Genomic DNA, 72,089 nt, shown 5'->3' on the forward strand with positions numbered 1-72,089 from the left:
TAAACTTGTGAATTAGCAATTTGAAATGAGCCTCTAATGCTCTAACTATAGGCGAAGATCAGAAGCTTCGATCTTGACTTCACATCTTCCGATCCCATGCATGCTCCAACGTGTCTAAAGCCTCTTGACACCTCAGTGAGTGTTTGAGTTTGGACCTTCTAAACCTTCTGATCTGACGTTCCGATCATGCATGGTTCATATCTTCCGAACTGCATCCTTATCTTCCTAACTTAAACAGTGCCTTCAAACTAGTTCGGATCTTCCGATCGTTGTTTGGATTTTTCGAGCTATCTTGTTTCCGAACTAAACCAAGTCACTCTTCATTGCTTCCAATATGGAGTTCGGACCTTCCGAACTCCTTGGTGGTTTCGAAGTCACGTTTTCACATTTGTGGTCCGATTAAACACTTGACTGATTATGATTATGATCCTTAATCATGATTTACCATAATAATCTCGTGAAACATGGTGCGTGTTACTACATTATCCCCACCTTAAGAGATTTCGTACTCGAAATCAAGTCTAAGGTAAAACTGGTAGCAACACAACGAAAAGTTCTTTATTACATCTGAACATTTTACAAGATACAAGTACAAAATCCAAAAGAAAATAAAATACTCAAAACAAATCGAGATGCTCTGAACGCATACAACTCTCTAACCTCCAAGTCACTTCCTCGGTGCATATACGCTTCTATTGCACCATGACTAGTGGTATGCTTTTTTAGTAGCACTTTCTCTTTGCTGTCGATGATCCTGTGTGGCCTCTCCACTTATGACAGATCCTGCTCTAACTGAACCTCAGTGGGTGAAAAAAATATGACTAATCAGCTATATATTATCACAACATAGATACATGGAACACATCATGAATGCTGAAAATATAGGGCGGCAAAGCCAAATGGTAAGATGCATCCCCAACTTTCTCAAGAATCTCAAAGGTTCCGATGAACCTCAGTGATTACTTACCATTCATCCCAAACCTCATCACTTTTCGGAAAGGTTATACTTTCAAAAAAACATGCTCTCCAGGATAAAACTCTAGAGGTTTGCGTTGTGTGATGCCATAACTAGCCTGCCGATCTGACTCTCTACCTGATCAATTCCACTTTATCGGCAATATTCTAGACTAACTCTGGTCCTTCAACCCAACGCTCACCAACCTCATCCCAAAATTGAGTTGTACGACAATGACGTCCGTACAAAACCTCAAAATGTTCCATGCCGATACTTCGATGGTAGCTGTTATTATACGCAAAATCCACTAAGGGTAAATGGTTTTGTCATGCTGGACCAAAATTGATCACATATATATGATCATGTAGTCAAGAGTGTAAATCGTCCCTTCTAACTGACTGTCGGTCTTTGGATGATAAGCAGTACTCAAAATCAAAGATTTACCCAAAGCACGCTAGAAGAAACCCCAAAACCTGGAGGTAAACCTCGTATCTCTATCACTGACAATGCTCAAAGGAATCCCATGGAGTCTAACATTCTCCTGAATGTACAACCACACCATATGATCGAAATTTAAGTCTCAATTATACGAAAGGAAGTGTGCAGACTTAGACAACCGGTCTACTACAACCCAGATCACATCACTGTTCTTGGAAGACAGCGGTAAGTAGGTGACAAAGTCCATCGTCACTTCCTCCCATTTTCACTTATGAATCTCTAAACTCTAAAGCAACCCTCCGAGTTTTCTGTACTCTTCCTTGACCTGCTGAAAAACAAGTCACCGCGATACAAGCTGGTAGACACTGCGTTTCAAACACTTCCAATAGAACCTCATACGCATATCCTTATACATCTTCATGTTGTTAGGGTGCACAGAAAATCTGTGAAGCCCCTCACCTCACCATCACATGTGAATTTCAAAAATTCACATAGAAAGATGTAAGAACACTTAATCTACTGTTTCAATTCTGAAAGGGAGACAAAAGACCATTTATGAGGCCATGTCAATTAAGATATCAATAAGATGTCATTATTCAGACATTGAACAAAAATCATAACAGACAATTTAAAATATTATTAAGTCCTTAATATTGAAATAATGTCCATTTAAAGGGGGCTATAATGCTGACCATTCAACTCCCCATTTCAACCTATAAATAGTGCATAAACTGAAGTAACACCTGAAGTGTAACGCCAAGAACTTCTAAAATTCTAAAATCATGCCTAAAATTATTTTCAGTATTTATATTTTAAATTTCTTGAAGTTAATTGTTTAAGTTTCAATTAAAGTTAGCCTTGCTTGACTTATTTGAATTAAATGCCTTGAACTGTTTAGTTAGTAATTTTTATCCAGGCAGGCGACGACGGTGGGCTTCGGTGGTTTATTTTCAAGATTTTTAATTTTAAGATTTTAAGTTAGAGGTAAAAGAGGGGTTTTGGCCAAAAATGCAAATTTTGAATTTTTAGGGGTCAAAAAGCAATTTTATCATTTTCTTGGGTTATTTCCTAAATTTTCCATAAAATAGGATTTTATTAAATCCGGGTTAGTGGAATTTCATTTAAAATGTTGAGAGTTGAAATTTTAAATTTAGAAGTTTGAAAATAGCAAAAAGTTTGAGGTAAAAAGTTTTAATAGTACAAGTAGTACTTTTGCTAGTACAAGTGGAATTTTAAAACACTACACACAATACACTACACTTTTAATTTACACTATCATTAAAACATTTCAATTAAAATCAAGACACAAACCCTAACTCCCAAACCCTAGCCCTAGCCCTAGCCGCCCACTTCTCCCCTCTCCCTTGAAGAAGCCGTCAGACCCCGCCTGCCGCCGTCCCAGCCACCGGAGAAGCTCCCCTAGGTGCTTAGCTTGGTTTTTGGTTGAAGTTCCACTCTCATCTCCTCTTCTTGTTCGAAATTTATTGGTAGATTGGTGAAGGCAAGTGTAACTATTTTTTTGGGCTAACATTCAAGCAATATCTACCCCCACCCTTAAGACTTCTTGCAATAATTTCGAAAATGCATGATGTTGTGATGTTAGGGTTTCGAATTTGGGCATTTAAGGTGCTGATTTTTCTAAATGTGTTATGGGGTTGAGTTTATGTGATTTAATGTTGAGTATATGTGCAATGACATGGATTTATATGGATGTTCTTGCCAAAATTCGAATTTTCAGAACGTATAAGGACCTAAATTTCGAAATTTTGCATGTGTAGGGGCTGAAATTTAATTGATGTTGAAGTATTTAATGGTCTTGCATTGGTCTTGATTGATTGTTCAACATTTTGGAGTTTTGATGGTTAATTCTTGATGTTCTTGATATGTGTTGTGAAAGTGTGGATTGAGTGTAGCCCAAGTGTTTGGGAAAAGTCCTAAGAGAGGTTATTTGAGGTGTTTGGGTGTTTGGTGTGGAGATAAGTTGAGGAAAGTGGGCTAAGTGTTTGAATTGTTGGAATTGGAGGTGTGTGAGGTGCAGGGCAGTACTGTTCACGGGGCAGGTCAGGGCTGGTATGAGGTCTGGGCACTGTTTGGTCTGAACCATAGTAAAGTTCGTGTCGTTGTGGTCGCGTCGATATAAAATAGGCTCGATTCGGATAAGAATTGAGTGAGTTATGGATTTTTCAAAATTGGGTGTAAGTGCAGATTTTTCCTTTGAATAGGGGCTGTCCGATTTTTGTGTTTTGAAAATTTGCTCTTTTGATCTTTTGATGATACCACATATTCCTTGGGATGATTTGGAGTGTTTGTTGAGTGTCGGTTCAAGCGGGACAGGTTTTGGATAAGGCATGACAAAGTTAAGGGCTTTTCGGTTTACTTGCTCGAGTTAAGTCAAGTTTGAGGATTTTGTTGGGTAAGTTGTCTTCTTTGGACTTAGGGGCAGCCACTCATCCACCTTAAACTCACATTTTCGAGTCGAGTCTCATGTCTTAAAGATTGCTTATTCGTGTGCATTTGACGTGTTCTTGAGTTTAATAAAGAAAAAGGAAGTTTACTTGTTTGCATGCCATTTAATGTATGAGTTGAGTCTTTTTAAATGAAAAGGGAAAAGAAAGAAAATATTTTTGAATGAAGTGATCTGTTTGTGACAAGAGGGGTGTTGCTAGGCCGGGGGATGCCTCGGTCTACTCACCAAGAGGTTATAGAGGTTAGGCAAGGAGCAAGAGACATCTTGTTTACCCTTGCCACAGAGGGGCAATGTGGGATCGGGAGGCATCTCGGTCTCCTTGCCATAGAGGGGTTAAGTTCGTTGGGAGAAATCTCGTCGTCTTGCCGGCATAGTGCACTGCAGCCATGATCATGATCAAAACAGAGGGTCACAAATCAGGGATCGGATTTCTAAGATGAAAAAGTAAAGAAAAGTTTAAAAGTTAAAGTTTCACAATTTTAGTTGACTCGTTTCGCATTGATGTCAGTCTTTCAGTTATGCATGAGTCTAAGTTGAATGTTATGAAAGTTAAAGTTTATCATAGTGTGAGTTCATTAATGCATGATTTCTATATCTTTCTAGTTTCATGCATATTACAGTTTAATTTGAGTTTTTGCATCACGTATTTTAAACCCTTGTTATTATCCTAGTTATGCTTGTTGAGTCTTTAGACTCACTATTCTTGAATGTTTGCAGGTGAGGATTTTGTGGAGGAGACGGAGGGGCGTGATCTACTGGGATGAGGCCATCGGTAGTGCGAGGCCCAGTGACCGCTGCTTCCTTTTAGTTTATGTTTTTCCGCACAGTTATCGAATTTGTAATAATGAAGTATTATTTGAGATCTTGTAGTATTTATAGCCAGGATGTGCATTCCCTGTGCTACAGCTTATGTTTTGAAGTACGTTTTCCGCTTTTGCAAGTTTATGATTATCGTTGGAATTAATTTTAAATGCTTTAGTTTACTTTATGCTGTAACCGGGAGGTGGTTACTAGGATTGCATGTTTATGTTTAATGCACTTAAGTTTTGAAGTCAATTTTCTTTCCTTATTTAAATTGTTGTTTGAGTCTTGATGGCTTATTTGTTTTACAAATAGGTCATGGCAAAATTTTTAAAAATCCGTAATTTTCCTTTATTTTAATTATAGTCTAGTAGCGAGTAGTTAGGGTCGTTTCAGTTGGTATCAGAGCACGGTCTTGGTTTGGGCTGAGCCTACTGCCGGTTGCTGAAACTCAGGGGATCTCGCCTCAAAGTCTGTAAGATTTAAGTTTAATGTCTCTATCTGTTTAAGTTTTGATGTATTAGTTTCTTGAGTTATTGAGAAGTTTAAATTTGAAGTAAAAATATTTTCTAAGGCATGAAATTTGAATGTTGGATTTTCTCAATGCGTTTAGATGGCTCGTCGTCGTGATCCGCGTGCAGTTACGCCTCCACCGTCGCCGCCTTCACCGCCGCCGCAGGTGGATGTAGGAGGGCAGGTGCTAGCGGGATTGGCCCGCATCCTCGAGCGTCATGTGGATGCTCCTAGAGCTGGGATGGGGACTGTTTATGAGCAGTTCCGGAAGATGAACCCGAAGGACTTCGCTGGCACCACTGATCCATTGATAGCGGAGGGTTGGATTCGCTCACTAGAGGTGATCTTTCGCTACATGCAGCTGGGAGATCCAGATAGAGTGAGGTGTGCTGTGTTTCTCCTCCAGGATGATGCCGCCCTCTGGTGGGAGGGAATGGAGAAGATTGTGGACCCAGCTACTCTACCTTGGGCTGAGTTCAAGAAGTTGTTCTTTGAGAAGTACTTTACTGCTGATGTGAGAGCCCGTTTGAAGACGGAGTTTATGAGCTTGAGGCAGGGTGATCTGTCGGTAGCCCAGTTTGTGGTGAAGTTTGAGAGAGGCTGCCATTTCGTGCCGTTGATTGGAGATGATGAGAAAGAGAAGCTGGAGCACTTTCTTGTAGGGCTTCGACCTACCATCCGTAGGGATGTGCTGATGGCTGAGCCATCTGATTATGCTTCAGCACTGAGGCGTGCCTTGAGGTCCGAGCAGACGCTGAGAGATATTAGCGCGGAGGCGCATGGCAAGAGGCCCTTCCCTCATCAGGGCCACTCTCAGCAGCAGCAGCACGGCAAGAAGCCGTATCATGGACCCCCGAGACAGCAGGGACAGCAGGCACCGCAGGGGCGTCAGGCCCAGAGACAGGTTCCTCCCAAGGCTGGGGAGAAGCCTATTTGTCAGTTTTGCCATCGTCCGCATTTTGGGAAGTGTTTGAAGGATGCTGGAGTTTGCTTCAAGTGCAAGAAGCCAGGACATATGTCTACCCATTGTCCAGAGCTGAGGAGGCCCGTGCAGGGCAGAGTGTTCGTGATGGAGGCCGAGCAGGCCGACCCAGACACTACTCTTCTCACAGGTAATATCTTAACTTTTGGGTTAGAGCAGTTAAAGATTTGTAGATGCATGTGACTCTAAGTCTTTGCTTGTTTGAGGTTTTCTCTAAGTATCTTGCTGTTTGTCTTAGGTCCTTTGACTGTTTTGATTGAATAGTATCTTGTTTGGGAATTGTTCAATTAGAATGAGCCTAAGTAGAACTCGTGGTTTTAACTTCAACCTTTTGTCGTTGTAACTACTGCTATGCAGGTAGGATTGTTGTGGCAGGCGTAGCCACGAGGGCCTTATTAGACTCAGGGGCTACCCATTCCTTTATATCGGAGTCTTTTGCCCTTGAGAGGGGCATTCAGAGCGAGGAATTGGAGGTTGGATTCTTAGTTACTATCCCCTCAGGAGAAGAGCTATCCACCAGGAGCTTGGTGAGAGACCTTGTATTGCTTTTGCAGGGTCAGTCAGTGGTAGCAGACCTCATAGTGCTACCTTTGCCAGAGTTTGACCTGATTCTTGGGATGGATTGGATGACGAAGAATGCGGTGATGATAGATTTCCAGCAGAGATCAGTGTTAGTCAGGCCTGAGGGCGAGGAACCGTTTTGGTTTGAGGCTGCCAAGAGCTTGAGGAAGACTCGAGTCATTTCTACCTTGCAAGCTCAGAGGCTTGTTCTTAGTGGGTGCGAGTCTTTTCTAGCCAGTTTGTCCTTGACAGAGCTGCCAGAGCGCCCAGTCGTTGCAGACGTATCTGCCGTCAGGGAGTTTGAGGATGTGTTCCCTAGCGATGTTGTGGGAATTCCGCCCGATAGAGAAGTTGAGTTCTCTATAGATTTGATCACTGGTACTGTGCCTATCTCTAAGGCACCGTATGAAAGAGTGGGTGCCCGGTGAGCCAACTTGTGGCTAAGGGCTTTGATGACTCTTTGTATAAACAATCTTTTGTTTAATATAATTTACACTTTTATTAATGGCAATGACTTTATCTTTCTTCATATTGTAATATTGTGATATACTATTGTTGTTTTGATAAAGACCTTGAATATACTATAGTGTATGTAAGATGTGGTAGAACATGGGAATGTCTATCATGAAACACATCTTATAGTCACTGTATATTCTAAACTGTTCCTAGTCGATTGAGCCGTCCGATAATAAGGATAAGGATCGCTCGAGCTTGAGACTAGCATTTGCGATGCAGAGTACCACGTTTCATTGGTAAGGAACATAGAGATGTTCGAAGCATGCAAATGGATATTCATATGATGAATGATCGAACTACCCTATCCGGACTTTCCAAGTGGTTATCACTTATCGAGTGGATATAGTCCGCGGTTTTGGTTGTACACCATTAGTCCTTACTACTTGAGACATCATTGAGACTCTATATGCTAGTACCGTGCTTTGACTCGTTTACCGACTCTATTGGGGTCATCAGGTGTCGGGATTGGGTACAGTTACAACACATATAGGAGTCGATGCTTTGTTGTCAAGGATTCACCACATACTTGCGAGTGTGGATATCCTATGCGATCTGAGGAGATATTAGTGTGACGAATCTCTGGCCAGAGTACATGATGTGATTTAAGAAATGGTTTCTTAGTAGCACATGCGATGTCACTATTTGATCTTCAAGATGCATTGCATAGTTATCGAATCTCGAGCGACTCTCGATATACCAATGGTTGTTGATTCTATCGGGATATATGGATGAAGGGACCGTACTGTACGCTAACCAAAATCTACTGGTTCTTGTAGGCACTATCAGTGATATCTAGGGAATCATGGGGCGATGTTGCTAGGCGCTCATACCATGATTCGATGGGCAAGTCGGAAATTGTTGTTCCGAGTCACAAGGAGTTGTGAGCCCACGGCTAGCTGTATCCCTGAACCATTGAGGGTCACACAGTGTAATGGATTTTTAATCCCCGTTGAGATAGTTAAATTTAAAGAGTTAAATTTAATGAACGAAGAAGTTGGACTTCTTATTTAAGAGTAGAGGAGTAAGATTTCCTAAAATGACATAGGGATGGCCATTTTTGGAAATCACTGAATTCGGATTCAGAAAAATTTATCTTGACTTTAAAAGGTGCAGAAATGGTTTCTGTGCACATTGGTGAAATCGGTTTATCAATCGGAGTCACGATGAATTTTATATTAATTTCTGAACATGCGGGCTTTGCTTGTCGGGCTTGAACTTATGACTAATGGGCCCTAAGCTGTTAGTGGCCTACATTATAAATAAGTTATCGCAGTACAGAAATTAGAACATAACAAGGTCACAATTTCGAAAACCTAAGTAATTTTCTAACAAGTGTGGCCGCCCCCCTCCCTGTCTACTCGAGAAAAATCCAGCCTGTGATTTTGAATTACAGTCTGGTTTAACGGATCAAATTCGTTAATCTCTTCGTAGAAAACTTCTGATAGATTTTCTAGTGCAATCTATCAGAGGGATTAAATCTCTGTTCGTGGACCTGATTGAAGAACAGTTCGTCCATCAGTTCCAGGGATATACAACAAGAGCAGAGAAATCTGTTGGTGTCCAAAATCTCGATTCGAGATTAAAGGTAAAAATTTTATAATTGTTATTTAATTTTTACACACACAATTTAATCGTAAAGATTTGATACCCAATATGGAATCGTTCCATATAATAAATATTTTTAAACTTCCGCTGCACCGGGTATCAATCTTGTTTGATCTGAAAGCCGCGTTATCTAACAGTGGTATCAGAGCCAGGTTGCTCAGATCAAGCGATTAAATTAATCGATTGTACAAAAAATTTTTAGGCCTCGGTTTTTGAAACAAAATAAATATTTTAAAATAAAAATATTTTTTTTCGGGCAAAAACCCGGGCAGCGATTGGATCGCTGCCCGGGAGGGGAAGCGCACGGCGCTGCCCTAGGGGCAGCCGGGCTGCCCGGCCCGGGAACGTCCCGGGCGGCCCGCGGGAAAAATTATTTTTTAATTTTTAAATTAAATTTTAATATGTTAAAATTCTATTTTTGGTCCGATCGAAAATTATTTTGATTGGTCCACGAGGCGTCGGATCGAATTGTTCGAGTCCAAAAATTTTAAAATTGATTTTTGGATAAATTTGAATTTTTGGAAAATTTTAATATTTTATCCTTTAATTGAATTTTGAAATTAATTAATTTTTGGTACAATTGATGATAAGATATGATCTTATGGATATATTGAGTAAAATATGATTTTATGTATAAAATTGGATTTTATAGATAAAATATGATTTTATTTGATAAAAAGATAAAATATGATTTTATATGTAAAATAAGATTTTATGTATGAGATATGATTTTATCTTTTTAAATTTAAAATGCCATTGCATGTTATCCAATAAATTAATTTTGAATTAAATGTTATTGGATAAGGATGATCGATTGCCATGACCAATTTTGTAGGTGTATGTTAGGAATTTATATTTGTTTTATTGTTGTTGGTTTTATTAATGGGCCTGGTTTATGGCCCAATATGAATGTCATATGTAATAAAAGTAGGCTTGGTTTATGGCCCGTTCCCACCCCTTAAAAATGTATCCCCTACTTGTCATTGTTATTTATTGTAAATACATTAGATTTATTGGGAGATCAAGATTTGAAGATGGAGGTGGGCCCAGCAGACAATAAAGACAGAAGAAATGTAAATTGGAAGCAAATGTAATAGGATTGCATTGCATACTGCATATTACCTAGGATTGGACTAAGACTCGTGATTGGCAACCACGGGTCGATTAGAAATGGAATCGATCATCCTATATAATATGTGATATTATAGTTGTATGCATGTTTTAGACATAATTGTGTGAATCCGGCAAGCATACAAAATTTTTAAAAAAATGATGAGACAAATTTTTATAATTAAAAATCTCTCATTTTAAATATGATTTAAAATTGATATCAAGATAAATAAAGGAAATTTAAATTTGTTTAAATGTTCCTACCTTCCATCAACGATCAATGTATGAGATGCTACCCGCGGATACGGTCCGGCTCATATTATTGGGGGGGCCCGTTCGTCGGAAAGCTGTACATTGGATCGACACATGTTGTAAGTTGGGTGGAACTCCCATAGGATCGGCTCATATTATTGGGGGATCCACATGGCGACCGTCCATCACAACTTAATATTGATGGGTCATCTTGACATGTTACAATAATCGGCGTCATATTATTGGGCCCTTATTGGACATGAGGTAAAAACGTGGAGGTTGCTTTGGAAGCAATTGGGCTCTACCTTTTGAAAATTATGGTTGGCTGATATTATTCGGGACTATAAGTTTGTCAATTGGACTCCATGTTCTCACTAAGGAAAACAGTTTCCCGTTTTCACTAGAGGGTAGTGAAATCGTTAAAATAGTGGGAGTGAGATTCATAAAATAAATTTCGCCTATTTTATGTCTTAGTAAATTGCTTAAACAATCACTGATATTTGTCTGTTTCTTTTCAGTATTTCATACAATGAATTCGCGTAATCCACTTCTCTCGATCCTCGAACAAAATAAGTTGACTGGCGCAAACTATACGGAATGGTTCCGTAAGTTGAAGATTGTCTTGACTTTGGAGAAGATGCTCTACGTGTTAGAGAAATCTCCTCCGAAGGAAGCACCAGCTGACGTAAGTCCGGAGGAGTTAGCCAAGCTTGATACATGGTGGGACCATGATATCAAGACCAAATGCTATATGCAAGCCTCGATGTCTGATGAACTCCAGAGGCGATTTGAGGACACCGTGAATGCTGCTGACATTCACGTTCAACTCAAGAAACTTTTTGGGGCTCAATCGAGGGCTGAAAGGTTCGCTACTGTAAAGGAGCTAATGACGTGTCGCATGCGTGAAGGGACTTCGGTCCGTGATCATGGGGTACGAGTGATTTGGCTCATACAGAAGTTGGTAACCCTTGATTTGGTGTTGGAGCATGAACTCAACGTGGACTTACTACTTCTGTCTCTTCCTTCTTCGTTTGACGGATTTGTGGTAAATTTTAATATGAACAAGATAGAGGCCTCCCTTGAAGAGATGGTCAATATGCTTGTGACATATGAATCCACATTAAAGAAGGATAAACCGGCTTTCTTGGTGGGCTCCTCTTCTTCTGCAAAGAAGGGGCCAAGTACGAAGGGTAAGAAACGTTCTGCCCCACCCAAGAAAATCGAACCCGAGAAGAAGTACAAGACAAAGGCTTCAAACATGGAAAAATCCAAGGATGTTTGCCATTACTACAAGAAGCCCGGTCATTGGAAGCGTAACTGCAAGGAATATCTAGAGCAGTTGCGAACTGCGAAGGGTATGTTCTATATTGAAATAAATGTTTCACTTAATACTACTTCTTGGGTATTGGATACCGGATGTGGATCTCACATTTGCAATGATTTGCAGGTGATGACAAGAAGTCGCAGGCTTAGGATGGGTGAGACCCAGCTGAGGCTCGGAAATCGTTCCAGAGTTGAAGCAAAAGCCGTGGGAGATGTTTATTTAATTTTGCAGAACGGTTTTAAGTTACTTTTAAGAGATGTTTTATTTGTTCCGGATTTAATTAAAAACATTATTTCTGTTTCTATGCTTGATAGAGATGGTTATTCTTGCAATTTTGTGAATGGGATTTGCAATATTTACAAGAATGAATGTTTAATTGGAAATGGACAACTTGAAAACGATCTATACAACTTAAAACTAAAAGACGTTCCAATAAATTATGTTGATAAACCGGCAACAACAAACAAAAGGAAAATCGATAGCCAAAACCCGGCAAACCTTTGGCACGCTAGGCTAGGTCATATTTCCTCAAGGAGGATGAACAAGCTAGTGGGAGAGGGCATGTTTGATATGTCTGATATTAACTCTCTACCTACTTGTGAATCCTGCCTAAAAGGAAAAATGACTAAATCTCCTTTTAAGGGAAACCTGAGCGTAGTCAAAATCTGTTGGATTTGATCCATACAGATGTTTGTGGTCCATTTAGAGTTGGGACTCAATATGGCCACACCTACTTCATTACATTTACTGATGATTATTCAAGGTATGGGTATTTATATTTAATGAAATATAAGTCTGAAGCATTTGAAAAGTTCAAAGAATTCAAGGCTGAAGTAGAAAACAAGCTAGGTAAAAGTATTAAAGCACTTCGATCGGATCGAGGTGGAGAATACTTGAGTACCGAGTTTTTGGACTATCTGAAAGAGAATGGGATTCTCTCTCAGTGGACTCCTCCTATGACACCACAGCTGAATGGTGTATCGGAGCGTCGTAATCGAACTTTGTTGGACATGGTTCGATCCATGATGAGCTTCACTGAGCTTCCACCTTCGTTTTGGGGCTATGCGCTTGAAACGGCGGTATTGTTGTTGAACAACGTCCACACTAAAGCAGTGGACAAAACACCATACGAGTTATGGAATGGCAAAGCTCCTAAGTATTCATACTTGAGGATTTGGGGATGTCCTGCTTACGTGAAGCGGACAGTGGGAGATAAGTTGGATAGTAGATCCAGCTTATGTTATTTTGTAGGGTATCCGAAGAATTCAATCGGATATTATTTCTATTATCCTGCTGAAACAAAGGTGTTTGTTTCAAGGAATGCCACCTTCTTGGATAAGGAGTTCTTATTGGATAAGAAAGGCGAGATGATGGAACTCGAAGAAATTCGAGAAGAACCCGAAATACAAAATAACGATCCTACACCTCAGGAACCATTGCTGGACACGCCTGCACCTAGAAGATCCGAGAGGACTTCTAGACCTCCTATTCGATATGGTCTTCTTCTTGAAGGGGATCAAGATGAACCCGATGTTGGATGTGATCCAAGAAACTTCAAGGAAGCAATTTCTGATGCGGATTCAAATTTATGGCTTGAAGCTATGCAGTCGGAAATAGATTCGATGCATACAAACCAAGTTTGGTCTTTAGTAGATCCTCCCGATGGAATTGTTCCAATAGGGTGTAAATGGATCTACAAGAGAAAGCTTCGGCCTGATGGTAAGGTATTGACCTACAAGGCGCGATTGGTGGCAAAAGGTTATACTCAAAGACAAGGAGTTGACTATGATGAAACCTTTTCACCAGTTGCAATGTTCAAGTCCATAAGAAACCTTATTGCCATAGCTGCATGGTATGACTATGAGATATGGCAAATGGATGTGAAGACTTCTTTTCTTAATGGAGACATTAAGGAAGAAATCTATATGAAGCAGCCTGAGGGGTTCACATCCATGGGAAGCGAGCATAAGGTATGCAAGCTTCAGAGATCAATTTATGGTCTAAAACAAGCATCAAGAAGTTGGAACCAAAAATTTGATGAAACAATAAAAGATTTTGGTTTCATCAAGAATCCGGAGGAACCATGCGTGTACAAGAAAGTAGTTAAGGATGCTGTGACATTCTTAGTACTTTATGTTGATGACATCCTACTCATTGGAAATGATGTAGGGATGTTGCAGTCAACAAAGATATGGTTATCAGGTAGATTCTCGATGAAGGATTTGGGTGAGGCATCCTATATTCTTGGGATACAGATCTATAGAGATAGATCTAAGAGAATGATAGGACTCACTCAATCAACCTACATCGACACCATATTGAAACGGTTTTCAATGGATGGGTCCAAGAGAGGACATCTACCCATGTGTCATGGAGTTTCTCTATCCAAGTCTATGTGTCCCAAGACTGATGAAGAGATAGAGAAAATGACACATGTACCATATGCATCAGCCATAGGTAGTATCATGTATGGGATGATATCTACCAGACCAGATGTAGCATTTGCTCTGAGTGTCACGAGCAGATATCAAGCTAATCCTGGTCAAATGCATTGGAAAGCCGTGAAGGACATTCTTAAGTACTTACGAAGGACTAAGAATATGTTCATGGTATATGGAGGAAGAGAACTAAAATTGGAAGGCTATACCGACTCTAGCTTCCAAAGTGACGTGGATGACTCGAAGTCAACCTCTGGATTTGTGTTCATGCTCAATGGCGGTGCTGTCTCTTGGAAGAGTTCCAAGCAGGACACCACAGCGGATTCCACCACTGAGGCTGAATACATTGCAGCATCAGCTGCTGCTAAAGAGGCCGTTTGGATGAGGAATTTCGTCCAAGAGTTGGGCGTCATTCCTGAAGTTTTTGGTCCAGTCCCGGTGTACTGTGACAACACGGGTGCCGTTGCTCAGGCAAAGGAACCAAGGTCTCATCAAAGATCCAAACACGTACTGAGGAAATACCACATCATCCGGGAGATTGTGGAAAGAGGAGACATCACTGTCGAAAGAGTGGCCTCTGCAGACAATATCGCTGATCCACTTACTAAGCCCTTGCCAGGACCATTATTTGACAAACATCGCGAAGCAATGGGTCTACGTAGTATGACTAGTTGGCTATAGGGCAAGTGGGAGATTGAAAGAGTGGGTGCCCGGTGAGCCAACTTGTGGCTAAGGGCTTTGATGACTCTTTGTATAAACAATCTTTTGTTTAATATAATTTACACTTTTATTAATGGCAATGACTTTATCTTTCTACATATTGTAATATTGTGATATACTATTGTTGTTTTGATAAAGACCTTGAATATACTATAGTGTATGTAAGATGTGGTAGAACATGGGGATGTCTATCATGAAACACATCTTATAGTCACTGTATATTCTAAACTGTTCCTAGTCGATTGAGCCGTCCGATAATAAGGATAAGGATCGCTCGAGCTTTAGACTAGCATTTGCGATGCAGAGTACCACGTTTCATTGGTAAGGAACATAGAGATGTTCGAAGCATGCAAATGGATATTCATATGATGAATGATCGAACTACCCTATCCGTACTTTCCAAGTGGTTATCACTTATCGAGTGGATATAGTCCGCGGTTTTGGTTGTACACCATTAGTCCTTACTACTTGAGACATCATTGAGACTCTATATGCTAGTACTGTGCTTTGACTCGTTTACCGACTCTATTGGGGTCATCAGGTGTCGGGATTGGGTACAGTTACAACACATATAGGAGTCGATGCTTTGTTGTCAAGGATTCACCACATACTTGCGAGTGTGGATATCCTATGCGATCTGAGGAGATATTAGTGTGACGAATCTCTGGCCAGAGTACATGATGTGATTTAAGAAATGGTTTCTTAGTAGCACATGCGATGTCACTATTTGATCTTCAAGATGCATTGCATAGTTATCGAATCTCGAGCGACTCTCGATATACCAATGGTTGTTGATTCGATCGGGATATATGGATGAAGGGACCGTACTGTACGCTAACCAAAATCTACTGGTTCTTGTAGGCACTATCAGTGATACCTAGGGAATCATGGGGCAATGTTGCTAGGCGCTCATACCATGATTCGATGGGCAAGTCGGAAATTGTTGTTCCGAGTCACAAGGAGTTGTGAGCCCACGGCTAGCTGTATCCCTGAACCATTGAGGGTCACACAGTGTAATGGATTTTTAATCCCCGTTGAGATAGTTAAATTTAAAGAGTTAAATTTAATGAACGAAGAAGTTGGACTTCTTATTTAAGAGTAGAGGAGTAAGATTTCCTAAAATGACATAGGGATGGCCATTTTTGGAAATCACTGAATTCGGATTCAGAAAAATTTATCTTGACTTTAAAAGGTGCAGAAATGGTTTCTGTGCACATTGGTGAAATCGGTTTATCAATCGGAGTCACGATGAATTTTATATTAATTTCTGAACATGCGGGCTTTGCTTGTCGGGCTTGAACTTATGACTAATGGGCCCTAAGCTGTTAGTGGCCTACATTATAAATAAGTTATCGCAGTACAAAAATTAGAACATAACAAGGTCACAATTTCGAAAACCTAAGTAATTTTCTAACAAGTGTGGCCGCCACCCTCCCTGTCTACTCGAGAAAAATCCAGCCTGTGATTTTGAATTACAGTCTGGTTTAACGGATCAAATTCGTTAATCTCTTCGTAGAAAACTTCTGATAGATTTTCTAGTGCAATCTATCAGAAGGATTAAATCTCTGTTCGTGGACCTGATTGAAGAACAGTTCGTCCATCAGTTCCAGGGATATACAACAAGAGCAGAGAAATCTGTTGGTGTCCAAAATCTCGATTCGAGATTAAAGGTAAAAATTTTATAATTGTTATTTAATTTTTACACACACAATTTAATCGTAAAGATTTGATACCCAATATGGAATCGTTCCATATAATAAATATTTTTAAACTTCCGCTGCACCGGGTATCAATCTTGTTTGATCTGAAAGCCGCGTTATCTAACAGCGTACAGATTGGCTCCTACTGAAATGAAGGAGTTAAAAGAGCAGATTCAAGAGTTGCTTGATAAGGGATTCATTCGCCCTAGTTTCTCCCCATGGGGCGCGCCAGTTCTCTTTGTTAAGAAGAAGGACGGTAGTTTAAGATTGTGCATAGACTATCGAGGTTTGAACGGGGTGACTGTGAAGAACAAGTACCCGTTACCTAGGATCGAGGACCTCTTCGATCAATTGCAAGGTGCATCCGTCTTTTCGAAGATTGATCTTCGTTCAGGTTATCACCAGTTGAAGGTGAAGGAGTCAGATGTGGCGAAGACAGCTTTTAGGACTCGTTACGGTCATTACGAGTTCCTTGTGATGCCGTTTGGGATGACGAACGCGCCCGCAGTTTTCATGGATCTTATGAACCGCGTGTTTCAGCCTTACTTGGACCGCTTTGTCATTGTTTTCATCGATGACATCCTCATTTATTCGAAGGATAGAGTGGAGCATGAGCAGCATTTGAGGACCGTGCTCGAGGTGCTTCGAGAGCACAAGTTGTTGGCCAAGTTTGATAAGTGTGAATTCTGGATGGAGAAAGTTGCTTTCTTGGGTCATATTATTTCTAAGAGCGGTGTGGAAGTAGACCCTTCAAAGGTTCAAGCAGTGAAGGAGTGGTCTATACCGAGGAGAGCGTCTGAGATTCGCAGTTTTCTTGGATTAGCCGGTTATTACCGAAAATTAATCAAGGGTTTTTCCTCCATTGCTGTGCCTATGACAGCGTTGACTAAGAAGGACGCCAAGTTTGTTTGGAGTGCCGAGTGTCAAAGGAGCTTTGATACTTTGAAGGAAGCTCTTACGACAGCGCCAGTGTTGACCATGCCGTCCGGGCAAGGTGATTTTGTGGTTTACACTGATGCTTCCAAGTTAGGATTGGGAGCAGTTTTGATGCAGCGAGGCAGAGTTATAGCCTATGCTTCTAGGCAATTGAAGGAGCACGAGAAGAACTACCCTACTCATGATCTAGAGTTGGCAGCGGTAGTGTTTGCTCTTAAGATTTGGAGACACTATCTCTATGGAGAGAAGAGTCAGATCTTCACAGACCATAAAAGCCTCAAGTACTTCTTCAACCAGAAGGAGTTGAATATGAGGCAGCGTAGGTGGTTAGAGTTGGTGAAAGACTATGACTGCGATATTAGCTACCACCCGGGTAAAGCTAACGTGGTTGCAGATGCTTTGAGCAGGAAGACCGCAGTGCTTACCTCCTTGTCAGTAGCTAGACCGTTGCAGGTTGAGATTCAGAAGTACGGTCTTGAGTTTTATGCGAGTGGTAGAGCTCCCCGTTTGTCTTCCCTAAGTGTGCAGACTACACTTTTTGACCGTATCCGTGCAGCGCAGTCAGTTGATGAGCAGATCAGGAAGTGGAGACAGAGGGACGAAGAGAAAGGCAGCGGTTTGTATGCTGTGGTAGATGGGATTGTGAGGTACAGAGGTAGATTTTGGGTTCCCGCAGGTGATTCTCTGCGAGTTACTATCATGGCAGAGGCACATACGTCACCGTACTCAATCCACCCTGGTAGTACGAAGATGTATCGGGATCTTCAGCAGCTTTATTGGTGGCCAGGCATGAAAAGTGACATTGCCCGATTCGTGTCAGAATGCCTGACATGCCAGCAGGTTAAGGCGGAGCATCAGAGACCCGCCGGTTTGCTTAAGCCTCTCCCTATTCCGGAGTGGAAGTGGGAGAATATCTCCATGGATTTTGTCGTGGGATTGCCGAAGACATTGAGAGGTTCGAATGCCATTTGGGTGATTGTAGACCGTCTCACTAAGTTGGCTAACTTTCTTCCAGTGAAGATGTCTTTCTCGATGACTCAGCTTGTGGAGTTGTATATCCGGGAGATAGTCAGACTACATGGTATTCCAGTCTCCATAGTGTCTGATAGAGATCCGCGGTTTACTTCGTCTTTTTGGAAGAGTCTTCATTCCGCTTTGGGTACTAAGTTGCTTTTTAGTACCGCCTTTCACCCGCAGATCGATGGCCAATCGGAGAGGGTGATTCAGATTTTGGAGGATCTTTTGAGAGCGTGTGCTATTGATTTTCAAGGAAGTTGGGAGTCGAGGCTACCACTAGTGGAGTTTGCGTACAATAACAGTTTTCAGTCCACTATTGGCATGGCTCCCTATGAGGCGCTTTATGGGAGGAAGTGTAGATCTCCAGTGTTGTGGGATGAGATAGGTGAGAGATCAGACTTTGGTCCGGAGATTGTTCAGTTGACCACCGAAGTAGTAGCTAAGGTCCGTGATAGGATGAGGGCTGCCCAGAGTAGGCAGAAGAGCTATGCTGATCACCGGAGGAGAGACTTGGAGTTCTCGGTGGGTGATCATGTTTTTATCCATATTGCACCCATGAAGGGTGTGATGAGGTTTGGAAAGAAAGGGAAGTTGGCACCGAGGTTCATAGGGCCCTTCGAGATTTTGGATAGGGTAGGGGTACTGGCTTATAGAGTGGCCTTGCCGCCTAACCTTGATAAGATCCATAATGTCTTCCATGTGTCGATGTTGAGGAAGTACATCTCAAACCCATCCCATGTGCTTAGTTCGGAACCGCTTCAGCTATCTCCTCACTTGACCTATGAGGAGAAGCCCATCCGGATTTTGGATAGACAGGAGAGAAGACTCCGTAACAAGTCGATTCCAATGATCAAGGTGAGATGGCAGAACCATTCGGTTGAAGAGGCCACTTGGGAAGCAGAAGCAGATATCAGAGTTCGATATCCGAAGCTTTTTGGTAAGTTCTAATTTCTAGGACGAAATTCCTCATTAGGAGGGAGGAATTGTAACGCCAAGAACTTCTAAAATTCTAAAATCATGCCTAAAATTATTTTCAGTATTTATATTTTAAATTTCTTGAAGTTAATTGTTTAAGTTTCAGTTAAAGTTAGCCTTGCTTGACTTATTTGAATTAAATGCCTTGAACTGTTTAGTTAGTAATTTTTATCCAGGCAGGCGACGACGGTGGGCTTCGGTGGTTTATTTTCAAGATTTTTAATTTTAAGATTTTAAGTTAGAGGTAAAAGAGGGGTTTTGGCCAAAAATGCAAATTTTGAATTTTTAGGGGTCAAAAAGCAATTTTATCATTTTCTTGGGTTATTTCCTAAATTTTCCATAAAATAGGATTTTATTAAATTCGGGTTAGTGGAATTTCATTTAAAATGTTGAGAGTTGAAATTTTAAATTTAGAAGTTTGAAAATAGCAAAAAGTTTGAGGTAAAAAGTTTTAATAGTACAAGTAGTACTTTTGCTAGTACAAGTGAAATTTTAAAACACTACACACAATACACTACACTTTTAATTTACACTATCATTAAAACATTTCAATTAAAATCAAGACACAAACCCTAACTCCCAAACCCTAGCCCTAGCCGCCCACTTCTCCCCTCTCCCTTGAAGAAGCCGTCCAACCCCGCCTGCCGCCGTCCCAGCCACCGGAGAAGCTCCCCTAGGTGCTTAGCTTGGTGTTTGGTTGAAGTTCCACTCTCATCTCCTCTTCTTGTTCGAAATTTGTTGGTAGATTGGTGAAGGCAAGTGTAACTATTTCTTTGGGCTAACATTCAAGCAATATCTACCCCCACCCTTAAGACTTCTTGCAATAATTTCGAAAATGCATGATGTTGTGATGTTAGGGTTTCGAATTTGGGCATTTAAGGGGCTGATTTTGCTAAATGTGTTATGGGGTTGAGTTTATGTGATTTAATGTTGAGTATATGTGCAATGACATGGATTTATATGGATGTTCTTGCCAAAATTCGAATTTTTAGAATGTATAAGGACCTAAATTTCGAAATTTTGCATGTGTAGGGGCTGAAATTTAATTGATGTTGAAGTATTTAATGGTCTTGCATTGGTCTTGATTGATTGTTCAACATTTTGGAGTTTTGATGGTTAATTCTTGATGTTCTTGATATGTGTTGTGAAAGTGTGGATTGAGTGTAGCCCAAGTGTTTGGGAAAAGTCCTAAGAGAGGTTATTTGAGGTGTTTGGGTGTTTGGTGTGGAGATAAGTTGAGGAAAGTGGGCTAAGTGTTTGAATTGTTGGAATTGGAGGTGTGTGAGGTGCAGGGCAGTACTGTTCACGGGGCAGGGCAGGGCTGGTCTGAGGTCTGGGCAGTGTTTGGTCTGAACCATAGTAAAGTTCGTGTCGTTGTGGTCGCGTCGATATAAAATAGGCTCGATTCGGATAAGAATTGAGTGAGTTATGGATTTTTCAAAATTGGGTGTAAGTGCAGATTTTTCCTTTGAATAGGGGCTGTCCGATTTTTGTGTTTTGAAAATTTGCTCTTTTGATCTTTTGATGATACCACCTATTCCTTGGGATGATTTGGAGTGTTTGTTGAGTGTCGGTTCAAGCGGGACAGGTTTTGGATAAGGCATGACAAAGTTAAGGGCTTTTCGGTTTACTTGCTCGAGTTAAGTCAAGTTTGAGGATTTTGTTGGGTAAGTTGTCTTCTTTGGACTTAGGGGCAGCCACTGTGAGACCTCGATTCTAAACCACTAATCTCGGATTAAACAACAAGTAAGCGAACAAGAATCCAAGAGTAAAACAATTCAAAAGTTTTTTTTTTTTTTTTTTTAACGCCGCGCGCCCGCGCGAGGAACCAAGCTCGCGCGTGCGCGGGCTTCAACATCCGAGACCAACCAAAGGCTCGCGCCCGCGCGAGGTACCAAGCTCGCGCGCGCGCGGGCAAACCATTCAGAGGCCCAACGGAGGCCTCGCGCGCGCGCGAGGAACGCCTCGCCCGCGCGCGGAAGGCCTGGGCAGAAAAGCTCAGGCTGCAGAAAAAAAAGAAAGGATTCCGCGCTTGGTCCGACATGCCTTCAAATACATATGCAATAACAGAGTGTAGGGAAACATGCCATAACAAGTCATGCTTTCAGAAGGCATAAAAACAACCAGAAGTCTAAATCGATACAACAACAACATACTTCGATTTTAGATTACAATCCGAATACAAACTAATTCGAATAACAAAACATATCAAGTTCGAGTTCTAACATGCTTCAATCTTAAACTAGATAAACATGCTAATTCGACTTCTAAACCGAGTCTCACTTCTACTACTTGCCCTCGAAGCTAACCATGCCTCTTCTGACTTGTTCCTGCCCCACCTGTTGCCAAGTACACATACAAAACAAAGCAACAGCCGGATAACCGGTGAGAAAGATAATCCCAGTAAAAACAACATATCAAGTAATGAATATACAACATGCTATCAAACCACATATTCAAGTCGAAGTTAATGATATGCATGTCTTTAAAACCAGGATATCGATTCTGATAAACACGGAGTATTGCTCTGCTTTTGGGATCCCGAGGATGAGATCACGTAACGACTCACCGACTCTCCCAATCGAGGTGGTGCCACGTATCCCACTCCTCTAGACTTTGAGCAACCATAATGAGTATGCTAGCACTAGGCGAAATACTACAACCTAGGCCACTCAATCATAGTTTCCAAACGTCTAACAAAAAGGGCGGTTCTGCCCGCTGAAATCAAAGTAGGCTCAAGATGAATGCATAACAGAAACATAAACATAAGCCACATAACAAAAACTCAATCAATCAACAATTACAAGTTCCACGTGCTAGAACAAGTATCAATGCAATATGTGATTTAAAAAGGGAAACTCGAGAACCAACAATCCCGAGTATGCTATCCCGCTACGATGAATGCTTTTACCTTGCAATGCAGTAGCTCCAACTCTGGATAAGCTACAAAAGAGATTGTATAAACAACTACACAATCTAACAACAACAAGGCAACGGTTCAAGGAAAACTCTTTATACCGTTCTTCGTCCAATTCTCTGAAACGATCAAACAGCTGCTAACTCTGGGCTTGACAATTCCGAACGAATCTGTTCAGATACAAGAGATGATTGATCAATAACCACGATCAACTTACAAGCCAAGTTCAAACTCAAAAACGGTTCAAAATCTCCAAAAACTCAAACCGACGGCATAACGGCTATAACTGAACAACCGGCAAATGCAGACAGCAATTCAATACTGATAACAACTCAATTCAATGCTAATACAACAACAACAAGACAAACCCAACAAATCTCAAAACCATGATTTTCGAAAATGGCTTCCAAAAATCATAATAAATCCAAACGTCGCTCTAATTCAAAACCGACAGATAATAAACGATCAGAACTCTGTAGAGAACAACATACTCGAATCTCAAACGATTCTAACAACATCCAAAAACTAGAATGTATCGGATCGAAGAAGAACTTACGATATAACAGAGCTCTCACTGCAGTGATCACTAATCTGCCTTCAGAAATAAATTCCAACGGCCGGATCGAGCTCGGACTGAAATCAGAAAGCTTGGAAGAAGTTGGAGGCGTCTTCAATGGTGGAGCTCGGTTGTGTGGAGGAGGAGAAGTGATTTAATTACAAATCTAAGTGTAGATAATATATTAAACTCCAAATTTGCAGTTTAGTCCCTGAAATTTCCAAAATTTGCAAAAAAGACCCTGATCAAAATCAAGTCGGCTCGTGAACTTTGCAATCTCCGATTAACTCAAATAAACTCATTTAAGATAAAAACGGGGCGTTACAATTCTCCCCCACTAAGAAGAGATTTCGTCCTCGAAATCAACGAGAACCACAACTCAAAGATAGAATAAAGAACTAAAGACAATAAGAAGAACTCACGTCATCCGAATAACTCTGGAAAACGCTGTCTCATGTCAGACTCTGTCTCCCAAGTCGCTTCCTCAACACCGTGACGGCTCCACTGCACCTTCACTAATGGAATCAACTTGGTCCTGAGTTGCTTTTCTTTCCGATCAAGGATCTGAATCGGTCGCTCAAAATAGCTCAGGGTCTCGTCTAACTCGGCTTCGTCAGGCTGAAGGATATGAGAAATATCTGGTTGATACTTTCGCAGCATAGAGACGTGAAAAACGTCGTGAATACAAGATAAAGACGGAGGAAGTGCAAGTCTGTAGGCAAGATCGCCTATCTTCTCGAGAATCTCGTACGGACCGATGAATCTCGGAGATAACTTTCCTCTCTTACCAAATCTGACGGTGCCTCTGAACGGAGAAATCTTAAGGAATACACGGTCTCCCTGCTCAAAACTCAGAGGTCGACGTCTGACATTCGCTTACTTCGCCTGTCTATCTTGAGCTGACTTCATTCTGGTCTGAATGATCTTAACCTGCTCTGCCATATCTCTAAGCATCTCCGGTCCCAAATCTGGTGACTCGGACAATTCATCCCAAAACAACGGAGATCGGCACTTTCTACCATACAAAGCCTCAAAAGGCGCCATACCGATACTCGCTTGGAAGCTGTTGTTGTAAGAAAACTCGACAAGAGGCAAAGAATCCTGCCAACTAGTGCCAAAGTCTAGCACTACCGCTCGCAGCATATCCTCCAACGTCTGGATGGTCCGTTCTGACTGTCCATCTGTCTGAGGATGATAAGCTGTACTCAGATGCAATCGAGTACCAAGTGCCCCCTGAAGACTGTGCCAGAAGTGAGAAGTGAATCTAGGATCTCTGTCTGAAACGATCGACTTCGGCACACCATGCAATCTCACAACATTGCTAACATACAACTCAGCCATCTGATCATGACGATACGTCATCCTGTAAGGAATAAAACACGCAGACTTCGTCAATCGGTCGATCACTACCCAAATAGCATCGCATCCTCGAACGGATCGTGGTAGCTTCGTGACAAAATCCATAGAAATGTGATCCCATTTCCATTCAGGAACAGATAGGCTGTGCAAAAGACCACCTGGTCGCTTCCGCTCTGCTTTCACTTGCTGACAATTCAAACACCGAGATACAAATCTCGCAACATCGTCCTTCATTCTCTTCCACCAGAACTGACTCTTCAGATCGTTGTACATTTTAAGACCTCCAGGATGAACGCTAAACCGACTGCAATGAGCCTCTCGGAGAATACGCTGTCTCAACTCCGAAATATCAGGCACAACAATACGGTTATTCACAAACAAAACGTCATCTCTAACCTGGAATTCTGACTGATGCCCAGTTCTGACTTTCTCTATCGAAACCTGAATGCTCGGCTCAGACTTCTGTGCTTCTCTGATTGCAACAAACAACTCCGGCTCGGCTTGAATAGCAAACACTCTGATAGTCTCCCTATCTGTTTCAACTCTAAACCAGAAGTGCAACAATCATCGACCAACTGAGAAACATCGATAGTTGAAAGAGATAACGAACAAAGCTTTCGGCTCAAGGCATCTGCAACTGCATTCGACTTCCCTGGATAATACTTGATCTCACAGTCGAAATCCTTCAACAGATCTAACCATCTTCTCTGTCTCATATTCAGCTCTGCCTGTGAAAACAAGTACTTAAGACTCTTATGATCAGAAAAGATCTCGAAAGACTCACCATAAAGATAGTGACGCCAGATCTTCAAAGCAAATACAATCGCTGCAAGTTCAAGATCATGAACAGGATAACGAGTCTCATGCGGTTTCAGCTGCCTTGATGCATACGCCACCACATGCTTATGCTGCATAAGAACACAACCCAAGCCTCGGTTAGAAGCATCACAATAGACTGTGAAACCTCCAGTACCCTTCGGAATAGAAAGAATTGGAGCACTGGTCAGTCTCCTCTTTAGATCAACAAAGCTAGCCTCACAATCTGGAGTCCAGACAAAAGGCGCATTCTTCTGAGTCAGCTGGGTAATAGGCTTGGCAATAGACGAGAAACCCTTGATGAAACGACGGTAATAACCAGCTAAACCCATGAAGCTTCGGATCTCAGGTACTGATGTCGGCCTAGGCCAATTCATAACCGCTTCGATTTTGCTGGGATCGACAGAAATCCCATCTTCAGAAATAATATGACCGAGAAAGACAACTCGATCTAACCAGAATTCGCATTTCGATAGCTCGGCAAACAACTGCTCAACTCGCAAAATCTGCAAGACAATCCTCAAGTGCTCTGCATGGTCAGTACGGTTCTTCGAGTAGATAAGAATATCATCGATGAAAATAATGACGAACTCATCTAAATAACGCTGAAAGATACGGTTCATCAAACCCATAAAAACAGCTGGAGCGTTAGTCAAACCGAATGGCATGACTATAAACTCAAAGTGACCATACCTCATTCTGAATGCGGTCTTAGGAACATCTTCCTCTCGCACTCTCAGCTGATGGTAGCCTGACCTCAGATCAATCTTAGAGTAGACAGAAGAACCCTGCAGTTGATCAAACAAGTCATCTATTCGGGGTAAAGGATACCTGTTCTTAACTGTAGCCTGATTCAATTGACGGTAGTCGATACAGAGCCGCATAGAACCATCCTTCTTCCGAACGAATAGAACAGGAGCACCCCAAGGCGATACACTAGGTCTGATGTATCCCTTGGCAATCAAATCCTCAAGCTGCTCCTTCAACTCTCTCAATTCAACAAGTGCCATACGATAAGGAGCTTTTGAAATAGGTTGAGTACCTGGCACTAAGTCAATGCTGAATTCAACCTCTCGAATGGGTGGCAATCCAGGAACATCTTCCGGAAACACATCAGCAAAATCTCTAACCACTGGTAAGTCAACTAAAGCTGGGCTAGATTTCAGTACATCAACCGCATAAACCAAAAATCCTTCTGCACCTCTCTGTAACAAACGAGTCATAGATAACACTGAAATCAAAGGAATTCTAGATCGAGAACCCTTACCAAAGAATTTCCACTCGTCTGCCATTTCAGGTCTGAACCTGACAACCTTCAGAAAACAATCAACTGTCGCCCTGTACTTGGTTAAAGCATCTATCCCGACAATACAATCAAAATCTGATAGCCCAAGTACAATACAGTCGAATTCTAACAAATTCCTCTCAAAACAAAGTTCACAGTTCCTGACTAGTCGGACAGAAACAATTCCTCCACCCAAAGGTGAAGTAACAGCTACTACTGTAGGCAACAATTCAGTTGGCAAAGCATGCAATAACACATATTTCTCAGAGATAAAGGAATGGGAAGCACCTGTATCTATCAAGACATGAGCAGAATGACCGAAAATCGAACAGTTACCTGCTATGACATCGTCAGGTGCTGCCTGAGCCTGATCCTCTGTCAATGCAAAGACTCGTGCTTGCTGTCTCGGAGGCTGATTTGCACTAGAGCTACCTCCCTGTCTGTTCTGCTGTTGCTGGGGTTGGAAAGAGTGCACTGCAGACGACTGCCTCTCCGGCTGAGCTGCAGGTCTAGACGAACTCCCACTCTGAGTTCTATCTCTATTACGTTGAGGGCACACTTTAGAGAAGTGTCCCGGTTGCTGACATGTGTTACAATTGCCGAAGACTCCCACACACTGATCCGGTGAGTGTCTTCCTCCACACTTGCTGCAGTACAAGGATGATGACCCAGAACTCTGTCCTGAACCAAATTGCTTCGAACCACTGGAACTGGACGAACTGTTCCCCTGTCTCTTGAACTGTTTACCTCTTGCCTTGTACTGATCCTTTCTGTTTCCCCCACTGTTTCCACCTTCATACCTCTGCTGCTGGTTCTGATGTTGAGGTGGCTGATTCTGGTACTGAGATGGTTGGTTCTGATACTGACTCTGCTGCTGAGGTGCCCCCTGATTACCTCTTTGCCTCCACAAGCCTGCTTCTGCTCCCTTTGCGTAATTCATGGCATCCGCAAAGTTGCTAGGCCTGTTGGTGCTAACCAACGTGAAGACATTGGGGTTCAACCCGTTGATGAACTGATCTGCCTTAGCTTCTTCATCTCCGGCAATTAGCGGTGCAAAACGCAACAGACTATCGAACTTAGCCACGTACTCTTCAATGTTCAGATTCCCTTGTCTCAGATTTGCAAACTCTGCTCCCTTATCCTTACGATACGAGATAGGGAAAACCCGCTTATAAAACTCAGATTTAAAAAGAGTCCAAGTAACCTCTGTACCTCTACTCTCAATTGCTTTCTTTGTCATAATCCACCAGCTCTTAGCACCACCACGCAGCTGATGAATTACTAACCTGATTCGGCGGTCATCTGTGTAGTCAATGAAATCAAACAACTGATCCATATCATCCAACCAACTCTCACAGTCAACTGGATTTTCTGAACCCATCAACAATGGAGGATTGAACGACTGAAACCTCTTCAGCAAGGTTTCCATAGGAGTTGCTGAAGCATCCAACTGATCAACCTCAGTGCTAGCTTGCTCAGTCGCAGGGATAACTGGTGGTGTCTTTCTGTTTATCACTCGACGAGGACCCATCTGATAATCAAAGGTTAGCACACGAGATATCTCAATCGCTACCATCAGTGCCCTTACAACCGCTTGGAATACCGAATACCAGTCGAGAACAGAAATAGTTATATCTCAAGTAGATCATGCTTTATTAATTTAAATCACACAACCATGTAATTCAAATAATGCTCAAACAATAAAGCATGCTCGCATGGAATTAAGTACACAATTAAATAATTCAAACTCATGCGATGAGTCATTACACACAGACTCGATCTACCCCGCTCTCTCTAGTTCGACCAAGAATCTTAAGGCTCTGATACCACTTAATGTGAGACCTCGATTCTAAACCACTAATCTCGGATTAAACAACAAGTAAGCGAACAAGAATCCAAGAGTAAAACAATTCAAAAGTTTTTTTTTTTTTTTTTAACGTCCCGCGCCCGCGCGAGGAACCAAGCTCGCGCGTGCGCGGGCTTCAACATCCGAGACCAACCAAAGGCTCGCGCCCGCGCGAGGTACCAAGCTCGCGCGCGCGCGGGCAAACCATTCAGAGGCCCAACGGAGGCCTCGCGCGCGCGCGAGGAACGCCTCGCCCGCGCGCGGAAGGCCTGGGCAGAAAAGCTCAGGCTGCAGAAAAAAAAGAAAGGATTCCGCGCTTGGTCCGACATGCCTTCAAATACATATGCAATAACAGAGTGTAGGGAAACATGCCATAACAAGTCATGCTTTCAGAAGGCATAAAAACAACCAGAAGTCTAAATCGATACAACAACAACATACTTCGATTTTAGATTACAATCCGAATACAAACTAATTCGAATAACAAAACATATCAAGTTCGAGTTCTAACATGCTTCAATCTTAAACTAGATAAACATGCTAATTCGACTTCTAAACCGAGTCTCACTTCTACTACTTGCCCTCGAAGCTAACCATGCCTCTTCTGACTTGTTCCTGCCCCACCTGTTGCCAAGTACACATACAAAACAAAGCAACAGCCGGATAACCGGTGAGAAAGATAATCCCAGTAAAAACAACATATCAAGTAATGAATATACAACATGCTATCAAACCACATATTCAAGTCGAAGTTAATGATATGCATGTCTTTAAAACCAGGATATCGATTCTGATAAACACGGGAGTATTGCTCTGCTTTTGGGATCCCAAGGATGAGATCACGTAACGACTCACCGACTCTCCCAATCGAGGTGGTGCCACGTATCCCACTCCTCTAGACTTTGAGCAACCATAATGAGTATTCTAGCACTAGGCGAAATACTACAACCTAGGCCACTCAATCATAGTTCCCAAACGTCTAACAAAAAGGGCGGTTCTGCCCGCTGAAATCAAAGTAGGCTCAAGATGAATGCATAACAGAAACATAAACATAAGCCACATAACAAAAACTCAATCAATCAACAATTACAAGTTCCACGTGCTAGAACAAGTATCAATGCAATATGTGATTTAAAAAGGGAAACTCGAGAACCAACAATCCCGAGTATGCTATCCCGCTACGATGAGTGCTTTTACCTTGCAATGCAGTAGCTCCAACTCTGGATAAGCTACAAAAGAGATTGTATAAACAACTACACAATCTAACAACAACAAGGCAACGGTTCAAGGAAAACTCTTTATACCGTTCTTCGTCCAATTCTCTGAAACGATCAAACAGCTGCTAACTCTGGGCTTGACAATTCCGAACGAATCTGTTCAGATACAAGAGATGATTGATCAATAACCACGATCAACTTACAAGCCAAGTTCAAACTCAAAAACGGTTCAAAATCTCCAAAAACTCAAACCGACGGCATAACGGCTATAACTGAACAACCGGCAAATGCAGACAGCAGTTCAATACTGATAACAACTCAATTCAATGCTAATACAACAACAACAAGACAAACCCAACAAATCTCAAAACCATGATTTTCGAAAATGGCTTTCAAAAATCATAATAAATCCGAACGTCGCTCTAATTCAAAACCGACAGATAATAAACGATCAGAACTCTGTAGAGAACAACATACTCGAATCTCAAACGATTCTAACAACATCCAAAAACTAGAATGTATCGGATCGAAGAAGAACTTACGATATAACAGAGCTCTCACTGCAGTGATCACTAATCTGCCTTCAGAAATAAATTCCAACGGCCGGATCGAGCTCGGACTGAAATCAGAAAGCTTGGAAGAAGTTGGAGGCGTCTTCAATGGTGGATCTCGGTTGTGTGGAGGAGGAGAAGTGATTTAATTACAAATCTAAGTGTAGATAATATATTAAACTCCAAATTTGCACTTTAGTCCCTGAAATTTCCAAAATTTACAAAAAGGACCCTGATCAAAATCAAGTCGGCTCGTGAACTCTGCAATCTCCGATTAACTCAAATAAACTCATTTAAGATAAAAACGGGGCGTTACAGCCACTCATCCACCTTAAACTCACATTTTCAAGTCGAGTCTCATGTCTTAAAGATTGCTTATTCGTGTGCATTTGACGTGTTCTTGAGTTTAATAAAGAAAAAGGAAGTTTACTTGTTTGCATGCCATTTAATGTATGAGTTGAGTCTTTTTAAATGAAAAGGGAAAAGAAAGCAAATATTTTTGAATGAAGTGATCTGTTTGTGACAAGAGGGGTGTTGCTAGGCCGGGGGATGCCTCGGTCTACTCACCAAGAGGTTATAGAGGTTAGGCAAGGAGCAAGAGACATCTTGTTTACCCTTGCCACAGAGGGGCAATGTGGGATCGGGAGGCATCTCGGTCTCCTTGCCATAGAGGGGTTAAGTTCGTCGGGAGAAATCTCGTCGTCTTGCCGGCATAGTGCACTGCAGCCATGATCATGATCGAAACAGAGGGTCACAAATCAGGGATCGGATTTCTAAGAGGAAAAAGTAAAGAAAAGTTTAAAAGTTAAAGTTTCACAATTTTAGTTGACTCGTTTTGCATTGATGTCAGTCTTTCAGTTATGCATGAGTCTAAGTTGAATGTTATGAAAGTTAAAGTTTATCATAGTGTGAGTTCATTAATGCATGATTTCTATATCTTTCTAGTTTCATGCATATTACAGTTTAAGTTGAGTTTTTGCATCACGTATTTTAAACCCTTGTTATTATCCTAGTTATGCTTGTTGAGTCTTTAGACTCACTATGCTTGAATGTTTGCAGGTGAGGATTTTGTGGAGGAGACGGAGGGGCGTGATCTACTGGGATGAGGCCATCGGTAGTGCGAGGCCCAGTGACCGTTGCTTCCTTTTAGTTTATGTTTTTCCGCACAGTTATCGAATTTGTAATAATGAAGTATTATTTGAGATCTTGTAGTATTTATAGCCAGGATGTGCATTCCCTGTGCTACAGCTTATGTTTTGAAGTACGTTTTCCGCTTTTGCAAGTTTATGATTATCGTTGGAATTAATTTTAAATGCTTTAGTTTACTTTATGCTGTAACCGGGAGGTGGTTACTAGGATTGCATGTTTATGTTTAACGCACTTAAGTTTTGAAGTCAATTTTCTTTCCTTATTTAAATTGCTGTTTGAGTCTTGATGGCTTATTTGTTTTACAAATAGGTCATGGAAAAATTTTTAAAAATCCGTAATTTTCTTTTATTTTAATTATAGTCTAGTAGCGAGTAGTTAGGGTCGTTCCATGAAGTTCCAATGTCCAGAATGTATTATTGTCGTGGGAGGGCTTTGAATCCGATCTCCACTGTCCACACCACCTTTCAAGATGTTTTACATACTCTTTCCTAATTTCAGCCCAATCCAACAGTTCAATTTCTACAAAAGACCTTCATAATAATATTGTGCAAAATTTATGTAAGAAATAAGAAACTTCTATTTTTTCTCAATAAACCAATCCAAAAGAACTACAAATCCAATCTTCAAAGTTCACAATTGATGTCTCATCCTGAGGAACATTCGAACCAAATTTCAGATCGATCCGACCGTTCAAAATGTCACAAAGTCTTCTAAACTTTGAGTGATATAAAGACATGCAGATCTGAAAATTCCTTCCACTCTCCTATTTTTGAGCAATATTGAGCAGAAGAATTCTAGTAATTGATCTTAAATTATAGAAGCTCTCTAGAAGCAGAAAATTTTCCATTTTCAAAGCACAATGTGTTTTCTAATTTCGAGCAGTGATTTGGATTCTTGGTTGAGCAGCACTTTGGCAGCAAGGATTGATCTCTTTATTCAAGCGTTCCAACAATTTTATTTTCACATTTTTTTGAAGAACAATAAGATGAGTGGCATTATATCTATGTTTTAAAATAATGATGTTCTTGTTTTTGAAAACTCGTTGTTTCATGTCCTTTGATTTCGTTTCATGTTTCGTTCTATATTATTCCTTTTTTATGCTATGAGATATTGAAATACACTGTTAGGATTCGAATTTCCAAGTGGAAAGAAAATTTTCAAAAACATGATAAGATATAATAGGGTCTTGATGCGGTGGGTTACAATAACTGATATAAGGCTTCGTCCCCTTAGAAGAGTAACATTTAGGGACTGATCAGTATATCATGTATAAGAAGATGAATAACACTGTCATGTATAAGTTCGTGCTTCAATTATGATACATTTTGATGTCTTGTTTTGAATTTTGTTTGATCCTTGTATTGATTCATGTCCCGACATGTTCTGTGATGTGTTACCTTTGAACTCGTATTATATATATATATTTCGGTATTCTTGTGTATGATTGGTCCCCACTTGTTGAGTGTTACCAAACACTCACCCCTTTACTTCTCTCCCCAGATAATAATGAAGAGGAATTTGAAGAGGAAGAGCATAGTTAATATTGGTCTGATGAAAAATGACAAATTAAGAGTTCCTTCTATTATTTGAGTTTCTTTGTCCCTATGATGATAAGTTTTAGCTTCCGCTGATATATTTTTTTAATGATTTTCATTATAGGATGTAAGAACAAATTTTGTCATGAAATAATATATAGGTTTTGGTTAAAGTCTGTACTATGAGGCTAGTTGTTTTTTAATGTCATTTGAAAGCAAAGTCGGTGACAACAAACCCCGGTTTCTAGGCATGACAAAATCTGCTACGCTGAGCTCGAGACAATATATTATCTTGCATAGAAGAATCATAAAGGACTACCACTCGGCTAGATAGACACAAAAATCCATCTGCCTGAAGGTGAAAACCAGAATTATTGTCATCCTGAGCTAACTAGGATAATTTTTGAGTCTTCGGATCCAAATGTTGGGCTTCCTTGATGCATGAATTCAACGCTAGTTCTTCAAGGATGGAAAAGACTCGAGTCCCCTGATGTTTCTTCTTATGAAGGAAAGTAAATCCCAAGAAACAACACTTATGTACCACTATAGAAACTGCCCACTCTAGAAATTGCACTGGAATGTAGAAAACTCACATTCAATTTACGACCAAGTGCTTTAGTGATTGGTTTCGAAGAACCTGGATGGTACTTGATCTCATAGTAGTAATCTTTCAGCAAATCCATCCATCGGCGTTGTCTCATATTCAACTCTTCCTTATTGAATAGGTACTTCAAACTCTTGTGATCCGAATAGATCTCGAAACTCTTACCGTACAAGTAATGTCGCCAAATCTTCACAATGAAGACAATGACTGCCAACTCTAAGACATGTAGAGATAATTCTTCTCATTAGTCTTCAGCTGTCTGGAGGCATGGGCGATTAAGTGCCCATTTTGAGTCAAAATTCAACCCAATCCCTGAATAGATGTGTCAGTGTAGACTATATAGCCACCATATCCATATGGCATTGCTAAAACAGAGGCTGTTGTCAACCGTCATCGCAAATCACGGAAACTTTCTTCACTCTAGACCAAACGAAGGGGGAAATCTTCTTAGTCACTGGGTCAATGTTCTAGCTATCTACGAGAATTCTCAATAAAGAGGCGATAGTACCCTGCCAGACCCAAGAAATTGCGGATCTCTGAAGCTGTCTTCGGTCATGACCAATTCAAATTGGCCTCTGTCTTTATAGGATCAACTGAAACTCCATCCTTGGAGATCACATGACCAAGGAAGACAACTCGGTCAAACTAGAACTCACACTTACTGAGTTTGGCATAAAACTGATTTTCTCGCAAATTCTACAAAACTATCCAAAGAGGGTAGATGTGCTGGTCAATACTGTGAGAGTAGATCAAGATTTCATCGATAAACACCACCACAAACTTGTCCAAGAAATCTCGGAAAACCCTTTTCATCAAACCCATGAAGACAGCAGGCGCGTTCGTCAAACCAAAAGGCATCACTAAAAAAACTCATAGTGACAATACCTCGTACAAAAATATTTCTTCAGGATATCCTCATCTCAGACCCGCAATTGATGATACCTCGACCGCATATCAATCTTGGAGTAAATGGAAGTCTCCTAAAGCTGTTCAAAAAGTTATCTATACACGGCAGAGGATACTTGTTCTTAACTGTCACTTGGTTTAACTATTTGTAATCAATACAAAGACGCATCGAACCATTTTTTTCTTGACGAACAAAACTGGGGCTCCCCAAGGTGAAATACTCGGTCGGATGTATCCCTTGTCTAGTAAATCTTGAAACTACTGTTTTGAATCTCTCATCCTTAATGACGATAAAGTGCTCGGTAAATTGGTGTTGTCCCTGTATCAGCTCAATACCAAACTCTACATCATGGACAAGAGGTGACCCTGAAACCTCATAGGGAAATAAATCCTGAAACTCTCGGACCACTAGTATATCATGAATATCCAAATTTCCTGAGGATACATCCACGACATAGATAAGGTGGTCTTCCCCTCCAGACTCTAAAGCACGATGGGCTTTCAGAGCAGATACAATCTGCATCAGGGGTCACGCTCCGTCACCGTAGAAAAACCAAGTGTCACCATCCTCAGAGCAAAACTGGACAAATCTCTGTTAGCAATCCACTATGGCTCGATAGGTAATTATAAGTTCAATCTCGATGTTGCAATAGAAATCATCCATCACTAAAACAATCAAGTTGGCACACAACTTATGACACTCAAACTCCAAGGTACAACCTATCACTAGAAGTTGAGCTAAAACTTCATATCGAATCGGGGTCGATACAGCTAAGATGACGTATAATGAACTGTAGGGAAAATTATACCTATTGACGAATCGTGCAGAAATGAACGAATTTGATGAAACAGTGTCAATCAAAATGAAAGCAGCTATATCACATAAACTAAAAGTACCTGCAATAATGCGCTCACTCTCGACATTGGCTTGCTCCTAGTTGAGTGCAAAGACTTGCCCCTGAACTCGTGGATGCAAAGTAGATGGACCATGCGATGCAGTCTAAGGAAGTTGCAAAACGGTAGCCTGAGAACAAAAACCACTACCCGATCCTCCCTGGCTAGGACAATCCTTCTTCATATGGCCCATTGCATCGCATAAGAATCAAGCTCTAGATACATGACAACACTCATCAGAAAGGTTTTTTGTCCTACAGTTCTCACAAAGACCTTCCTTCTTCTTTCCTAATCAGAAAATGCCACCAGAGCTAGAGAATAAGACGTAGAGGCCTACTTCTTGAACGACTTTGCACATGGTCCAAGAGAACTGGCAGGTCGGGAAGACTGAAACAACTTCGCGCGGTACACACTGTCACACTAATCTCCGTTTGTCGGCCAAAGTTCAATTAACCATCATAAGAAGTGGGGTCATCACAGACAGTGACTAGGTCGAAGATCTCATGGTTCAAACCCAGAAAGAAGTGGTCGTACTTAGCCTCGGAATTGGCACAAATATGCGGGCAGAACGTTAGCAAATCGATGAACTTCTGCTGATATTCATCATGGGTCATGGATCCGAGATTCAGATTAATCAACTCAATAAACTTGTCTGATGGAGGGCCGGAGGAAAATGAAACTTCATTAATGCCCTACAAAAATCATCCCACAAAACTTGACATTGCACCTAGAATAACTGGGCGGAAACAGATCTTTACCCCTTGCGGGCACGACCCTCCAACAAGAAAGTAGCGGCCTCCATCTTCTGCTCCTCCGAGCAGTAAAATGCGTGGAAACAACTCTCCATGAGCTCAATCCAATCCTCATCTACCTTCGGAGTGTCGCCTCCCACCAAAGGCTTAGGCCCCATCTGCAGGAACCTGTGCATCTAGAAACAACATCGACCATCTGTAAGAATTAGTGCACATCAAAACCCAAAATTCCATACTATGTCCCAAAATACCAAGCATGCTCTGATACCATAAATGTAGAGACCCGACCTAGATCATCTACTAGTTAATATTTTAATCATGCAATTAAAATAACTTAAGTAAAATGATAAAGCACTGGAAACAACTTAAAGCGAGTTTACAACCCCAAGCCGACAGAATACAACCGATGACTAAAAATTAAAAGCGATAACAAGTTATACAAGCATATCAAAATATCAGTATCCAAAAACTACTGGGACAAACCTTGAAAGAAGAACAAACTCACACCGCAACCATTGATTTTAGTGACTCATCCCGGAATCACCTACTAACAGAGACTTAAGCATGCAAAAAACTTAAATAACAATTAATCATAGAAAACTACAGAAACTTAAATCGAATGCTAACCCGGCATAATACAATCGATAAATAACTGCAACCTCAAAAATAAAAATACAACCCAATGGAAAACTCTAAACACAAAGGGGTAAATCCTAACTAACTCTACTGGCACCAACTGAGTCCAAAACTCCCTGGTCGCCAACTACCAACTGGTCCACTAACCTAAGAAACCTACAACTATCCGTCGAATGGTGTGTCCAAGAAAAATACACAGATGTGACGTAACAATGGTCATTACAGATATATGAGTATACATATGATGTGAATGCATAATGCATCAGGAGGTGACTCCCATATCATAAATCGTGAGCTATCCGGATCCAAAACCATGTCATCCATCCACAAAATGTCATGGTGTTGAGAGACCACTCTACAGGTAATATCAATGGTAAAAGGCCAAACATGATAATGCATGCGCGCAGCATAATATCTGTGACATAATCAATGCGCATATCAGTAATGTCACATAAAACATGCAAACATAGAATATGCATACTCAACCAGGGTATCTGGGATAGTACGTTCGTATCTCAAATCATGCAACTCAAGAAATCTAGTCATCCAGGTACTCGAGTCCAAGCCTATAAGAATATAATAACTATATCACTTATAATTCTCTAAAAGCCTTAACTAGACTATTAGCTGCTCACAAAAGCTAATCAAAGTCTAGCAATATACATGCATTCGTCGTTAGCCCTTTGATGGTGATGGCCCCAAAACATAAGCACAACTCTGCTACGATCTCGATAGTGTCTCGCTATCGTCCGGACTCCAAAATGACACCTAAAATGGCCTAAAAGCCCATTAGAAACACCTAGGTCCGAGAAAAAGAGAAGAGGAAATGAGCAAATGAAATGAGGTCTCGGTACCCCTATTTATAGACCACGTTCGGAACTATTGAACTCATGATCGGAACTACTGATCGGACTTCTGAACTTACGATCGTGCTTCCGAACTCTCTCCACCAAACACCTATATTTTGAATGGACAACACAGCTGCCAAAAACATTCGGAACTTCCGAACTAGGGAATCAGAACCACCGATCTCCACCCTATCCAATCACAACTCAAAAAGTCCATCTCTGTCTATCAGTGAACGTTCGGATCTTTCGAACTCAGGATCAGAGTTTCTGAACTCCAATTCTTGCCTCCGAAGGGATCAAAACTTCCGATCTACACCTTGTTCAAGTTCGGTCCTTCCGAACTTCTTGAACACTTGGAACCCTCCAGAACATTTTTGAACGCCCTGAATTCGATTTTCAACTTATTAATCTCATTTGAGAATTCTTTAATCACTTTTTGACCATTTAAACATGCTTATACAGTTAGTTGCTTATTTCTTGAATCAGGTTACTACATTATCCTCACCTTTAGAGATTTCGTCCTCGAAATCAGGTCTTGGTCAACCCTTAGAATGTACCCTCAACAAGATTCTTAAAGTTACTGATCAATTTTTGGTCTATACCACAAGAAAATTTAACTTCTTGCACCAAAAATATCTTTTCGAATATATATGATCTGATCTCTTACTGGACTACAACATTCCTACATGTTCGAACTTGAACTTAGAATAATGCCATTTCTAAATTTTCTTGAAATTGTACCATAACTGGAACTGAGATCTTTCTTGTCACACATATCTTCTGGCTAAAGATTTATGATGTCCTCAGTTAAATGATTAACTAAGACTTGCGGACAAGTTATCCTACAAATCCAATATCCATCTATCAGATGCGAAAACCCATGTACAATAGTAGAATCTGCCTTACTCTTGTTCTAACCACTGAACGGTCTAAATTCCGTTATACTGTTGCATCCTAAAGCTAATTCTATACTTGATCACTTTCCATGGTTCAAGCTATGAGTATAACTGATCAAGTCAACAAAACTCAATCATCAAAGTTCATAGTCACATAGCCAAATTCAAATGACAGTCTAGTTACCCAATACCTGAGTAAATACATAAAATTTGATCTCATTCCTGAATCACAATAAGTCACATGGATATTTCCGTCAAATCACTAAGCATTGTCTTGAAATTCCAATGAATCTCATGAAAGATTCTGACAAATCACTAAATGATCTCCTGAAATCTTAACAGATCTCAATGCACTGTAGGTTGATCACTATAGCTGATACAATGCTCTAAAGCACAAATTCGAGATTACTCTGGTATCTAACTCCTACACCAATTATCAACGGTGGTGTTGTCTACTAGACTGTTCCAATATAGTTTCATCAGTTCTTGCAACATTAAGGCTAATCATTCCTTCACTTAACACCATCAACAAATAGTACGAGTAGTCCTCCTAACTACTCACCAACCACCATTTCATACTGAAGGAACATTACTGTCTCACGGATCTGAATTACTGCAACTTAATTAGCCACATGAAACCCTTTCGGAATTTGCAATCATCCATTGCAATTAGTCACTTCATCAAATCTGTAAATGCACAGCTTTGGCAATAATCCTTCAGGTAATTGACGTTCAACTATCATCTGTCGATATCAAGAAAAAGGATAAGATACAATTACATTGTATCATCTTCCTGATTTGTCACTAGTCCTGATTTCTCCAGAGTAAGTCCACAATTTTACATATGTCTACAGTATTTCCTATTACCTAACTGTACCAAAACTCTTATCCCAGAGTCAGGCCTCTGAATAAAATATTTTCCAAAAATAGAATCAAGTTACCCCTAATACTGTAGGTTAAATCATTATACCCAAATGATACCACTATCATAAAAATGACAAATTATATGCCCAATCTCTCTGTATTGTGACAAGTCGTTGTCCATATCTCACATGTCTCTTCAGACAAAAACTTTCAGGTTCATACCTTGAATAAACAATCTATAAAAATGTTTGATGATCATGAAGGTTAGTACAACCCCTTGTACTAATAGTTTGAATCAAATGGTTGTACTTTTCTTATGACTCAAGACAGTAGTCTCAGTATTCAAAGCAATAATATAGTTATTGCTTTGGAAATAGTAAGTTTTATCAAATCGTGACTCAATCATCTTGATGATCACCAATGAAAAACATCCTACATAGAGAAATAATTCTCCTACATTCAAAATAGGATAAGTCATATGGAAGATACCTTGGTTGAGGATATGGCGTCGAAAATCGATTCATCTTTGAGAGTATCCAAATGGATCTTGCTTTTTCCAAAACAAAACAGACGTGGGAAGATATGGACACCACGTGGTACAGCTAATGACGACACTCTCTCATACAACCAATCCTAAGACAAAAACCATATAGGTACGTAAATAAATTCAACAAATTAATAGCACAATAACTGATATAACTAAATATTCACCATCAATCCAACCGTGCAACCATCCAGATAAAGTTTACTTGCTTGGTTATCTAATTCTTGGTAAAGAAAACCAAACGCAGCATCTGCCCAACAAAACTTAAAAAATATGCTCAGATCATCCAAATAAGGAAAAATAAATCCAGAAGTAATGTAATTACCAGTAGAGAATATTACACAATTAAATATGAACAAAATAAACATTCGAACGAAATCATCAATGTCAGCATGGACAGTACTCCTCCCAAGTAAAACAAGCTTCTCTTTAATAACTATCATGTGAGTATTTCTTATTTTCCCTCCAAAGTGTCGAGACATAAATTTTTGTTGGAAAAACTGGCGGTCAGATCAATCACGATTGATACCCGGTGCAGCGGAAGTTTAAAAATTTTGTTATGGAACAATTCCATAGTGTGGGTATCAACAGTTCAACGATTAAATTATTGTGTGTGTAAAATTTAAATAACAGTTATTAAATTTTACCTTAAATCTCGCAACGAGATTAATGGACACCAACAGATTTGATCTGCTCTTGTTGTCTCTCCCTGGAACCGATGAACTCCTTCAATCAGGTCCACGAACAGAGGTTTAATCCCTCTGATAGATTGCACTAGAAAATCTATCAGAAGTTTTCTGCGAAGAGAATAAACGAATCTGATTCGCTATTCCTTACTGCGATTCAAAATCACAGACCGGAATTTTCTCGGGCAGAGGACAGGGAGGGGACGGCCGAAACTTTTGAGAGGCTAGGGTTCGATTTTTGCTTCTCAAAAATTATGAGCTGTTGTATGTAATTTCTGTACTGAAATAACTTATTTATAATGCAGGCCACTAACTCCTTAGGGCCCATTAGTCATAAGCTGGGGCCCGACAAGCAAAGCCCGCTCGTTCAGAAATTAATATAAAATTCATCGTGACTCCGATTGATGAACTGATTTCACCAATGTGCACAGAAACCATTTCTGCACATTTTAAAGTCAAAATAAATTTTCCTGAATCCGAATTCAGTGATTTCCAAAAATGTCCATCCCTATGTCATTTTAGGAAATCCTACTCCCTTACTCTTATTTAAGAAGTCCAACTCCTTAGTTCATTAAATTTAACTCTTTAAATTTAACTATCTCAACGGGGATTAAAACTCCATTACACTGTGTGACCCTCAATGGTTCAGGGATACAGCTAGCCGTGGGCTCACAACTCCTTGTGACTCGGAACAACACTTTCCGACTTGCCCAACGAATCATGGTAAAGCGCCTAGCAACATCGCCCCATGATTCCCTAGGTATCACTGATAGTGCCTACAAGAACCAGTAGATTTTGGTTAGCGTACAGTACGGTCCCTTCATCCATATATCCCGATCGAATCAACAACCATTGGTATATCGAGAGTCGCTCAAGATTCGATAACTATGCAATACATCTTGAAGATCAAATTAGTGACATCGCATGTGCTACTAAGAAACCATTTCTTAAATCACATCAATTACTCTGGCCAGAGATTTATCACACTAATATCTCCTCAGATCGCATAGGATATCCACACTCGCAAGTATGTGGTGAATCCTTGACAACAATGCATTGACTCCTATATGTGTCGTAACTGTACCCAATCTCGACACCTGATGACCCCCATAGAGTCGGTAAACGAGTCAAAGCACAGCACTAGCATATAGAGTCTCCATGATGTTTCAAGTCGTAAGGACTAATGGTGTACAACCAAAACCGCGGACTTAATCCACTCGATAAGTGATAACCACTTGGAAAGTCCGGATAGGGTAGTTCGATTATTCATCCTATGAATATCCATTTGCATGCTTCGAACATCTCCATGTTCCCTACCAATGAAACGTGGTACTCCGCATCGCAAATGCTAGTCTCAAACTCGAGCGATCCTTATCCTTATTATCGGACGGCTCAATCGACTAGGAACGGTTTTAGAACATACAGTGACTATAAGATGTATTTCATGATAGACATCTCCATGTTCTACCACATCTTACATACACTATAGTATATTCAAGGTCTTTATCAAAACAACAATAGTATATCACAATATAACAATATGAAGTAATATAAAGTCATTGCCATAAAAGTGTAAATAATATTAAACAAAAGATTGTTTATACAAAGAGTCATCAAAGCCCATAGCCACACAGTTGGCTCACTGGGCACCCACTCTTACAATCTCCCACTTGCCCTATAGCCAACTAGTCATACTACGTAGACCCATTGCTTCGCGATGTTTGTCAAACAATGGTCCTGGCAAGGGCTTAGTAAGCGGATCAGCGATATTGTCTGCAGAGGCCACTCGTTCGACAATGATGTCTCCTCTTTCCACAATCTCCCGGATTATGTGGTATTTCCTCAGTACGTGTTTGGACCTTTGATGAGACCTTGGTTCCTTTGCTTGAGCAACGGCACCCGTGTTGTCGCAGTACACCGGGACTGGACCAACAAATTCAGGAATGACGCCCAACTCTTGGACGAAATTCCTCATCCAAACGGCCTCTTTAGCAGCAGCTGATGCTGCAATGTATTCAGCCTCGGTGGTGGAATCCGCTGTGGTGTCCTGCTTGGAACTCTTCCAAGAGACAGCACCGCCATTGAGCATGAACACAAATCCAGAGGTAGACTTCGAGTCATCCACATCACTTTGGAAGCTAGAGTCGGTATAGCCTTCCAGTTTGAGTTCTCGTCCTCCATAAACCATGAACATATTCTTAGTCCTTCGCAAAACTTAAGAATGTCCTTCACGGCTTTCCAATGCATTTGACCAGGATTAGACTGATATCTGCTCGTGACACTCAGAGCAAATGCTACATCCGGTCTGGTAGATATCATCCCATACATGATACTACCTATAGCTGACGCATATGGTACATGTGTCATATTCTCTATCTCTGCTTCAGTCTTGGGACACATAGACTTGGATAGAGAAACTCCATGACACATGGGTAGATGTCCTCTCTTGGACCCATCCATTGAAAACCGTTTCAATATGGTATCGATGTAGGTTGATTGAGTGAGTCCTATCATTCTCTTAGACCTATCTCTATAGATCTGTATCCCAAGAATGTAGGATGCCTCTCCCAAATCCTTCATCGAAAATCTACCTGATAACCATATCTTTGTTGACTGCAACATCCCTACATCATTCCCAATGAGTAGGATGTCATCAAAATAAAGTACTAAGAATGTCACAGCATCCTTAACTACTTTCTTGTACACGCACGGTTCCTCCGGGTTCTTGATGAAACCAAAATCTTTTATTGTTTCATCAAATTTCTGGTTCCAACTTCTTGATGCTTGTTTTAGACCATAAATTGATCTCTGAAGCTTGCATACCTTATGCTCGCTTCCCATGGATGTGAACCCCTCTGGCTGCTTCATATAGATTTCTTCCTTAATGTCTCCATTAAGAAAAGCAGTCTTCACATCCATTTGCCATATCTCATAGTCATACCATGCAGCTATGGCAATAAGGATTCTTATGGACTTGAACATAGCAACTGGTGAAAAGGTTTCATCATAGTCAACTCCTTGCCTTTGAGTATAACCTTTCGCCACCAATCGCGCCTTGTAGGTCAATACCTTACCATCAGGCCCAAGCTTTCTTTTGTAGATCCATTTACACCCTATTGGAACAATTCCATCGGGAGGATCTACCAAAGACCAAACTTGGTTTGTATGCATCGAATCCAATTCTGACTGCATAGCTTCAAGCCATAAATTCGAATCCGCATCAGAAATTGCTTCCTTGAAGTTTCTTGGATCACATCCAATGTCGGGTTCATCTTGATCCCCTTCAAGAAGAAGACCATATCGAACTGGAGGTCTAGAAGTCCTTTCGGATCTTCTAGGTGCAGGCGTGTCCAGCAATGGTTCCTGAGGTGTAGGATCGTTATTTTGTATTTCGGGTTCTTCTCGAACTTCTTCGAGTTCCATCATCTCGCCTTTCTTTTCCAATAAGAATTCCTTCTCCAAGAAGGTGGCATTCCTAGAAACAAACACCTTTGTTTCAGCAGGATAATAGAAATAATATCCGATTGAATTCTTCGGATACCCTACAAAATAACATAAGCTGGATCGACTATCCAACTTATCTCCCACTGTCCGCTTCACGTAAGCAGGACATCCCCAAATCCTCAAGTACGAATACTTAGGAGCTTTGCCATTCCATAACTCGTATGGTGTTTTGTCCACTGCTTTAGTGTGGACGTTGTTCAACAACAATACCGCCGTTTCAAGCGCATAGCCCCAAAACGAAGGTGGAAGCTCAGTGAAGCTCATCATAGATCGAACCATGTCCAACAAAGTTCGATTACGACGCTCCGATACACCATTAAGCTGTGGTGTCATAGGAGGAGTCCACTGAGAGAGAATCCCATTCTCTTTCAGATAGTCCAAAAACTCGGTACTTAAGTATTCTCCACCTCGATCCGATCGAAGTGCTTTAATACTTTTACCTAGCTTGTTTTCTACTTCAGCCTTGAATTCTTTGAATTTTTCAAATGCTTCAGACTTATATTTCATTAAATATAAATACCCATACCTTGAATAATCATCAGTAAAGGTAATGAAGTAGGTGTGGCCATGTTGAGTCCCTACTCTAAATGGACCACAAACATCTGTATGGATCAAATCCAACAGATTCTGACTACGCTCAGGTTTTCCCTTAAAAGGAGATTTAGTCATTTTTCCTTTTAGGCAGGATTCACAAGTAGGTAGAGAGTTAATATCAGACATATCAAACATGCCCTCTCCCACTAGCTTGTTCATCCTCCTTGAGGAAATATGACCTAGCCTAGCGTGCCAAAGGTTTGCCGGGTTTTGACTATCGATTTTCCTTTTGTTTGTTGTAGCCGGTTTATCAAAATAATTAATTGGAACGTCTTTTAGTTTTAAGTTGTATAGATCGTTTTCAAGTTGTCCATTTCCAATCAAACATTCATTCTTGTAAATATTGCAAATCCCATTCACAAAATTGCAAGAATAACCATCTCTATCAAGCATAGAAATAGAAATAATGTTTTTAATTAAATCTGGCACAAATAAAACATCTATCAACAATAATTTAAAACCATTCTGCAAAATCAAACAAACATCTCCAATGGCCGTAGCTTCAACTCTGGAACCATTCCCGAGCCTCAGCTGGGTCTCACCCATTCTAAGCCTGCGACTTCTTGTCATCACCTGCAAATCATTGCAAATGTGAGATCCACATCCGGTATCCAATACCCAAGAAGTTGTATTAAGTGACATGTTTATTTCGATATAGAACATACCCTTTGCAGTTCCTAACTGCTCAAGATACTCCTTGCAGTTGCGCTTCCAATGACCCGGCTTCTTGCAGTAATGGCAAACATCCTTGGATTTTCCATTGTTTGAAGCCTTTGTCTTTTGCTTCTTCTCGGGTTCCACTTTCTTGGGTGGGGCAGAACGTTTCTTGCCCTTCATACTTGGCCCCTTCTTAGCAGAAGATGAGGAGCCCACCAAGAAAGCTGGCTTATCCTTCTTAAGTGTGGATTCATATGTAACGAGCATATTGACCATCTCTTCAAGGGTGGCCTCTATCTTGTTCATATTAAAATTTATCACGAATCCATCAAATGAAGAAGGAAGAGATAGAAGCAGCAAGTCCACATTGAGTTCATGCTCCAACACCAAATCAAGGGTCGCTAACTTCTGTATGAGCCAAATCACTCGTACCCCATGATCACGGACCGAAGTCCCTTCACGCATGCGGCACGTCATCAACTCCTTAACAGTAGAGAACCTTTCAGCCCTCGACTGAGCCCCAAAAAGTTCCTTGAGTTGCGCGTGAATGTCAGCAGCATTCACCGTGTCCTCAAATCGCCTCTGGAGTTCATCAGACATCGAGGCTTGCATATAGCATTTGGTCTTGATGTCATGGTCCCACCATGCATCAAGCTTGGCCAATTCCTCCGGACTAACATCAGCTGGTGCTTCCTTCGGAGGTGCTTTCTCTAACACATAGAGCATTTTCTCCGAAGTTAAGACAATTTTCAACTTCCGGAACCATTCCGTATAGTTGGCGCCAGTCAGCTTGTTTTGTTCGAGGATCGAGAATAAAGGATTTCGCGAATTCATTGTATGAAATACTGAAAAGGAAAACAGACATATATCAATGATTGTTTAACAATTTACTAAGACATAAAATAGGCGAATTTAATTTTATGAATCTCACTCCCACTATTTTAACGATTTCACCACCCTCTAGTGAAAACGGGAAACTTTTTCCTTAGTGAGAACATGGAGTCCAATTGACAAACTTATGGTCCCGAATAATATCAGCCAACCATAATTCTCAAAAGGTAGAGCCCAATTGCTTCCAAAGCAACCCCCATGTATTTACCTCATGTCCAATAAGGGCCCAATAATATGACGCCGTTTAAAGTGACATGTCAAGATGACCCATCAATATTAAGTTGTGATGGACGGTCGCCATGTGGATCCCCCAATAATATGAGCCGATCCCATGGGAGTTCCACCCAACTTACAACATTTGTCGATCCAATGTACAGCTTTCCGACGGACGGGCCCCCCCAATAATATGAGCCGGACCGTATCCGCGGGTAGCATCACATACATTGACCGTTGATGGAAGGTAGGAACATTTAAACAATATTTAAATTTCCTTTATTTATCTTGATATAAATTTTAAATCATATTTAAAATGAGGGATTTTATTTATAAAAATATTTGTCTCATCATATTTAATTTATTGCATGCATTGCCGGATTCACGCAATTTATGTCTAAACATGCATACAATCATAATATCACATATTATATAGGATGATCGATTCCATTTCTAATTGACCCGTGGTTGCCAATCACGGGTCTTAGTCCAATCCTAGGTAATATGCAGTATGCAAATGCAATCCTATTACATATGCTTCCAATTTACATTTCTTCAGTCTTCATTGTCTGCTGGGCCCACCATCTTCAAATCTTGATCTCCCACTAAATCTAATGTATTTACAATAAATAACAATGACAAGTAGGGGATACATTTTTAGGGGGTGGGAACGGGCTATAAACCAAGCCCACTTTTATTACATATGACATTCATATCGGGCCATAAACCAGGCCCATTAATAAAACCAACAATAATAAAGACAAAATGTAAATTCCTAACATACACCTACAAAATTGGTCATGGCAATCGATCATCCTTATCCAATAACATTTAATTCAAAATTAATTTATTGGATAACATGCTGTGGCAATTCAAATTTAAACAAGATAAAATCATATTTTATATAAAATCTCATTTCACATATAAAATCATATTTTATCTCTATATCAAATAAAATCATATTTTATCTATAAAATCCAATTTTACAAATAAAATCATATTTTACTTAATATATCATAAGATCATATCTTATCATCAATTGTACCAAAATAATTGATTTCAAAATTCAATTTACGGATAAAATATTAAAATTTTCCAAAAATTCAAATTTATCCAAAATCAATTTTAAAATTTACGGACTCGAACAATTCGATCCGAAATCTCGTGAACCAATCAAAAACAATTTTTGACCGGACCAAAAATAAAATTTTAAATATTAAAATTAATAAAAATATAATTTTTCCCGCGGGCCGCCCGGGACACTCCCGGGCCGGCCCGCACCCGGGGCGCGGGCGGGGGCAGCCCGGCTGCCCCCTTAGGGCAGCGCCTGGCGCCGCCCCTGGGCGGCGCCGTGCGCTGCCCTGGGCGGCGCCGAGCGCCGCCCTGCGCAGCGCCCAGCGCTGCGCTGGGCAGCGCACAGCGCTGCCCTGGGCGGCGACGGTCGCCGCCTTGGGCGGCGCCGTGCGCCCCCTTTGGGCGGCGCCGTGCGCCGCCCGGGGCAGCAACAATTGCTGCCCCACCGGGCAGCGATCCAATCGCTGCCCGGGTTTTGCCCCGAAAAAATTTTTTTTTTTTATTTAAAAATATTTATTTTGTTTCAAAAACCGAGACTCAAAAATTTTGTACAATTGATTAATTTAATCGTTTGATCTGAGCAACCTGGCTCTGATACCACTGTTGGAAAAACTGGCGGTCAGATCAATCACGATTGATACCCGGTGCAGCGGAAGTTTAAAAATTTTGTTATGGAACAATTCCATAGTGTGGGTATCAACCGTTCAACGATTAAATTATTGTGTGTGTAAAATTTAAATAACAGTTATTAAATTTTACCTTAAATCTCGCAACGAGATTAATGGACACCAACAGATTTGATCTGCTCTTGTTGTCTCTCCCTGGAACCGATGAACTCCTTCAATCAGGTCCACGAACAGAGGTTTAATCCCTCTGATAGATTGCACTAGAAAATCTATCAGAAGTTTTCTGCGAAGAGAATAAACGAATCTGATTCGCTATTCCTTACTGCGATTCAAAATCACAGACCGGAATTTTCTCGGGCAGAGGACAGGGAGGGGACGGCCGAAACTTTTGAGAGGCTAGGGTTCGATTTTTGCTTCTCAAAAATTATGAGCTGTTGTATGTAATTTCTGTACTGAAATAACTTATTTATAATGCAGGCCACTAACTCCTTAGGGCCCATTAGTCATAAGCTGGGGCCCGACAAGCAAAGCCCGCTCGTTCAGAAATTAATATAAAATTCATCGTGACTCCGATTGATGAACTGATTTCACCAATGTGCACAGAAACCATTTCTGCACATTTTAAAGTCAAAATAAATTTTCCTGAATCCGAATTCAGTGATTTCCAAAAATGTCCATCCCTATGTCATTTTAGGAAATCCTACTCCCTTACTCTTATTTAAGAAGTCCAACTCCTTAGTTCATTAAATTTAACTCTTTAAATTTAACTATCTCAACGGGGATTAAAACTCCATTACACTGTGTGACCCTCAATGGTTCAGGGATACAGCTAGCCGTGGGCTCACAACTCCTTGTGACTCGGAACAACACTTTCCGACTTGCCCAACGAATCATGGTAAAGCGCCTAGCAACATCGCCCCATGATTCCCTAGGTATCACTGATAGTGCCTACAAGAACCAGTAGATTTTGGTTAGCGTACAGTACGGTCCCTTCATCCATATATCCCGATCGAATCAACAACCATTGGTATATCGAGAGTCGCTCAAGATTCGATAACTATGCAATACATCTTGAAGATCAAATTAGTGACATCGCATGTGCTACTAAGAAACCATTTCTTAAATCACATCAATTACTCTGGCCAGAGATTTATCACACTAATATCTCCTCAGATCGCATAGGATATCCACACTCGCAAGTATGTGGTGAATCCTTGACAACAATGCATTGACTCCTATATGTGTCGTAACTGTACCCAATCTCGACACCTGATGACCCCCATAGAGTCGGTAAACGAGTCAAAGCACAGCACTAGCATATAGAGTCTCCATGATGTTTCAAGTCGTAAGGACTAATGGTGTACAACCAAAACCGCGGACTTAATCCACTCGATAAGTGATAACCACTTGGAAAGTCCGGATAGGGTAGTTCGATTATTCATCCTATGAATATCCATTTGCATGCTTCGAACATCTCCATGTTCCCTACCAATGAAACGTGGTACTCCGCATCGCAAATGCTAGTCTCAAACTCGAGCGATCCTTATCCTTATTATCGGACGGCTCAATCGACTAGGAACGGTTTTAGAACATACAGTGACTATAAGATGTATTTCATGATAGACATCTCCATGTTCTACCACATCTTACATACACTATAGTATATTCAAGGTCTTTATCAAAACAACAATAGTATATCACAATATAACAATATGAAGTAATATAAAGTCATTGCCATAAAAGTGTAAATAATATTAAACAAAAGATTGTTTATACAAAGAGTCATCAAAGCCCATAGCCACACAGTTGGCTCACTGGGCACCCACTCTTACAATTTTGATTCCAACTTAAGGTCCAAATCAACTTGTTGCCCTCTATGATGCAAATCAAGAACGATGGAGAAGTCTCTTGAAGTGAAAGGAATGGAAATATCACCATCAACAATGAAAGAGCATGAAGGGATATCGAATATTTTTAAAAGATAGTCTACTTTGCCACTATTCATATGAAGAACTAGCATGTCTATCCATTTATCAACTGGAGTATCCTTTATCCTACTCAGTTGTTCATTCCCTACAACCAGCTTCAACTTTTCCATAATTTTTTACAATAAGTAGGGGAACATCGTGTAAATATTACCTTGCCACTTTTCATCAACTCAGCATCATCACTTATTTCCTCCTCATCAGCCATTTCTAATATTTCAAAATCAGTACAAAAAAATTCATTATAAAAAGAAGAGAATAGAATATTGAATGGTAAAGAACAAAAACTTCACATTTGAGAACAATTGGGTACGTTTGTACAAAAATTGGTCATTCATCTTCAGCAATCTAACCCAATATATATTCAAAACATCAAAATCATCATATTTCATAACAATATATCATTTATTTACAATGATTGATCCTTCTTCAACAATATATACTTTAAAAACATATTCAAGAACAAAACTTTACAAATTGGGGATAAAATATTTAAACCGAGGAACTGTCAAAATAAATACGAAACTTAAGAATAATGATTCAAATATTTCGACAAATATATAAATAATAAAATAACGAATTATGAAAACAAGAACGGTAGCAACACATTTGAGCTACAAAACCCTAAAAAAATAGACACATGAAAATAAATAAATATATATATATAAATATATATATATATATTTAAAACAAAACACCGCCGAAAGCGGGGGGTTGGGTAGACCCCTACCATTATATATACAATAAACCAGATACAGAGAAAACCAAAGGGGGAATGAGATTAGACCAAGACCTCCCCAAAGGCTACAATATTTCCACGAAAATATTAAAGATTGCTAACTGATTTTTCTTTTGAATGTTTGCTTCGTCTCGTCGTCGGTGCCATTTTCTGGACTGTAAACCTTGTCGTCAAAGATCACTGATTTCCTGTGAGAACAATCGGTTGAGCGAGGGAGGGAAACTACCGATCGTTCTTAATTTTTGGTTTTTTCATTATTTGAAAATTAAGAGCAAAGGGTAGTGTTGGGTATCAAATGAGTTTAGAGACATTTTGGTAAATTGGTAGAAATAGAGAGTTGAAACAAAGAGCAGATTTTTGTCAGAAAGTTAGAACAAAGAAGGTTTGAACGGGGGACTGAGGAATGAATGAAGTTTTCTTTTGAGGATTTATCACACATTTCGCCAAAACAAAAAACACTTTATGCTAAAATTAATAGCATATTAAACTCTACTGATTCAAAAATGGGACGTCATATTCATCTCCAATGCTCGAAAACAACCAATTTGTAGCGCTTCGTTTTTTTACTTAGCAATTAGCATTGATTTAGGTAGTGTTTGGGAGCTTTTAGGAAGCACTTTTCAGTTTTTTTAAAACAAAATTTTGAAAATTTGAAAAATTTTGTTAAGGAGAAACTGAGAAGTGCAAGCTCTCTCAAATACTACCTTAGAGGACCCAAGCTGCTCCGATGCAATGGACATTGAGAAGGCAATGTTCTTTTTTATCACATTTCCTAGTTATCGTACAATCTCACAAGACAATTCGGAAAATGAAATTTTAATCTTAAAAGTATTTGAATCTATTCCACGTACATAAAATTAAAAAATATATAATTAAATGGTATAATTTCATCTCCTCGATCGCCACTACACCACCAAAAAGGGGCAATCAACCCTGCTCACCACCACCCTTTTCCAATCATCATTATCAATCTTGCTCAACATTTGAGTATCACTTGCAAACATGAATCCAAATATGATATTGGGTCCAGTGGAGATTTGTAAACAAATTCAGTTTACATAAATATTTATGTAATTGTATAGTATTCACCAATTCTTGAGTCTATTTAACAAAACGATGGAAACTTAACTAACAAAAGTGTTTTATGTTTCAAAGAAAAACTAAAAAAGAGATTTTTTTTTTAATATATATAAAACAAAACTACACCAAAGAAAAATTTGATGGGAAAAAAGAACTAAGATGGGCTAATTCCTTAATTGCTGCAAAGCTACGAGACGCATGCTAATTACCATAAAGATAGGAGGAAGAAGAAGAAGAGAGGCAAGGATGTATAGTTAACTAAGTTTTGATTTAAAATTTGCAGATCTTCAACAAAATTCAGCATTCGGGCCATCTTCGGGCTCGGGTTCGGGCTTCTTGTTCAAATCAATCTCGTCTTGTAACCAACACGGTTTCAGCGACTGACGATTGATTGCATGTATCGCCGCAGCGCCGCCCTCGCCCTGTAGCGCGTCAACTCTGGCACCGACCTCCGCCGCCATCTTCCTTATAGAGGCGGCGGATAGATCCTTCACACCGCCGGCAGATATTTCATCCGGGAAATTGAGCTTCACCGTCGGCCCGCGGAGGTAGAACACAGCGGTGTCGTAGGCTCGCGCCGCCGCGACGGGCGACGAGTAAGAGCCGAGCCAAATCCTAGATCGCTTGTTGGGCTCACGAATCTCCGCCACCCACTTTCCCCATTTGCGCATCCTGATGCCTTTGTATGGCTTGTCGCCCCTCCTACGGCCCACCGATCTGGGTACGGCGCCGCCGCCACCTCCTTGAGAAACGTCGCCGGCGGCGTCCATAAGGCAAGCCCAAAAGATGACAGGCGAATGGGTTCTACAGGAGGCGCATAAAATAGGAGAAGAAAAGAAGCAGGGAGAGGATTTGATTTGATTTGGCTAAGGGATTAAGGTGGTTGTTGTCATGTGGTACAGAGGCGATAGTTGTTTTCCTTAAAAGCAATTTTTATGAAGAACTCAAAATGTGCACCGACACACTGCAACTGATTTTATATTTATGCCACACTAACAGGCACCACCGCGTTTTAAATCAAAATCTTTTTCTTTTACCTACGATTGATTGATTATATATAACTAATTTTTATGTCATTTTTTTAAGCTAATTCTAATTTCCGTGAGACTACTTCGTGTGAGCCCTACCTAGTGTAAAGTGTAAACTTCAATGGAAGAGATGTTATCATTTTGGGAAATTTGTGATAAATCTCTAATAGTAAACATGAATTCCTTCTCAGTCCCCAAGTCAGTAATTCTTTGTTCTAAATCTCTGACATAAGTCTGTTGTTTGTTACAATTCCCTATTTGGGTCAGTTTACAAAAATGCCCCTAAAATGATTTACACTCAACACTATCCCACACTTTAATTTTCAAATAAAAAAAAACCAGAACAGGGACGATCGGTAGTTTTCCTCCCTCACCCAACCGATTCTTCTCGCAGGAAAGCAGTGATCTTTTGCGACAAGATTTGGAGCTCAGAAAATGGCACTGTTGACTAGACGAAGCAGACATTCAAAAGATAAGTCAGTTGAAGGAGCTTGTAGAGTTCGGAAGGAAAATAAATCTAGCACTGTGAAGAAGTCGAAGAAATCAAAAATAGGTGAACCCTGTTTTAAATTTTTTAAATCGTCCGCTATATATGATTCGTCTCGAGTAACTGAGAAAATTGTTCGTTTAGAGGAATAATTTTGGTCATGGTATGAATCTTTAATATTTCTGTGTTTCCATTATTTTGAGGGTTTTGTGGCTCAAATGTCTTGCTACCGTTCTTGTTTGCATATATTTTTCAAAACATTCACATCATTATTCATAATTTTCGTATTTAACTTTGACAGTTCCTCAGTTTAAATTATTTATCCCCAATTTTTAGGGTTTTGTTCTTGAAATTGTTTTTGAAGTATATCTTGGTAAATGAATGTTATATTGTTATGTTGTTGTGATGTTTTTGATTTATTGAATATATATTCAATAATGTTATATTGTTGAAGACAATTGATAAATTTCTGTATAGAAGTACCCAATTGTTTCCAAATTTGAAGTTTTTGTTCTTTTTCATGCAATATTCCATTCTGTTATTTTATAATGAAATTTTTTTAATGATTTTTAAATATTAAAAATGGCTGATGAAGAGGAAATATGTGATGATTTTGAATCGATCAAAAGTGGCAAGGTTATATTTACTCGATGTTCCCCCGCCTATTGTAAAAAAATAATGGAGGAGTTGAAGGTGGTCATAAGGAATGAGCAAATGAGCAGAATAAAAAAAACTCCATTCGGTAAATGGATATACATGCCTGTTCTACCTGTGAGTAGTGGCAGGGTAGACTATTTGTTTAAAAGATTTGATAGTCCTTCCTGCTCGTTCGTTGTTGGTGATGATATTTCCATTCCTTTCACATCAAGAGACTTCTCAATTGTGCTTGGTTTGCATCAGAGAGGTCAACAAGTTGATCTGGACCTCAAGCTTGAATCAAGCTTCCTGTCTCGGCACTTCGGAGGGAAAATAAGCAACACTCACAGGATTGTTATAAAAAAGAAGCTTGTTTCACTTGCGAGTAGTAATGTCGAAGATGACATTGATGACTTTGTTAGAATGTTCATTTTGTTCATATTTAATTCTGTAATATTCTCGACTGATAATTACATTACTCCTGCTTTTATCTTTCCCTATATTGATGAACTGAGCACTTTTTTTGAGTTTGGATAAGGAGATGCTGCGTATCGGTTTTTATATCGATAATTAGACAATCAAGCGAGTAAACTGTATTTGGATGGTTGCACGGCTGGATTGATGGTGAGTATATAATTATCTGAGTTATTGTGCTATTAATTTGTTGAATTTGTTTACTTATATGATTTTTTGCTTAGGCTTGGTTCTATGAAAGAGTGCCGTCATTAGCTGTGCCGCGTGGTGTTCATATCTGCCCCCGCTTGTTTCGTTTCGGAAAAAGCAAGATCAAGTTGGATGTTGTGAAAGCTGAAGTGGATTTTGATGCCATATCGTCAACCAAGGTATCTTCTATTTTACTAATCATATTTCGAATGCTGGAGCTTTGCATTATATATATTTGTTTTTGGATCAGGTTTTGTCGATTCATCCCTTTCCTGAGGAGGAAATGTTGTTGGAGAACAAGGTAATATGAGTAGCATCCTTTATTTCATGTTTTAGAAAAAAGAAATATTCTTCATTATTTTATTTGTTGTTGTAGTTGTTGCTGCCGGTTTCAAAGGAACAATAAGGCAGGAGAAATAACTGTGAACTAGAAAAAACTGTGAATAAACAAATTGCTGAGATTAAAATGTTGAAAAGAATTTGTGCGCAGTTGAAACGTGAGAGAGTTGGCGCTAAGAGGAAGCTGGTTGATTTGAAAGAAAATATGGTTTTGGAGAAAGAATTTTCTCAAAATCGCAAAGGCAAGGACATTGTAGTTTATAATGATCTGAGTGTTGATGACGCTGCTAATGGAATGAATAAAACCGATGAGGAAGAGGATTTGAGTGTGAGTCATGACCTAGGGGGTAATTTATATGATTTTGTTGATGTGCCTGTCAAGAATTGTGTTGATTACTCGGTGAAGGGAAAAAGTATTGTTGGTGAATTGGATAAGACCAATGTTCCAGATATTGGTGAATTGAAGATAGGTGAAGATGCATGTGACGATGGATTGGATATTGGAAATGGAAAAAGTGTTGTTTGTGCTGAGCCCGAGGGTGAAAAAAAATGCAGAAAGTGGTCCATTGGGAACGAAAAGTACTGAAGCCGATGGACAGAATTCTTATACTGAGGATCTGATTGAGATTGATCAAATGTTGGATAATCTTGTATCAAAAGTCGTTAAGGAAAATAATGTTTCTGAGGTTGATATTTCAAAAACTGCGTTAACCAATGTGTTGGAAAGGGATACTAGTGACTATACCTCTGAAAAAAGTGGTGGGGTCGACGAGAGTGATGATAATTCGAAGAAGGTTGCGAAAAACACTAATTTCCCATCTTCCATCGTTGATAATGTCCGAACGAGGGGTGACATCATGTCCGAAAAACACTAATTTCCCATCTTCTATCGACGAGAGTGATGATAATTCGAAGAAGGTTGCGAAAAACACTAATTTCCCATCTTCCATCTTCCATCATTCTTTGTGACTCCACCCAGTACCACACCGAAGAGGAAGGGCAGGAAAAAGGTTTGACTTTGCTTGAAACCAACTTTAACCTTGGTTAATTGCTTTTGAGGTCCTATATTTTACTTCGTGTTACTGATGTTGACCATGCTTGTGTATTCTGCCGTAGGGAGGAAAAATAATTGATGTTAAGCTTGAACAAAATAATGATTTGAGTAACCAGTGGACTAGTCAGTATCAAGGTAGAACAGATTTTTGTGGACATGAAGAAGCCACTGCCGAAGAGAAAAAGTTGTTGAAGGATTATCTTTCTAGGGATGACATCATGTATGAATTTTCTCACTGAAAGCTCTCTTTATTTGTTTATCACTTTTTTTAGAATCATTTTTAATACAATAGAATTCATTTATTTTTGTAGTGTCGATGTTTGGCAAGATGAAATTGTCCATATGTCAGGGTTCGTGTTCTGTGGTTTCTTGTTTGGTAAGCTTGTTAGCAATGAAATTATCAATGTTTAAATGCGCATGATGGAAAAATACAGTGTGGATAAAAGAAATGAAATATTTTGCATGGACACTTTGGTGCAGGTTAGTAGAAATATAAAAGCGGCATCGGTGAGTTAGTATACATTTGAGTTTGTTTATGGTTTTTAATGTTATTTTGTTTTGTCTAACGTAGAGAGAAGTGTTTAATCTCCTCGAAAGAGTGGGGAAAAAATAAAGGTCCAGAACAATGACTACGACTCCTTTTTTGCGGAACTCTCAGCTGCCTCTAAGTTTTGTTTGCGAAAAATTAACAGAGATTCGTTCAAGAGATGAAAATACCTCATTTTCCCAATTAATAGCAGAGTGCATTGGTTTCTGCTAGTATTTCATGCAAAAGAGGGGATATTCAAAATGTGGAATTCACTTCCCGATTCTTTCAGCTTAGGGGCGTGTAGAACTTTGGTGAGTCTTTATTATGTCCTGTCATGTGATTTGTACGAATGTTTTTTTAATAATCTTTATCTTTGAAGGCACGTTTTTTGGTTGGTTGGGTTCGCCATAATTCAAATTTCGTCATACCCGACTCTAATGTGTTGAGAGAACGTACGCGTCATCAAGGTGAATCACTTGATTGTGTTGTTTTTGCATGCATGTGGGTAGAGTGTCTAGCCCGTGACTCGGCTGAGATGTGGAAATATCAGAATACAGTGAAGATGAACACATATCGTACTCGACTGGCTGCAAGTATTTTATCTCATGAAAGGGGATTGCTCAAAAACAATTCTACATAACTGTCTTTGTAAGGTTTTGTGATTGATGAAAATATCTATAGTACGTAACTTTGTTTATATTATTTTGTAAAACTCCATTTGGGATGAAACAAGTTCGAGTAGCCTCATATTTTGTACAATTTAATTCTGGAATATATTATCACATATTAATAATAATCTCCTTAATAAATGGAATAATCTCTCTTGTGTGGTGCGATTCATGAACTTGAACTGAATTTGTAAGACGTGTGCAGTGGTAGAATACAATATGATGACTATTTTTTCTGATCTACTACAACAATTTTAGGGCTATCATTTACTCTAATTCCACTCAAATTTAGGAACAGGTGACCGAGAGATCGAGCACAACTAGTAACCAGGTACGGGATAAATTTCACTTAATCGAGAACAATGTGTTCCGATTGTGGGAAAATCATTGTGGACCATGAGTATCACACTCCCCTAGTGGAAGTGTCTTTGAATCAAAATGTCATTTATGTTGAACAATCCAGTATGAATTTGGAATAATCTTCTCGAAATCCGGTACAAGATAACATGTCCTTATAATTCCACTCCAAGATGGTACAATACGGTGCATGACACAAGTGAAGAGGATATTTCAATCTCTAGAGATTGATGGAACCATCACCCAAGTGTTTGTCTAGTAATGTATTGTGCTCTACATTGTCTAAGGTGTAGGAGAGAGACATTTATCATGACCCAATGAGAGCACCATTTGTGGATGTCCATTGCCACCCAATGTATATAATATGGGTATATTGTCCGAAATCCAAACTCAGAACTTGTTTAATATGATGTTTTCTCGTCTTTAAGGACTATCATTTACTCTAATTTCACTCATCTTTAAGAACAATTCAGTGAGAGATCGAGCACAACTAGTACGCATGGATGGGATAAATATTATTCAATCGAGAACAATGTGTTCCAATTGTAGGACAAACATTGTGGGTCATGAGGATTACACTTTCCTAGTGAAAGTGTCTTTGGATCAAAATGTCATTTATTAGGAACAATCTTAGAATTATGAAGAATAATCTTTTCGATATGAGGAACAATAAGGCATGCCCATGTTAACATGCACCAAAATCATATAATACACTACATGATACAAGTGGAGAGGAGTGTTCAATCCTTAGAGATTGTTGGAACCATCACCCAAGTGTTTGTCTAGTAATGTATTGTGCTCTACATTGTCTAAGGTGTAGGAGAGAGACATTGATCATGACCCAATGAGAGCACCATTTGTGGATGTTCATTGCCACCCAATGTATATAATATGGGTATATTGTCCGAAATCCAAACTCATAACTTGTTTAATATGATGTTTTATCGTCTTTAAGGACTATCATTTACTCTAATTCCACTCATCTTTAAGAACAAATCAGTGAGAGATCGAGCACAACTAGTACGCATGGATGGGATAAATATTATTCAATCGAGAACAATGTGTTCCAATTGTAGGACAAACATTGTGGGCCATGAGGATTACACTTTCCTAGTGAAAGTGTCTTTGGATCAAAATGTCATTTATTAGGAACAATCTTAGAATTATGAAGAATAATCTTTTCGATATGAGAAACAATTAGGCATGCTCATGTTAACATGCACCAAAATCATATAATACACTGCATTACACAAGTGGAGAGGAGTGTTCAATCCTTAGAGATTGATGGAACCATCACCCAAGTGTTTGTCTAGTAATGTATTGTGCTCTACATTGTCTAAGGTGTAGGAGAGAGATATTGATCATGACCCAATGAGAGCACCATTTATGGATGTCCATTGCCACCCAATGTATATAATATGGGTATATTGTCCGAAATCCAAACTCATAACTTGTTTAATATGATGTTTTCTCGTCTTTAAGGACTATCATTTACTCTAATTCCACTCATCTTTAAGAACAAGTCAGTGAGAGATCGAGCACAACTAGTACGCATGGATGTGATAAATATTATTCAATCGAGAACAATGTGTTCCAATTGTAGGGCAAACATTGTGGGCCATGAGGATTACACTTTCCTAGTGAAAGTGTCTTTGGATCAAAATGTCATGTATTAGGAACAATCTTAGAATTATGAAGAATAATCTTTTCGATATGAGGAACAATAAAGCATGCCCATGTTAACATGCACCAAAATCATATAATACACTGCATGACACAAGGGAGAGGAGTGTTCAATCCTTAGAGATTGGTGGAACCATCACCCAAGTGTTTGTCTAATAATGTATTGTTCTCTACATTATCTAAGTTGTAGGAGAGAGACATTGATCATGACCCAATGAGAGCACCATTTATGGATGTCCATTGCCACCCAATGTATATAATATGGGTATATTGTCCGAAATCCAAACTCATAACTTGTTTAATATGATGTTTTCTCGTCTTTAATGACTATCATTTACTCTAATTCCACTCATCTTTAAGAACAAGTCAGTGAGAGATCGAGCACAACTAGTACGCATGGATGAGATAAATATTATTCAATCGAGAACAATGTATTCCAATTGTAGGACAAATATTGTGGGCCATGAGGATTACACTTTCCTAGTGAAAGTGTCTTTGGATCAAAATGTCATGTATTAGGAACAATCTTAGAATTATGAAGAATAATCTTTTCGATAGGAGGAACAATAAGGAATGCCATGTTAACATGCACCAAAATCATATAATACACTGCATGACACAAGTGGAGAGGAGTGTTCAATCCTTAGAGATTGGTAAAACCATCACTCAAGTGTTTGTCTAGTAATGTATTGTGCTCTACATTATCTAAGGTGTAGGAGAGAGACATTGATCATGACCCAATGAGAGCACCATTTGTGGATGTCCATTGCCACCCAATGTATTGAAAGAGTTGATGCCCCGCTAGTCAACTTGTGGTTAAGGGTTTTGAGAGTCTCTTTTTGTAAACAATCTTTGTTTAATATAATATACGTTCTTTAAATGGCGTTCAATTTATCTTATTATTATATAATGATATACTGTTGTTATTTTGATAAAGACCTTTAATATACTAAAAGTAAGATGAGATAGTGAATATAGAGAGATCACTGTCATGAAACACATCTTATGTTCACTGTATATTCTAAACAGTTTCTAGTCAATTAAGCCATCCACAAATAAGGATAAGGATCGCTCGAGATTGAGACTAGAATTTGCAATGCCGAGTACCACGTTTCATTGGTATGGAACATAGAGATGTTCGAAGCATGCAAATGGATATTCATATGATGAATGATCGAACTACCCTATTCGGACTTTTCAAGTGGTTATCACTTATCGAGTGGATATAGTCTGCGGTTTTGGTTGTGCACCATTAGTCCTTATTACTTGAAACATCATTGAGACTCTATATGCTAGTACTGTGCTTTGACTCGTTTACCGACTCTATTAGAGTCATCAGGTATCGAGATTGGGTGCAGTTACGACACATATAGGAGTCGATGCTTTGTTGTCAAGGATTTACCGCACACTTGCGAGTGTGGATATCCTATGCAATCTGAGGAGATATTAGTGTGACGAATATCTGGCCAGAGTACATGATGTGTTTTAGGTTACTTGGTTTCCTAGTAGCACATGCGATGTCACTATTTGATCTTCAAGATGCATTGCATAGTTATCGAATCTCGAACGACTCTCGATTTACCAATGGTTGTTGATTCGATCGGAATATATGGATGAAGGGACCGTACTGTATGCTAACCAAAATCTATTGGTTCTTGCAGGCACTATCAGTGATACCTAGGGAATCATGGGGCGATGTTGCTAGGCGCTCTTACCATGATTTGTTGGGTAAGTCGGAAATTGTTGTTCCGAGTCACAAGGAGTTGTGAGCCCACGGCTAGCTGTATCCCTGAACCATTGAGGGTCACACAAGTAATGGATTTTTAATCCCCGTTGAGGTAATTAAATTTAAAGAGCTAAATTTAGTGAATAAAGAAGTGGGACTTCTTATTTAAAAGTAGAGGGAGTAAGATTTCCTAAAATGACATATTGATGGACATTTTTGGAAACCACTGAATTCGGATTCAGAAAATTTGTCTTGACTTTAAAAGATGCAGAAATGTTTTCTGTGCACATTGGTGAAATTGGTTTATCAATCTGAGCCACGATGAATTTTATATTAATTTCTGAACATGCGGGCTTTGCTTGTCAGGCTTAAACTTATGACTAATGGGCCCTAAGCTGTTAGCAGCCCACATTATAAATAAGTTATTGCAGTGCAGAAATTAGAAAAAAACAAGGCATAATTTTCGAAAACCCTAGAGAGTTTCTCTCTAGTTTCGGCCGCCCCCCTTCCCTCTGTCTTTGAGATTTTTCAGTCTGGAATTTTCGAATTTGCAGTCTGAATTAGCAGATCAAATCTGTTATTTCTCTTCGTAGAAACTTCTGATAGACTTTCTAGTGCAGTCTATCAAAGGGATTAAACTTCTGTTCGTGGACCTGATTGAAGAAACGTTCGTTCATCAGTTCCTAGGATATACAACAAGAGCAGTTTAATCTGTTGGTGTCCATAATCTCGCTTCGAGATTTTAAGGTAAAATTTACATTGTTTAAATTTTATGTTATCAATTTTAATCGTAGGAATTTGATACCCATATGGAATCGTTCCATATAAAATATTAAAACTTCCGCCGCGCCGGGTATCACTTTCTTTTTCGATCCGAAGAACGACCGTGTTCCAACAGTGGTATCAGAGCCAGGTTGTTCTCGGATTTTACGATTAAAATTTATTCGATTGTACCAGCCTCGATTTTTCAGAAAAATAAAATGAAAATTTTAAATTAAATTCCAGGGCAATCGGGCAGCGCCATGGGCAGCGATTGGCTGCCCACCTCCACGTGGGCAGCCCTGTCCCACGTGGAGGCCGGGCTTCCCGGGATTGTCCCGGGCAGTCCGAAAATTTTAAAATTTAATTTTTTGATTTTTTGAAATTTTTGAAATTTTAGTTTTTTGTCCGATTGAAAATTATTTTGATTGGTCCACGAGGCATCAGATCAAATTGTTTGAGTCCGAAATTTTAAAAATTGATTTTTGGATAAATTTGAATTTTTGGAAAATTTATAAATTTTATCCATTAAATTAGATTTTATAAAATTAATAATTTTGGTACTATTGATAATAAAATATGATTTTATGTATAAAATTGGATTTTATATGTAAAATATAATTTTATGGATAAACTGGATAAAATATGATTTTATATATAAAATGAGATTTTATGTATGAAATATGATTTTATCTATTTATATTTATTGCCATTGCATGATATCCAATAAATTAATTTTTTAATTAAATATTATTGGATAAGGATGATCGATTGCCATGACCAATATTATAGGTGTATGTTAGGTTGTTTACATTTAGTTTTAATTATTGTTGTTGGATTTATTAATGGGCCTGGTTTATGGCCCAATATGAATTGTCATATGTAATAAAAGTGGGCCTGGTTTATGACCCGTTCTCACCCCTTAAATATGTATCCCCTGCTTGTCATCGAAATTTATTGTAAATTTTAGACTTAGTGGGAGATGAAGATTTGAAGACAAAGGTGGGCCCAGCAGACAATAAAGACCGAAGAAATATAAATTGGAAGCTCAATGTAATAGGATTGCATTGCATACTTGCATATTACCTAGGATTGAACTTAGACTCGTGATTGGCAACCACGGGTCAATTAGTAATGGAATCGATCATCCTAAAATAATATATGATATTATTGTTGTATGCATGTTTAGACTAAATTGTATGAATCCTGCAAGCATACAAATTTTAAATGATGAGAAAAATTTTCGAAATTAAAATCCCTCATTTTAAATATGATTTAAAATTGATATCAATATAAACAAAAGGGCATTTAAATATTGTTTAAATGTTCCTACCTTCCATCAACGATCAATGTATGAGATGCTACCCGCGAATACGGTCCGGCTCATATTATTGGAGGGGCCCGTTCGTCGGAAAGCTGTACATTGGATCGACACATGTTGTAAGTTGGATGGAACTCCCATGGGATTGGCTCATATTATTAGGGATCCACATGGCGACCGTCCATCACAACTTAATATTGATGGGTTATCTTGACGTGTCACAATAAACGGCGTCATATTATTGGGCCCTTATTGGACATGAGGTAAAAACATGGAGGTTACTTTAGAAGCAATTGGGCTCTACCATTTGAAAATTATGGTTGGCTGATATTATTCGGGACTATAGTTTGTCAATTGGACTCCATGTTCCCACTAAAGAAAATATTTCTCGTTTTCACTAGAGGGTAGTGAAATTGTTAAAATAGTGGGAGTGAGATTCATAAAATAAATTTCGCCTTATTTAATGTCTTAGTAAATTAATTAAACAATCACTGATTATTGTCTATTTTTTTTCAGTATTTCATTAAGATGAATTCGCGCAATCCACTATTCTCTATTCTCGAACAAAACAAACTGACTGGCGCAAACTATACGGAATGGTTCCGTAAGTTGAAGATTGTCTTGACCTCGGAGAAGATGTTCTACGTGTTAGAAAAATCTCCTCCGAAGAAAGCACCAGCTGATATAAGTCCGGAAGAGTTGGCCAAACTTGATAAATGGTGGGACCATGATATCAAGTCCAAATGCTATATGCAAGTTTCGATGTCTGATGAACTCCAGAGGCGATTTGAGGATACCGTGAATGCTGCTGACATTCACGTACAACTCAAGGAACTTTTTGGGGCTCAATCGAGAGCTGAAAGGTTCGATACTGTAAAAGAGTTAATGACGTGTCGCATGCGTGAAGGAACTTCAATCCGTGATCATGGGGTACGCGTGATTTGGCTCATTTAGAAGTTGGTAACGCTTGAATTGGTATTGGAGCATGAACTCAATGTGGACTTATTAATTCTCTCTCTTCCTTCATCGTTTGACGGTTTTATGGTGAATTTCAATATGAACAAGATAGAGGCCTCCCTTGAAGAGATGGTCAATATGTTTGTAACTTATGAAGCCACTTTAAAGAAGGATAAACCAGTTCTCTTGGTGGGCTCCTCTTCTTCTGCTAAGAAGGGGCCAAGTACAAAGGGTAAGAAACGTTCTGCCCCATCCAAGAAAACCGGACCCGAGAAGAAAAACAAGACAAAGGCTTCAAACGTGGAAAACTCCAAGGATGTTTGCCATCACTGCAAGAAACCCGGTCATTGGAAATGTAACTGCAAGGAATATCTCGAGCAGTTGCGAACTGCGAAGGGTATGTTTTATATTGAAATAAATGTTTCACTTAATACTACTTCTTGGGTATTGGATACCGGATGTGGATCTCACATTTGCAATGATTTGCAGGTGATGACAAGAAGTCACAAGCTTAGGATGGGTGAGACCCAGCTGAGGCTCGAAAATGGTTCTCGAGTTGAAGCAAAAGCTGTGGGAGACATTTGTTTAATTTTGCAGAATGATTTTAAGTTATTTTTGAGAGATGTTTTATATGTGTCAGATTTGGTTAAAAACATTATTTCTATTTCTATGCTTGATAGAGATGATTTTTCTTGCAATTTTGTGAATGGGATTTGCAATATTTACAAGAATGAATGTTTAATTGGATGTGGACAACTTGAAAACGATTTATATAACTTAAAATTAAAATACGTTCCAATTAATTATGTTGATAAACCGGTAACAACAAATAAAAGGAAAATTGATAATCAAAACCCGGCAAACCTTTGGCATGCTAGGCTAGGTCATGTTTCCTCAAGGAGGATGAACAAGCTAGTGGGAGAGGGCATGTTTGATATGTCTGATATTAACTCTCTACCTACTTGTGAGTCCTGCCTGAAAGGAAAAGTGACTAAATCTCCTTTCAAAGGAAAACCTGAGCGTAGTCAAAATCTATTGGATTTGATCCATACAAATATTTGCGGACCATTTAGTATTGGTACAAAATTTGGTCACACCTACTTCATTACCTTTACTGATGATTATTCTAGGTATGGGTACTTATATTTGATGAAATATAAGTCTGAATCATTTGAAAGTTCAAAGAATTCAAGGCTGAAGTAGAAAACAAACTTAAGAGTATTAAAGCACTTCGATCAGATCGAGGTGGAGAATACTTAAGTACCGAGTTCTTGGATTATCTAAAAGAGAATGGGATTCTCTCTCAGTGGACTCCTCCTATGACACCTCAGCTGAATGGTGTTTCGAAGCGTCGCAATCGAACCTTGTTGGACATGGTTCGATCTATGATGAGCTTCACTGAGCTCCCACCTTCGTTTTGGGGCTATGCTCTTGAAACAGCGGTATTGTTGTTAAACAATGTCCACACTAAAGCAGTGGACAAAACACCATACGAGTTATGGAATGGCAAAGCTCCTAAGTATTCGTACTTGAGGATTTGGGGATGTTCTGCTTACGTAAAGCAGACAGTGGGAGATAAGTTGGATAGTCGATCCACCTTATGTTATTTTGTAGGGTATCCGAAGAATTCAATCGGATATTATTTCTATCATCCTACTGAAACAAAAGTGTTTGTTTCAAGGAATGCCACCTTCTTGGAGAAGGAGTTCTTATTGGATAAGAAAGGCAAGATGATGGAACTCGAAGAAATTCGAAAAGAACCCGAGATACAAAATAACGATCCTATACCTCAAGAATCATCACAAGACACGCCTATTACTAGAAGATCCGAGAGGACTTCTAGGCCTTCTATTAGATATGGTATTCTTCTTGAAGGGGATCAAAGTGAACCCAACATTGGATGTGATCCAAGAAACTTCAAGGAAGCAATTTCTGATGCGGATTCGAATTTATGGCTTGAAGCTATGCAGTTGGAAATAGATTCGATGCATACAAACCAAGTTTGGTCTTTAGTAGATCCTCCCGATGGAATTATTCCAATAGGGTGTAAATGGATCTACAAGAGAAAACTTGGGACTGATGGTAAGGTACTGACCTACAAGGCACGATTGGTTGCAAAAGGTTACACTCAAAGACAAGGTGTTGACTATGATGAAACTTTTTCACCAGTCGCAATGTTCAAGTCCATAAGAATCCTTATTGCCATTGCTGCATGGTATGACTATGAGATATGGCAAATGGATGTGAAGACTGCATTTTTTAATGGAAACATTAAGGAAGAGATCTATATGATGCAGCCCGAGGGATTCACATCCATGGGAAGCGAGCATAAGGTATGTAAGCTTCAGAGATCGATCTATGGTCTCAAACAGGCATCAAGAAGTTGGAACCAGAAATTTGATGAAACAATAAAGGATTTTGGTTTCATCAAGAACCCGGAGGAACCATGCGTGTACAAGAAAGTAGTTAAGGATGCGATAACATTCTTAGTACTTTATGTTGATGACATCCTACTCATTGGAAATGATGTAGGGATGTTGCAGTCAACAAAGTTATGTTTGTCAGGTAGATTCTCGATGAAGAATTTGGGTGAGGCGTCCTATATTCTAGGGATACAGATCTATAGAGATAGATCTAAGAGAATGATAGGACTTACTCAAGCTACCTACATCGACACTATATTGAAAAGGTTTTTAATGGATGAGTCCAAGAGAGGACATCTACCTATGTGTCATGGAGTCTCTCTATCCAAGTCTATGTGTCCCAAGACTGACGAAGAGATAGAGAAAATGACACACATACCATATGCGTCAGCCATAGGGAGTATCATGTATGGGATGATATGTACCAGACCGGATGTGGCATTTGCTCTGAGTGTCACGAGCAGATATCAAGCCAATCCCGGTCAAATGCATTGGAAAGCCGTGAAGGATATTCTTAAGTACTTGAGAAGAACTAAGAATGTATTCATGATTTATGGAGGAAGAGATCTGAAATTGGAAGGCTATACCGACTCTAGCTTCCAAAGTGACGTGGATGACTCGAAGTCAACCTCTGGATTTTTGTTCATGCTCAATGGCGGTGCTGTCTCTTGAAAGAGTTCCAAGCAGGACACCATAGCAGATTCCACCACTGAGGCAGAATACATTGCGGCATCAGCTGCTGCTAAAGAGGCCGTTTGGATGAGGAATTTCATCCAAGAGTTGGGCGTTATTCCTGAAGCTGTTGGTCTAGTCCCAGTGTACTGTGACAACACGGGTGCCGTTAGTCAGGCAAAGGAACCAAGGTTTCATCAAAGATCCAAACACGTACTAAGGAAATACCACATCATCCGGGAGATCATGGAAAGAGGATACATCACTGTCGAGAGAGTGGCCTCTGCAGACAATATCGCCGATCCACTTACTAAGCCCTTTTCAGGACCATTATTTGACAAATATCGCGAAGCAATGGGACTACGTAGTATGATTAGTTGGCTTTAGGGCAAGTGGGAGATTGAAAGAGTTGATGCCCCGCTAGCCAACTTGTGGCTAAGGGTTTTGAGAGTCTCTTTTTGTAAACAATCTTTGTTTAATATAATATACGTTCTTTAAATGGCGTTCAATTTATCTTATTATTATATAATGATATACTGTTGCTATTTTGATAAAGACCTTGAATATACTAAAGTAAGATGAGATAGTGAATATAGAGAGATCACTGTCATGAAACACATCTTATATTCACTGTATATTCTAAACAGCTCCTAGTCAATTGAGCCGTCCACAAATAAGGATAAGGATCGCTCGAGATTGAGACTAGCATTTGCGATGCCGAGTACCACGTTTCATTGGTATGGAACATAGAGATGTTTGAAGCATGCAAATGGATATTCATATGATGAATGATCGAACTACCCTATTCGGACTTTCCAAGTGGTTATCACTTATCGAGTGGATATAGTCCGCGGTTTTGGTTGTGCACCATTAGTCCTTATTACTTGAAACATCATTGAGACTCTATATGCTAGTACTGTGCTTTGACTCATTTACCAACTCTATTAGGGTCATCAGGTTTCGGGATTGGGTACACTTACGAAACATATAGGAGTCGATGTTTTGTTGTCAAGGATTCACCGCACACTTGCGAGTGTGGATATCCTATGCAATCTGAGGAGTTATTAGTATGACGAATCTCTGGCCAGAGTACATGATGTGTTTTAGGTTACTTGGTTTCCTAGTAGCACATGCGATGTCACTATTTGATCTTCAAGATGCATTGCATAGTTATCGAATCTCGAACGACTCTCGATTTACCAATGGTTGTTGATTCGATCAGGATATATGGATGAAGGGACCGTACTGTACGCTAACCAAAATATATTGGTTCTTGCAGGCACTATCAGTGATACCTAGGGAATCATGGGGCGATGTTGCTAGGCGCTCTTACCATGATTCGTTGGGTAAGTCAGAAATTGTTGTTCCGAGTCACAAGGAGTTGTGAGCCCACGGCTAGCTGTATCCCTGAACCATTGAGGGTCACACAAGTAATGGATTTTTAATCCCCGTTGAGATAATTAAATTTAAAGAGTTAAATTTAGTGAATAAAGAAGTGGGACTTCTTATTTAAAAGTAGAGGGAGTAAGATTTCCTAAAATGATATATTGATGGACATTTTTGGAAACCACTGAATTCGGATTCAGAAAATTTGTCTTGATTTTAAAAGATGCAGAAATGGTTTCTGTGCACATTGGTGAAATTGGTTTATCAATCTGAGCCACGATGAATTTTATATTAATTTCTGAACATGCGGGCTTTGCTTGTCAGGCTTGAACTTATGACTAATGGGTCGTAAGCTGTTAGCAGCCCACATTATAAATAAGTTATTGCAGTGCAGAAATTAGAAAAAAACAAGGCATAATTTTCGAAAACCCTAGAGAGTTTCTCTCTAGTTTCGGCCGCCCCCCCTCCCTCTGTCTTTGAGATTTTTCAGTCTGCAAATTTCGAATTTGCAGTCTGAATTAGCAGATCAAATCTGTTATTTCTCTTCGTAGAAACTTCTGATAGACTTTCTAGTGCAGTCTATCAGAGGGATTAAACTTCTGTTCATGGACCTGATTGAAAAAACGTTCGTTCATCAGTTTCTGGGATATACAACAAGAGCAGTTTAATTTGTTGGTGTCCATAATCTCGCTTCGAGATTTTAAGGTAAAATTTATATTGTTTAAATTTTATGTTATCAATTTTAATCATAGGAATTTGATACCCATATGGAATCGTTTCATATAAAATTTTAAAAATTCCGCCGCGCCGGGTATCACTTTCTTTTTCGATCCGGAGAACGACCGTGTTCCAACATGTATATATTATGGGTATATTGTCCGAAATCCAAACTCATAACTTGTTTAATATGATGTTTTCTCGTCTTTAAGGACTATCATTTACTCTAATTCCACTCATCTTTAAGAACAAGTCAGTGAGAGATCGAGCACAACTAGTACGCATGGATGGGATAAATATTATTCAATCGAGAGCAATGTATTCCAATTGTAGGAAAACATTGTGGGCCATGAGGATCACACTTTCATATTTTTGGAAAAACCCAATACATATTCAAAATAATCTGTTCAATTTAAGGCACAAGATGACATGTCATTGAGAACTTGAGATTTATCGTTTGCAAATGCACCAAGATGGCTAAGGTGTATCGGCTCAAAATGTCACATATATGGAACAATCCTTGAATTATGCGGAATTATCTGTTTGATTTACGGAACAAGATGACATGTCACATGTATTATAATTACTCTTTTGACTCTCACAATAAAACAAAAATAATAAAAATAGATTTTGACTCACACCTACCCCTCATTATTAAGCTCTGTCGATACACTTTATCCATTCACTTCTTCTTTCTCGTTTGGTTAGGGTTTTGATTTTTAAAATAAAATTTCATTCTTCAAGATCGAGCACAATGAAAATGAAGATTGCACCACAATGTTTATGTGGTTTCGGAGAAATGATTTTACGAAGAGCCGGACCACGTTCGACCCACCCGGGAGAGTTTTATTATATTTGTCCTCATGAGCTACAACATAAAAATCGATTTTTTTGGTACGATGATTATCACGGTGAATCTCTCCAAAAATCATCAAATTTCAAACCAGACCCAAGTAAGAAAGGTAGAGAGAGCTGCGCATGTTCAATGAATCAACAATCTGCATCATCGTCCATCCATGATTCAACAGAACAGTTCAATTACAAGAAGAAGGAGCATTCGTCCTCTGATGTGCTAGACAACCAGTCTACTAGAACACCAGGGCCCGACCATATCGTAGATATATGTTGTTGTTTTGGTTGCACATGTTTTGTTCTTGTACTAATTTTACTTCTAGCTCTGTTTATTGTAATAATCAGGCAATAAGTTCCAAATTTATTCAGTTTTATTCCAAATTAAATACAAGTTGTATGATATACATAGCAATTAGTACCTGCCATTTGAAAATTTAAAGCAACGACTTACTTGATTAGTTAACTGAGAAGACATCGTTCACTGAAACAGTAATGACAAAGATCATTTATCAAATTCGAACTTTACATATTTTTTTACCACAAACAGAGTTGGTTTCAGAATAACTTAAGACAACACAATACACTTAACTACACTACGACCCCAGATCAAGTTAAAATGTGACAGCAGATGGTTCCACAAAAGCATCAAACCAAGCGCAATCCAGCAATGCTTCCACTCGAACGTGTGTGCCTTTTCGAGGGCAATTTCATGCTTGAACCAGCTTCCAGTAATCGCTTGCCCCTGCATATTTTTTTAACAGTCAAGATTAATTTCTGAATAATTTCTGTTAAAAAGTTATGCTAATAAAAAATAATTGAAACATCATATTTTTAAACAATTACAACTACTCTTTTGGTTCCTTGCAACTGCGTCTATTGTGTCCTCTTGCATGACAACGACCACATGTTGAGACACGTGTATTAACTTGCGATGGTATTCTCTTTGTCCTTCTGCGATTGGGCTGACTACGCACAGAAGGAGCTTGGATTATATCGGATTCAGCAACAAATGACTCACTGATGTCAAAGGTTGGGATAGGATTAATATGTCCTTTGTACGCAGCGCGATACGCTTCGATCTTGAAATACTTGTCACAAAAATCATACACAGACATAGATTTCTCCTCAATGGCAGAAATGACATGCTTGCACGAAATCTTATTGATCTGCCAAACTCTACATAAACAAGTCATATCCACTAAATCCACGAAAAATGACTTTTCACCATCAACAACCTCAAACTTCCAATCACACGAACGATGAACTCTTAATGTTCGGGATTCCATATATGCTCTTACAACAGACTTTTCTTTTCTTGGACTTAATTCCTTGGTCATGCGTAGAGTTGATTAACGTCGTCGGTGAATCATTTTCATTATCTGCACGCGTATGTGATCAACCATAGCAACAATCACTAGTAGAAAAGTCGCAAATGTAGTAGCCCGTACCCTAATTGAGTAATTAAAGGATTAATGCAAATTAATTAAATTGGGTATCGGACGGATCGGAAGCTCCAAAGGCACGATCGAAAGCTCCGAACAGGATCGAAAGCTCCGATGAGCGATCGGAGGCACCGATGATATTACATCAGGCATGACGTGTGGTTGGATCGGAAGCTCCGATCAGGATCGGAAGTTCCGATCACCCCTATCCGAAGTCATCAAGTGATATTTTGACACGTGGCAGATCAAAATCTTCGGAAGCTCCGATTGCAGGATCGGACGTTCCGATCGAGGTTCGGACGTTCCGATCAAGGATCGGAAGTTCCGATCGTTGTCTATAAATAGAAGGCCGAGGCTTCACTTTCATTTGCCAATTCCGAGTTCTCCTTTCCATTCTAGTCCTTTTGGAGCTATTCTAGTCTTCTAAGGCTTGGTCCGGAGGTCGGCGAGACGTTCGGTAGTCGTAGCGGAGTTGTGCCCAAGTTCTGGAGGCATCGACATCAAAGGGCTAACGACGGACGAAGGTATAGCTTTTGCTTCCTATAAATATTTAGGAGTATGCAATAGTTTAGTTAAGGCTTTTAGAGCACTTTAATGATAGTAGTATCATTTGGCAGTGTAGAGCAGACTATAGGCGTGGACCTAGAGTTGGTAGAGCTTGCACTGTTTTGAGGTACGAAAGTACTGTTCGAGATATCCTGACTGAGTATGCATGTATTATGTGACTGCATGATTTATATGCCATGATATTATGTTGCATTCATTTGCATCTTGCTGTATCTCTTTCGAGATGTCTGTTAGTAGGGTTGTACCCTATCCTGTTAGTGGATGAACTTCCATCGATTTGGGTCCGGCG

The 72,089-nt window shown here is 39.6% G+C and overlaps 2 protein-coding genes across 2 annotated transcripts; one reads left to right on the forward strand and one right to left on the reverse strand.

Moving 5' to 3' along the window:
* Positions 1-5,821: 5,821 nt before the first annotated feature.
* LOC140886269 (uncharacterized) lies at positions 5,822-31,147 on the forward strand. Its single transcript, XM_073292794.1, has 2 exons — positions 5,822-6,286; positions 30,917-31,147. Exons 1-2 carry the CDS (start codon positions 5,869-5,871, stop codon positions 30,961-30,963), a joined length of 465 nt encoding a protein of 154 aa, XP_073148895.1. The 5' UTR covers positions 5,822-5,868; the 3' UTR covers positions 30,964-31,147.
* Positions 31,148-50,555: 19,408 nt separating this feature from the next.
* Positions 50,556-52,498, reverse strand: LOC140891668 (ethylene-responsive transcription factor ERF011-like). The gene has a single exon (XM_073300267.1). It carries the CDS (start codon positions 52,302-52,304, stop codon positions 51,822-51,824), a length of 483 nt encoding a protein of 160 aa, XP_073156368.1. The 5' UTR covers positions 52,305-52,498; the 3' UTR covers positions 50,556-51,821.
* Between the last annotated feature and the right edge of the window lie 19,591 nt (positions 52,499-72,089).

The sequence above is a fragment of the Henckelia pumila genome, chromosome 3, assembly GCF_033568475.1.
Source record: "Henckelia pumila isolate YLH828 chromosome 3, ASM3356847v2, whole genome shotgun sequence".
NCBI classification, from domain to species: Eukaryota; Viridiplantae; Streptophyta; class Magnoliopsida; order Lamiales; family Gesneriaceae; genus Henckelia; species Henckelia pumila.

Excerpts from the sequence above, each read along its gene's own strand:
- LOC140886269 (XM_073292794.1), top strand. The coding sequence starts at position 5,869 with ATGGCTGAGCCATCTGATTATGCTTCAGCACTGAGGCGTGCCTTGAGG. Across the intron at positions 6,287-30,916 it reads AGACACTACTCTTCTCACAG|GTGAGGATTTTGTGGAGGAG; the intron begins GTAATATCTTAA and ends GAATGTTTGCAG.
- LOC140891668 (XM_073300267.1), bottom strand. The coding sequence starts at position 52,304 with ATGGACGCCGCCGGCGACGTTTCTCAAGGAGGTGGCGGCGGCGCCGTA.